This window comes from Acipenser ruthenus, chromosome 25 (assembly GCF_902713425.1).
Source record: "Acipenser ruthenus chromosome 25, fAciRut3.2 maternal haplotype, whole genome shotgun sequence".
Lineage (NCBI taxonomy): Eukaryota > Metazoa > Chordata > Actinopteri > Acipenseriformes > Acipenseridae > Acipenser > Acipenser ruthenus.
Genome location: NC_081213.1, coordinates 27,433,807 through 27,504,873, shown reverse-complemented (window position 1 = coordinate 27,504,873; position 71,067 = coordinate 27,433,807). Strand labels below are relative to the sequence as shown.

Here is a 71,067-nt window from a genome sequence, read left to right as displayed (position 1 = left end):
TAGTGACCACCCCCACTGCGACACCTAGCAGCTCCACTGGATGTTTACTTTACATTGCCTACAAGGTAAATTAACCGACTTGAAAAAAAAAAAAATCTACATTGAGCGGGGTTTGAAACAACAACCCTGCTAATTAGAGCCCCATGCTTTAATAAGTGAGCCACCCAGAAGGCTGAGGATTTGTTTACATCCTTGAACTGGATTCAAACCCAAGCTCCTGATGAGCCGAGCCGGTAAATTAAAAACAGCACGGCAGACTTGAATCACCAAGGCTGGGAACAAGAGCCCTGTTCTCAACCAACTGATCCATCCTGCCAGCTGTACCAACGGACTCATTTGTGACTTGAACTGGACTAATGTTTTTTACAACATGTAGGGGTTTAGTGCCTTGAAAATATCCAATAAAAAAGTTACTTCTATTGTATCTGACAGATTCAAACCAATAGATGCTGTGGAGAAACAAAACAAGCACACAACACAAGGCTTCAAACACAACTCTGGTGTTTATTTACCTTTCTTTATCTCTTAATCAGAGAACAACAGTCATGCTGTGCCATTGTGTGGTGGGTTTGGTTTCAAACTCAGTTCACTTGTACTGTGAGTTGGTTTGAACCCAGACCTCTAAGGGCAGAGGCAGGCAGAGCTAGTGAACTAGCCCCCTGCACCACCTGGCTCATTTATGAGGGAACATTCACTTCCCTTGTCAGAGATTGCACTCTGCTGGGTTGAGAATCATGCATCTTATTGCACAGTTGCAGAGTTTCATGTCACTGAAGAGAGGAGGGATTTTCAAACCCAAACCTATTATACAGCAGCTCTATAAGGTAAATGAAACAATATTTCTCAAAATGAGGAAAAAAAAACATTACTCAAGTGGGACTTGAATCAGCTGCCAAATGAACCAGAAACCAATGCTCTACCAACTGAGTCAGCCAGGAAGCTGCTCAAAGCTCCTCTCAAATGCTCCCCAGTATTTGAATTCTTCATGAGTGCAGCTGAGGGGTTGCAAGGATGCTGAAATAGACCAGCAGCACAGACCTCCTGCTGAGTTTACCTTTAACATTACATCAAAGATTGATAAATGTAAAAAAACAAGGCATTTAACATCACATTGAATTTCTCTGCCCAGGTTTGAATTCTGTGCACCAATGGTCACATGACTAGTAAACTAGACCTCTGTACTATCCATCTGTCTGAGGAGAGATGTTGTTTAACATTGTTTATGAGGTTCGTTCTTTAAAAATGAAAGAATACAGAATTGAGAAATTGACCAAGTGTAACACACACACAAGAAAAGCAAAAATGCATTTCACATTGACAGTCAAGGGGGGCTTGAACCCACAGCCCTGAAGTTATGAGTCCGCTGCTCTAATAATTGAGCTTCAAGGCCAGCAGGTCGTGTGATTTGTAAATATTGCATTTTCTATCGTGGCCAAAATGTTGAGAATTAAAAAAAAACAACAAAAAAACAAAACAAACGAAACAACACTACCCTCCAGTGGAATAATGAGGTATTGCAAGCCAGAGAAATAACACCAATAACACATGCATTTCCCTTGGCATGCAATACCTCATTATTTTAAACTTTTTTTTTAAACGTAAATGTTTTTCATGAAAATATCACTTTTTGTTTTTTGAAAAAAAAAAGTAAAAAAACAAACAAAATACAACATTGAAACGGACTAGGATATAAACAGTGCACCGATAACCCCATAACTCGAACATTTAATAATACAAAATAATAGAATCAGTGTCAAATCAATGAAAAATGACATAGGCATAATTGCAGCAGTAGGAGGTTATGGATTCTGAAATGTCATGACCTCCTGCTGCTGAACATGTGCTAAAAACTCCACCCAGCGGTGGAAAGAGGTAATGCACGTCCAAAACCATACTGAGCCAGCCAGAGAGCTGCCGAACACCACACTGAGCTGCACAGCACGGCTTCAATTCATATACCGAGCGAGCCAGCCAGAGAGCTGCCGAACACCACACTGAACTGCACAGCACGGCTTCAATTCATATACCGAGCCAGCCAGCCAGAGAGCTGCTGAACACCACACTGAACTGCACAGCACGGCTTCAATTCATATACCCAGAGAGCCAGCCAGAGAGCTGCTGAACACCACACTGAGCTGCACAGCACGGCTTCAATTCATATACCCAGAGAGCCAGCCAGAGAGCTGCCGAACACCACACTGAACTGCACAGCATGGAGCTCAGGTGATAGGGCCCTAGAGATGATTGCTTTACCTCTTCTCTGGTACCAACACCCCCATCTTCCACTCCCCCCGCAGTAATATTTTCATGAAAAACATTTACGTTTTAAAAAAAGTTTAAAATAATGAGGTATTGCATGCCAAGGGAAATACATGTGTTATTGGTGTAATTTCTCTGGCTTGCAATACCTCATTATTCCACTGGAGGGTAGTGTTGTTTCGTTTTTTTTTTTTTTTTTTTTTTTTTTTTAATTCTTAACATTTCGGCCACGATAGAAAATGCAATATTTACAAATCACACGACCTGCTGGCCTTGAAGCTCAATTATTAGAGCAGCGGACTCATAACCTCAGGGCTGTGGGTTCGAGTCCCCCTTGATTGTTAATGTGAAATGCATTTCCTGATTGCAGGCAGGTGGTCCAGTGGATTTGTTTGCTTCTCTTGTGTGTGTTACACTTGGTCAATTTCTCAATTCTGTATTTTTTCATTTTTAAAGAACGAACTTATAAACAATGTTAAACAACATCTCTCCTCAGGCAGATGGATAGTACAGAGGTCTAATTTACTAGTCATGTGACCACTGGTGCACAGAATTCAAACCTGGGCAGAGAAATTCAATGTGATGTTAAATGCCTTGTTTTTTTACATTTATTTTCACAGAATCTTTGATGTAATGTTAAAGGTGAACTCAGCAGGGGGTCTATGCTGCTGGTCTATTTCAGCATCCTTGCAACCCCTCAGCAGCACTCATGAAGAATTAAAATACTGGGGAGCATTTGAGAGGAGATTTGAGCAGCTTCCAGGCTGGGTCAGTTGGTAGGGGCATTGGCCTCTGATTCTCTTGTCAGCTGATTCAAGTCTCACTTGAGTTGTGTTTTTTTCCCCCCTTAGTTTGAGAAATATTGTTTCATTTACCTTATAGAGCTGCTGTGTAATAGGGTTGGGTTTGATGTGAATCTCATATACCAGGTTAGAGTGCTGGACTGTCACAAGCAGCCAGGTGGTGCAGTGGGCTAGTTCACTAGCTCTGTCTGCCTCTCACCTTGGAGGTCTGGGTTCAAACCAGCTCACAGTACAAGTGAACTGAGTCTGAAACCAGACCCACGACACAATGGCACAGCATGACTGGTGTTCTCTGATTAAGAGATAAAAAAAAAATAATTGATAAATAAACACCAGAGTTGTGTTTGAAGCCTTGTGTTGTGTGCTTGTTTTGTTTCTCCACAGTGACTATTGGTTTGAATCTGTCAGATACAGTAGGTGACTTTTATTGGATATTTTCATTGCGGTAATCACCTACATTAGTCCAGTTAAAGTCACAAATGAGGCCACTGGTACAGCTGGCAGGATGGCTCAGTTGGGTGAGCACAGGGCTCCTATTCCCAGCGTTGGTGGTTCAAGTCCTCTGTGCTGCTTTTAATTTACCGTCTCGGCTCATCAGGAGCTTGGGTTTGAATCCATTTCAAAGATTTCAATAAACCCTCAGCCTTCTGGGTGGCTTACTTATTAGAGCACGGGGCTCTGATTAGCAGGGTTGTTGGCTCAAACCCCGCTCAATGTAGTTATTTTTTTTTCTAGTCGGTTAATTTACCTTGTAGGCAATGTAAAGCAAACATCCAGGGGAGCTGCTAGGTGGTGCAGTGGGATAGATTACTGTGTTTAACTGCTCTTTACCCTGAGAGACAGGCATCAAATCCACACTGCAGTTTAAAATCATCTTCTTCCACAACGCCTTGTAGTTTGAATCTGTGAAAGATACTATAGAAGTGACAGTTTTATTGGATGTTTCCACTCATCTGAATTTTGTACACATTATTAGTTAATGTACTGGAAGTCATTTGACAGCATGCTAACCTAGTTCTCTGGCTGGCACAGTTGGTAGAGCCTGGGACTCTAACTTTCAGGGTTGCTGGTTCAAGTCACGCATGAGACACAAGTGTTAATCCCTCAGTTTCAAAAGGTCTTGTTTATTTTACCTTTTCATCAATAAGGTTTGGCTTTGAATCCAGTTGAAGTTGAGAATTCACAGCTTAGACCCAGGTCTACATCACACAATGTTATAATGTGTTTCAGGCAGCAGGAGAGCCAGTTGGCTGGATAGCTCTGTTGGTCGAGCAGGGGACTGTGATTCCCAGGGTAGTGGGTTCAAACCCATGTCAGGACCATGTGTTTCATTTTTTATTTTCAAACTCTTTACCCTGTTTGATAGACTTGGGTTTACATAACAGGACAAGGTGTCAGTGGTCTTATACAAAAAATAATATAAAGAGGGTGATATAAGGTCTTCTGTGCAAGGCTGTGTTGTCACAAGGAGAGCTGTGGTGCAGTGGGCTCTTTCCCTGGCATGCTATGCTGTTCACTTTGAGGGACTGGGTTCAAATCCCGGTGAGTTCTTCCTTTATTTTCAAAGACTTGGTTAATTTCCTATATAAGGTAATAAAAAAGCATGCTCTTCCATGAAAGTGAGATGGACTGGGTTCAAATCCAGGCAAGTTCTTTGCTTGTTTCAAAGAATGTGTTAATTGAGCTTATATATAGTGTGAACCAACACTTTCCTGTGGGAGCTGGTGGTGCAGTGGGTCATCCCACAGCCTCCACTCCCTGAAGACGGCAGTTCGAATCCTGGTCCTGGAGGCGAGTTCCTGAGGTAAGTAATGCTGTTGGTTGTGAGTCATGGTGGTGGTTGTAAATCTGGGTGTTGACTGTAAGTAATGATGCAGGTTGTAACTAACGATGTTGGTTGTGTCTCCACAGACGGAGGAGGGCAGTGTGCCCTGAAGAGGAGCCGGAAGAGGATGAAGAGGGGGCTTGGGCCCCCGGCTGCGGGGGGAGTGGAAGATGGGGGTGTTGGTACCAGAGAGGAGGAAAAGCAGGAGGTATAAACATGAGGGAGCAGGCAGGGATATTGTTTTTGCCCTGCCATTGGACAAAAGCAGGGAGGGAGCTTTAAAGCTCTCTTTGTCCTGTAATCATCTCTAGAGATCAGCTCTAGGGCCCATAGAGCTGCTTGCAGGCAAAAAGGAAAGGCAACATCCCTGCCTGCTTCCCCATGTTTACACCTCCTGCTTTTCCTCCTCTCTGGTACCAACACCCCCATCTTCCACTCCCCCCGCGGCCGGGGGCCCAAGCCCCCTCTTCATCCTCTTCCGGCTCCTCTTCAGGGCACACTGCCCTCCTCCGTCTGTGGAGACACAACCAACATCATTAGTTACAACCAGCATCCATTACTTATAGTCAACACCCAGATTTACAACCACCACCATGACTCACAACCAACAGCATTACTTACCTCAGAAACTCGCTTCCAGGACCGGGATTCGAACTGCCGTCTTCAGGGAGAGGAGGCTGTGGGATGACCCACTGCGCCACCAGCTCCCACAGGAAAGCTTTGGTTCACACTATATATAAGCTCAATTAACACATTCTTTGAAACAAGCAAAGAACTTGCCTGGATTTGAACCCAGTCCATCTCACTTCCATGGAAGAGCTTGCTTTTTTATTACCTTATATAGGAAATTAACCATGTCTTTGAAAATAAAGGAAGAACTCACCAGGATTTGAACCCAGTCCCCCAAGGCAAACAGCACAGCATGCCAGGGAAAGAGCCCACTGCACCACAGCTCTCCTTGTGACAATCCAGCATTGCAAAGAAGACCTTATATCAGCCTATTTATATTATTATTTGTATACTTAGAACTGACACCTTGTCCCGTTATATCATCACAAGTCTATCAAACAGGGCAAAGTGTTTGAAAATGAAAAGGAAACAGCTGCCCCTGACATGGGTTTGAACCCACTACCCTGGGAATCACAGTCCCCTGCTCTACCAACAGAGCTATCCAGCCAACTGGCTTTTCTGCTGCGTGAAAGATATTATAACATTGTGTGGTGTGGACCTGGGGCTAAGGTGAATTCTCAACATCAACTGGATTCAAAGCCAAACCTTATTGGTTTAAAAAGGTAAAATACAGAGAGTAACATTTCTGCCTCATGCATGACTTGAACCAGCAACCCTGGAAGTGAGAGCCCACTGCTCTACCAACTAAGCCAGCCAGAAAGCTATGTCAGCCTGTTGTCAAATGACCTCCAGTACATTAACTAATGATTTGTACAAAATTCAGATTACCATTGGAAACATCCAATAAAACTGTCACTTCTATAGTATCTTTCACAGATTCAACCTACAAGGCACTGTGAAAAAAGAAGATTTTAAACTGCAGTGTGGATTTGATGCCTGTCTCTCAGGGTAAAGAGCAGCTAAACACAGTAATCTATCCCACTGCACCACACCTGGATGTTTGCTTTACATTGCCTACAAGGTAAATTAACCGACTAGAAAAAGAACCTACATTGAGCGGGGTTTGAGCCAACAACCCTGGTAATCAGAGCCCCGTGCTCTAATAAGTAAGCCACCGAGAAGGCTGAGGGTTTATTTAAATATTTGAAATGGATTCAAACCCAAGCTCCTGATGAACCGAGCCGGTAAATTAAAAGCAGCAGAGCGGACTTGAACCACCAACACTGGGAATAGGAGCCCTGTGCTCAACCAACTGAGCCATCCTGCCAGCTGTACCAGCGGACTCATTTGTGACTTTAACTGGACTAATGTAGGTGATTACCGCAATGAAAATATCCAATAAAAGTCACCTACTGTATCTGACAGATTCAAACCAATAGTCACTGTGGAGAAACAAAACAAGCACACAACACAAGGCTTCAAACACAACTCTGGTGTTTATTTATCAATTTTTTTTTATCTCTTTATCAGAGAACACCAGTCATGCTGTGCCATTGTGTGGTGGGTTTGGTTTCAAACTCAGTTCACTTGTACTGTGAGTTGGTTTGAACCCAGACCTCTAAGGGCAGAGGCAGGCAGAGCTAGTGAACTAGCCCCCTGCACCACCTGGCTCATTTATGAGGGAACATTCACTTCCCTTGTCAGAGATTGCACTCTGCTGGGTTGAGAATCATGCATCTTATTGCACAGTTGCAGAGTTTCATGTCACTGAAGAGAGGAGGGATTTTCAGACCCAAACCTATTATACAGCAGCTCTATAAGGTAAATGAAACAATATTTCTCAAAATGAGGAAAAAAAAAACATTACTCGAGTGGGACTTGAATCAGCTGTCAAATGAACCAGAAACCAATGCTCTACCAACTGAGTCAGCCAGGAAGCTGCTCAAAGCTCCTCTCAAATGCTCCCCAGTATTTGAATTCTTCATGAGTGCAGCTGAGGGGTTGCAAGGATGCTGAAATAGACCAGCAGCACAGACCTCCTGCTGAGTTTACCTTTAACATTACATCAAAGATTGATAAATGTAAAAAAACAAGGCATTTAACATCACATTGAATTTCTCTGCCCAGGTTTGAATTCTGTGCACCAATGGTCACATGACTAGTAAACTAGACCTCTGTACTATCCATCTGTCTGAGGAGAGATGTTGTTTAACATTGTTTATGAGGTTCGTTCTTTAAAAATGAAAGAATACAGAATTGAGAAATTGACCAAGTGTAACACACACACAAGAAAAGCAAAAATGCATTTCACATTGACAGTCAAGGGGGGCTTGAACCCACAGCCCTGAAGTTATGAGTCCGCTGCTCTAATAATTGAGCTTCAAGGCCAGCAGGTCGTGTGATTTGTAAATATTGCATTTTCTATCGTGGCCAAAATGTTGAGAATTAAAAAAAAACAACAAAAAAACAAAACAAACGAAACAACACTACCCTCCAGTGGAATAATGAGGTATTGCAAGCCAGAGAAATAACACCAATAACACATGCATTTCCCTTGGCATGCAATACCTCATTATTTTAAACTTTTTTTTTAAACGTAAATGTTTTTCATGAAAATATCACTTTTTGTTTTTTGAAAAAAAAAAGTAAAAAAACAAACAAAATACAACATTGAAACGGACTAGGATATAAACAGTGCACCGATAACCCCATAACTCGAACATTTAATAATACAAAATAATAGAATCAGTGTCAAATCAATGAAAAATGACATAGGCATAATTGCAGCAGTAGGAGGTTATGGATTCTGAAATGTCATGACCTCCTGCTGCTGAACATGTGCTAAAAACTCCACCCAGCGGTGGAAAGAGGTAATGCACGTCCAAAACCATACTGAGCCAGCCAGAGAGCTGCCGAACACCACACTGAGCTGCACAGCACGGCTTCAATTCATATACCGAGCGAGCCAGCCAGAGAGCTGCCGAACACCACACTGAACTGCACAGCACGGCTTCAATTCATATACCCAGAGAGCCAGCCAGAGAGCTGTCGAACACCACACTGAGCTGCACAGCACGGCTTCAATTCATATACCCAGAGAGCCAGACAGAGAGCTGCCGAACACCACACTGAGCTGCACAGCACGGCTTCAATCCATATACCGAGTGAGCCCTTTAAGCTTCTCCAAATAGTTTTATTTCCAAATTTGCTTTTCAACATGTGTTAAGCCGACAGGTATCAGTTAAAACAGAATGGAACCTGTTAAAAACGTGTCAATTGTATGATGACATTTCCTGTCTTGTCTATGCAGGTTTTCAGAACCAGTCAATGATAATGAGAACGCGTCTCTTGACAATCTAGAAACTTCTCTACTCATTCTACAAAGGCTTATGCTTATATTAAAGATGATTAAATACTATTCTTATCACTGATGCAGACACATTATGTGCAGACCCTCGTGTGTGCGGCTCCTTATCACTGATGCAGACACATTATGTGCAGACCTTCGTGTGTGCGGCTCCTTATCACTGATGCAGACATTATGTGCACATAATGGAACTGAACGGCATAGAGACACCATTCAAAGTGTTCATATCTGCTATTTACATTTATACATATTTAGTGGTACAAATAAAACCAGTCAGTCAGTTAGGGTTGGTTATACTGCTGCATTTTTTTCCCGGCATTACAGAATTATTTTAAACCGTCTATTAAGAAATAAATGCAATTAAAACAGATCAGGTATAGAGATGTCCTCGTACTGATTGCATTAGTTAGGTTTTATAAAACTATTTTTGTTCTATAAAACGAATTTTCTCTACCTTATCATTTAAAACGAGACCTCGTAAACTTCCATCTAGTCCTTTTAGAAGACATCTGCATTTCAACAACACTTTTCATTTGGATTACTCACAAGCAAGAAGCAGAAGGGATACGGTACCTGTTAAGCTATATGTGTTTGTTACCTGCAAAAGGTAAACACAAATCCACGTATCCTGCTCGGTCACTGGAGACATTTACATGAAAGAAGGGAACGGAGAACCGTGATCCAAACTCGGTTGTGGTTTAAGAAAAAATAAATAACTCTTCACTCTTGAAAATGTCCCTTTCCGAGAAAAATTAAAATGAAGTAATTCACAAGACTTGTTTTTCTTATCATGGCTTTTATACCCTCGCTACCTGCCGTGAGGTGTCCAGTTACAGCTGTACAGGTGAGACGCTCATTTTGGTACCCCATGGAATTCAGTGTCCCCTGCATCTGCGTGAAATTACAGGGGATACTGAATTCCATGGGGTACCAAAATATGCGTCTCACCAGTATTACATTCAAATAAAAGATAAAAGAGGCTGGGCTGGGGATTTTAATCGATTGGTGCTTCAATTACGCGTCACCGACTTCTTCCTCAAAAACATAAATAACCTGTGACTCAAGGTAGTGTCCAACAGACGCACCTTTTTAGAACGAGCGCAGCGTGGACTTTAGCAGGTGGGACGGAGGGGGTCAAAAAGTATTCGGATACAAATAAACACAAAAGTGTCACATGAGGTTTGGTTCACTTTGGGTACACCCAATTATAAACCATAGATAATAATAATAATAATAATAATAATAATAATAATAATAATAATAATAATAATAATAATAACAAACACTTATTAAAGACCATGGGGGATAGACAAAGCAACTGATGAGTCATTAGCACCATTTCTGAAAGAAGAAATAATATTGAACTCAATTTAGTTCAATGGCTCTAAGGTGTAACCCATTGCATAGACGTGCAGATGAGTACGGGTGGGGCACTTACTGTCCTATTGAACTCGCTGTTCCCTCGCTAACTATCTTGATAGCCCTGGATTGATAACCACTCCCTGTGCGAGTGCCACACACTGTGAATCAGGACTCTTCCACACAGACGCTGCCCAAATGTTATGCCAAGACAGGTGCATCGTTCAGTGTAGCCACAGATAATTTAACCAGCTGTTGCTCAGTATTTCAAGGTGTGTAATTTAAGTTTTAAAATCAATTTTCTTTACTCACACACATTAAAAATACCACAATGTGATGGCACAATGAATCACACTGGCAAGTGTTGAGGAAAGACAGAAAGCTATCTGGATAGAAATACGGACCCATAGTAAAGGACAAAACTATCTGATATATTTTTACTGAGTCGTTGTCATTGTCACCGACTGATGAAATGCAGGTTTGTCTACATAACTTGGACAGTTCCCTTTACATGGTAAGGCTATGATGACAGGTTGAAGCACACAATGCCCACTTCCCGAAACAGCAATGTCCCTAAAATACAGCTTACCTCATCTCAGAAGCAGTTTGGTCCAAGCTCTGATCTAGCCTGTTTAGCAAGTTCAGCAGGTCACATGTGAGATAAAGATCTTCAGTTCAGGTGATTACTGAGGCCCTAAGGACGGGGGTGGAGGTCAGTCGCTGCAATATTCCGACAGTGCACACAGCTAACTTGTGATGGAGATGCCTGTGCTGAAAGGGATTACCAAGTGAAGAATTGATCTGCTAGCCCCCCCCCCCCTCCCGATCGGATTTGAACCCGATCCAAGAGGGGGAAAGCTAGTCTCCTCAGCCAGTGTTTGCTGCGCCACCCAGCTTGTAAGATCAAAGACATGTGTGAAATATATCTGCTTTTGATGTTTTCTAAAAAAGAATGTCATACTCGTTAGAATTACATGATCATTCTGTGCTGCAAAATTACCACTAGATCATCTACTGGACATGTTATGCATTACATGTGGACAAAATATACTGTAAAGTTTAAGCATCTAAAACCTCCAAAAATGTTACACAAGAAAACCACACCAGCTTATACATCAATTATACTTTAATAATAAATATGTATACAAAACACTGCCCTTTTATACATTACTCACTTTATAAAAGAGTTCTCATCAGAAATGGTCAGGTTTCATTGAAAACAGTTTTAGAGTTGACATTACTGAAGGTAGAGTCTTACAGCATTTGATTAAAGCCTCCGCATCGCCCCCAACAGACCTCTAAAGCAACAGCACTGTACAGCAGCCAAGATTTCCCAACAGCAGGTTCCAGGGTACGTTTGCCATTGGGTCCTAAGAGGCTCAGAATGCTTATTTGTACGAGTGTATGGCTTTGTCTGCAATTGAAGAGCAGCCCTCCTTCATATGCTGAGCTTTGGAGAGGAAAGAGGGAGCTTTTCTTCCAAGCTTTCCCCTGGTGAGGATCTTAAGGCAGTTAAACAGCCTGGTGCCTCTGGAGGATAACCAGCAGGAACGTCACAGCCAGCAGGTCGCTGACAGCGGATCTCAAACTGCAGGCAGCGTTAGGAACCGCGCAGGAGTCCCCGCTGTAGCTGCTGTAGCACTGGCAGATGAAGTCCCTCCGGAAGTCGTCCTTGTCAGCGGAGCTCAGCTCCCCCTTCACCTTCAGGCTGCCCTCCTCCTGTGTGATCTGGAAGCTGCGGGCGTTCAGGTGCAGGTAGGTGTTGGTGTTGGGGTTGAGCCGCACGCAGCGCCCGTTCAGGCTGCACCGTGAGCCGCTGCAGAGCTGTGCCGCCATCGACACGTTGAGCAGGTAGCTCCCCAGCGTCCCCTGCAAGGTGTCCCGCACCACCCCGCAGCTAGCCTGCAACCACAGAGAGCCATTGAAACATGAATCAATATAGTGCACTACTCAGTCTGACATGTACAACAAAGGGTTTATTTTGCAAAGTTTGCCTCAGTTGCTTCTGATCACTGTAACTCAGACTGTAACGTCAGTATAAAGAAAGCAGCCCAACTTACAGTGCTGTTGGCGTACGATAAATCACCCCAGAGGACAACGCCAGCGGCACCCAGAGCTGCACATTCTCCTATGGTATAGACCAGGTCCATCTGCAGAGACAACGAGAAACAGCTCAGTGGAAATGTCTCTTTTAACAGTGGAAGATCACAGTGCCTGGTTCAGTGGGAGATCACAGTGGGGTAATGCACTAGTATTTTACCTTTCAAGTCCTGGGTTCAAATAAAATGAGTCTGGTGGTCTTAACCAAGCCACCACACAATTCACCACAGTTGGCACTCTTATTGGTTGAGCATAAAGAAATGCTGCCATGTGTGCAATATATATATATATATATATATATATATATATATATATATATATATATATATATATATATATATATAAACAGTGTTCCCTGTTTCATAAACAACACTAAGAGGAGCTCTGAAGCAATAAGAAAGCAAATAAATAACAATACATGAATTAATAGATTTAACAGCTGATGTACGTTTGGGTCTTCTGTACATACTACTGAAGGCAAGAAAAGCCCCAGCTCTGCCCCTCCAGTTTTACCTTGCTCATCATCTCTATCCCACCACTGTAGAAAGGCCGCGCATAGACGAAGACCGGTCGTGCCAGCCCCTGCCCCACCGATGCCAGTCTCATGCCCTCCACTATCCGGTTGCGTGCAAACTGGCGTGCCTGCTCAGAGGAGCGCAGCATGGGGTCCAGGTAGATGGAGGGGTAGAGGGCTGTGCTCTCCTCCCACAGCCAGTCCAGCTGGTCATTCCGGCTGATCTCCACGTTGGGGCAGCGGCCAGTGTAGTCCTTCAGGCTGTTCTTGTAGTAGTTGTAGCAGTCCGGGAAGAGGTAGTAGCCCCAGAGCCGGTTGGGCCTCAGGCTCCTGGCTGTCCTCAGGGTCTGCAGCATGAACTGCTTAGCAGAGGCATCAAACTCTTCCTGGGCGACGCCCTCCACCTGTTCCGCAGTCCAGTGCACGTTCTTCTGGGCGATCATGGAGCGCGAGACGTTGCGGTAAATGTCCTTGGCGCCCCAGTTGCGGGCCCACTGGGGCCTCCACTCCTCCCAGTCGATCACAGCCAGGCCCTCTGATCTGTGCTCTGGGATGTATCTGTCCATCCCTTCTGGCATCTTAGCCAGGTGATCCCTGAGGATGGCGAGCTGGGGCAGCCCCCCGTTGACAGCAACCCCCTCGTCAGTGTAATAGGGGTAAAGTCCTAAACGGGTTTTGTAGAAGATGGTGAGCTTCTGCCCCACCAGGCCTTCATTGGGGGAGGCCACCAGATCAAACACTGCCAGGTTGAGGGTCACCCCGTATTGGGGCTCGCAGTTCTGCGTGGGTGCGTTCCAGGCCAGGAGGAAAGGCTTGTGGGTGAAGATTGGGTATCTCGTTGGCTTGAGAGTTTGACAGCAGCAGCTCCCTGCCAGCATTGCCACCATGAAGCAGAGATGCCACACAGACAGGAAGCTGGACTGCATCTTTAGTGCGGCCACAATGTGAGCTCACACCAAGCTGGTTACCTGAATAGATAAACAGGAAATAAATGAACTGTTACACTAGGAGGAGAACAACGCTCAGACAAGTGGACACAAATAATAGAGCAGGCAGTGAAAAACACACACAAAAACAAACTGACCAAATCCACATTGCAAACCTGATTACAGTTACCGACTTATGCAGAACAGCATCTCATTACAAAGGCTCATGCATAGTTTCAAACCAAATGAAGACATGCAAAATAAAAATAAACTGGAAAATGTGGTTCCCAAGATATAGCCTCATACTAAGATTCTTAATCACACTGTCTACCAGCACAGGGAGAGCTCCACATGTTAGGGTACCTCCACTATTTCCCCGGGACTATGTATATATATATATATATATATATATATATATATATATATATATATATATATAGCGCCAGATTGCGCTATGCATACATTATACCTGTGCACAGCGCAAAACGGATTGAGGCACGCAAAAATAAGTTTTGAAAATGGTACGTTTTGCACCGCGGTAAAGTTAGCTTTATGTTTGATATTCGACATTAGTTTGATATCTGCACACACAGCACATACAGACTCGGCATGTGGAAAAATGCCTTTTTACCTCATTTTCAACCGCTATAGAGCTTTCAAAACAACTGTACATTAAAGAAGACTAATTGTGAATTACTTCACAACCATTGTTTTACCTGTGAACCCCAGGAATAATCTGTGGAAACCGATGGCATATCGCAAAACCAAACCTTAAAAAAAAAAACAACAATGCCTGTGTTTTACAATGCAGCTAATAATAATTATAATAATAACAACAATAATATACAAAATAATAATAGAGAAACTGAGAAAAATCAATGACTGTGTTTTACAATGCAGCTAATAATAATTATAATAATAACAACAATAATATACAAAATAATAATAGAGAAACTGAGAAAAATCAATGACTGTGTTTTCATCCTATGTAAATAACAAATTGAATATAATAAAAGAAAATAATAAATACATAAAAAATAGTATGTAGTTTATATAGAAAATGTTTCCTCCAATGTTTCGACGAATTCCTGCCATTTTAAACGTTTAAAATGCCTATCCCTAGTATTGTCATTCAGAATATGAAGTTTTAGTTTCTTGATTATTATATATTTTTTTAAATCTAGGTACTAGATCTATCTATCTATCTATATATATATATATGCCTATGTTTATTTTATTTAGTTATTTATTATTTGTTACTTCTCTTAATTATATTTCAAATCATGCTGGCTTAGTTGCACAAGTTGCCTTTTTTCTGTTGTGGTTGAGAATTTTAAGGGCTTTATTATTATTATTATTATTATTATTATTATTATTATTATTATTATTATTATTATTAATAATAATAATAATAATAATAATAATAATAATAATAATAATAATAATAATACTCATGCATGCTTAATACATGTGTCTTTTAGATTTGCCACTGCTTTTCGGAAAAGGATTCACAGATAAAACAATGGTTGTGAAATAATTCACAATTAGTCTTTTTTAAGATAGAGCTGCTTTGAAAGCTCTAAAGCATTTTCCCCGCATGCGGGGTCTGTATGCACAGTGCGAATATTAAACTAATGTGGAATATGGAACGTCAAGCTAACTTCACCGCGGTACACTTGCGATGCGCATAACCCTCTGCGCGGCGCACAAACCTTTCCAATACCTGTGCCTATGCCGGTGTGGATTGCGCAATTTTGTCCTGTGGGAAAAAGTATTTGAAAGAATTTTTGAAACGTCTCTGAGAGACAGCTCACTAGCGCCATTTGTGTGTGAAAGTGGCTTTAAGTAGTTTAGCATCAGGCTGGCGAATGAGAAACATGTTTTTACTGGTATCTTTGCGTACAATGTACCGTTTATCATATCTGCTATTTACATTTACACATATTTAGTGGTACAAAATAAAACCAGTCAGTCAGTTAGGGTTGGTTATACTGCTTCATTTTTTCTGGCATTACAGAATTATTTTAAACCGTGTATTAAGAAATAAATGCAATTAAACTAGATCAGGTATAGAGATGTCCTCGTACTGATTGCATTAGTTAGGTTTTATAAAACTATTTTTGTTCTATAAAACGAATTTTCTCTACCTACTCATCTGAAAACGAGATCTAGTAAACTCCCATTTAGTCCTTTTAGAAGACATCTGCATTTCAACAACACTTTTCATTTGTATTACTCGTACCACACAAGCAAGAAGCAGAAGGGATACGGTACCTGTTAAGCTACATGTGTTTGTTACCTGCAAAAGGTAAACACAAATCCACCTATCCTGCTCGGTCACTGGAGAAGTTTACACGGAAGAAATGAACGGAGAACCGTGATCCAAACTAGGCTGTGGTTTAAGAAAAAAATAAATAACTCATCACTCTTGAGAATGTCCCTTTCCGAGAAAAAATCAAATGAAGTAATTCACAAGACTTGTTTCTTTTCTTGTCATGGCTTTTATACGCTCGCTACCTGCCGTGAGGTGTCCCGTTACAGCTGTACCGGTATTACATTAAAATAAAAGACACAAGAGGCGGGGCTGGGGTGATTGCTGAATTCGTATTTCAATCACACGTCACCGTCTTCTTCCTCAAAACAATAATTAACCTGTGACGCAAGGTAGTGTCCAACAGACGCACCTTTTTAGAACGAGCGCAGCGTGGACTTTAGCAGGTGGGACGGAGGGGGTCAAACTGTATTGGGATTCTAAACAAACACACAAACAAACACAAACCTTTCTATTATATAACTGTCACATGAGGTTTGGTTCACTTTGGATACACCCAGTCATAAATCATAACTAATAATAATAATAATAATAATAATAATAATAATAATAATAATAATAATAAACACTTATTAAAGACAATCATGGGTTAGACAAAGCAACTGATGAGTCATTAGCACCATTTCTGAAAGAAGAAATAATATTGAACTCAATTTAGTTCAATGGCTCTAAGGTGTAACCCATTGCATAGGCATGCAGATGAGTACGGGTGGGGCACTTACTGTCCTATTGAACTCCCTGTTCCCTCGCTAACTATCTTGATAGCCCTGGATTGATAACCACTCCCTGTGCGAGTGCCACACACTGTGAATCAGGACTCTTCCACACAGACGCTGCCCAAATGTTATGCCAAGACAGGTGCAGCGTTCAGTGTAGCCACAGATAATTTTACCAGCTGTTGCTCAGTATTTTAAGATGTGTAATTTCAGTTTTAAAATCAATTTTCTTTACTCACACACATTAAAAAATACCACAATGTGATGGCACAATGAATCACACTGGCAAGTCTTGAGGAAAGACAGAAAGCTATCTGGATAGAAATACGGACCCATAGTAAAGGACAAAACTATCTGATATATTTTTACTGAGTCGTTGTCATTGTCACCGACTGATGAAATGCAGGTTTGTCTACATAACTTGGACAGTTCCCTTTACATGGTAAGGCTATGATGACAGGTTGAAGCACACAATGCCCACTTCCCGAAACAGCAATGTCTCTAAAATACAGCTTACCTCATCTCAGAAGCAGTTTGGTCCGAGCTCTGATCGAGCCTGTTTAGCAAGTTCAGCAGGTCACATGTGAGATAAAGATCTTCAGTTCAGGTGATTACTGAGGCCCTAAGGACGGGGGTGGGGGTCAGTCGCTGCAATATTCTGACAGTGCACACAGCTAACTTGTGATGGAGATGCCTGAGCTGAAAGGGATTACCAAGTGAAGAATTGATCTGCTAGCCCCCCCAGATCAGATTTGATCCAAGAGGGGGAAAGCCAGTCTCCTCAGCCAGTGTTCGCTGTCTTCCACACAGAACCAAGACATGCAAACGTTTAGTGTAGATTGCCACAGATTATTTTACCAGTATTTTAAGATGTGTAATTTAGGTTTTAAAATCAATTTTCTTTACTCACACACATTAAAAATATCACAATATGATGGCATGGTGAATCACATTGGCAAGTGTTGAGGAAAGAAAGAAAGCGATCTGTATAGAAATACCGTCCCTTGCCTGTTTAGCAGGCTAGGGACAGTATTTATTCTTCGTTCCTGTCGTGAAACACAATTGCTATCTGTTGTCAACAATGGTGCCAAATGTATCACCCTTGGCTTTCACCAGATGGCAACACCAAGTAACTTGGCACCCTGCAGCTGAGTGAATGTGCACGAGGTGAGCACTTCAGGAGGGAGTGGACAGGTGTCTGGCTTCAGGAGGGAGTGGACAGGTGTCTGGCTTCAGGTGGAAGTGGACAGGTGTCTGGCTTCAGGTGGGAGTGGACAGGTGTCTGGCTTCAGGAGGGAGTGGACAGGTGTCTGGCCCTTGTTCCCTGTCTGATAAGCTCACACCTGTTGCTTTGACAACAAACACACATTTCATGTATTTATTTACTTATTCATTTATTTATTTATATTTGCTTTATTTGCACCTAGGATTGTCTACAGCAGAAAAATGGTAATGAGATAGCGTGAAAACGTGATTTTTGATTTTTTTTTTCTTTTACAGAGAGATTGGTTGCATATTGTTTTGGTTCTTTGAAATAGTTGGATATTTTTCTTTTACAGGCTTATTTTTTTCTGCAGCAGTTCCATCATCTCTTGTGTAACAGACACAGGACTGTGGGTGTCACACTCGGTAATCACTGTTTGACCAATAGTGCCTACATTATCATCTTTCCCAATACCTGCTGTGGAAAATTCCAAAGAGACATGCGAATCCTGAAGATGGCACTAAAAACTTTCCATTCAGTTGTACCTGTAAGGATTTGTATTTTTAGTATTATTTTACGAAACTGTTTAACAAGATTCCTACATCCAGTGAAATCAGGACAGGCGCAGACAAGCTGCAACATTAAACCCTGCATTCAAAGGAAGTGTAAAGAAACAGCAATGCAGTGTCACCAGTAAACAGCGAACAGATCTACACCATGTTATCTGAGGCAAGGTCTGTGAAACTGGCCATATATGAAACCAGAGTGCAGAGGCTAAGCAGTTTGTATTGAAACCTGTTTGTAAGGCTGGAGAGGTTAACCGCACCACAATGAAGGATTTCTTGGGAATAAGTAGAGATGTGCCAATACTGTTGTTTTCAGAGTAATTACCTTTAAGAAATGTGAAGCTGTTAGTGAAATGGAATAAAACGTGTTAATTACTCAACACAAAACAATGTGATCCCTCGGTTTGAAATGTTTGCACAATTATTGAGTATCAATTAATAACAACCTGACAGTGTTTTTTAATATGCTTTTGATAAGACATTTTTTTAAATTAAATTTTCCTTAGAAACGTGTCATCTCTGCAATGCATTGTGGGACAGCAGTCCTTGGAAAGATGTAAATTCCTCTGAAATACAAGTACTGTATCAGCACACTGCTGCGAATCGGCAATATTAAGCTATGTTGAAGATTCCCAGCAGGTGTCACTGTTGATCTGTTTATCTTCAATTTCCTCGGTTATAAAATGACAGTGAATTGCTCGCATGAAAGCCAGGCCGTTTAAAGACATGCGCACGCAGTCGCGGCGTCCAGAACTATAAACCACCCAATAGGCGTACATTTAGAAATACTAAAAGAAACCTTTTGAATTCAGTGATAACCTTTTTGGTTTTGCATGTCTCAGTCCTTCCACTTGTATAAGTGTGAATGGGTCATGCTGTATATCTCTAGGTACTGGCGTGAGAGAAGGAATAAAGTCACATGAAAGTCGTCACTGAATTGTATTCGTATTTCTAAAGTAGTGATATTGGATGTTAATGCATTTTAAACACCATGGTAAACCAAGGGAACGTTTTGTGCAGGTGCTTTGGCAGTATCAGTGTAACCCTAATGGATACTTCACTCACAGGACTTGACCAATTGATCTAACCTTTCCCCTGTTATTCAGTGCTTCCGCACACACACACTAGTATATGAATGCACTTTAAAGTGCAAGTGCACGCAGATCGAATAGTGGCGACGGCAGGAATAGGCTCTGCAATAGTAAGCTAACTTGTGATTGAGGTGCCTGTTGTGAAAGGGATTACCAAGCGAAGAATTGGTTTGCTAGCCCCCGCACCGATGAATCGGATTTGAACCCGATCCAAGAGGGGGAAAGCCAGTCTCCTCAGCCGGTGTTTGCTGCGCCACCCAGCTCGTCAGATCAAAGAAATATGTGACAGTTAAACCGAGGCAGACAGATGAAGCAGAATGGGGGCAGGAAGCCGAGCCAGATGTTTAGAAGCTGGGGAGGCGCTGAAGCAGACAGGAGGCCAAACTGCTTGACCCCCAGAAGTCTCACACAGCGGATTGGAGAGCTTTTGAACCCGGGACCTTCTTGCTCTGCATACGCTCCAATTACATTATCTGGGGCAAACATCTCTTGCGCAGTGAAAAGGACTCTAACCTGATCAGAGCCAGAACAGCCAGCTACAGTAACAGGTCTGTCTTTCCTCTCATGTCCCTCCCCCACTCCAGGACTCACAGGGTTAAGCTCCCAGCAGCAGCAGCAGCAACAGTAGCAGGCACCCGGATGCAAACAAAAGCCAGAGCTTAGGAGCATCTACTGCTGTAAGCCATTAAACTCCCTCTCTACATCCCGGGAGAGACTGACTGGCAGCTGCAGGGGCCAATAGGCCATTGGATCAGCCGGCCGGCATCCAATGGCAGCGCGAGGGGTAGGAGGTTGTCTGCACCAGCAGCTCAGAGCTCCGGTTGCAGCATCCTCAGAGCCTGCTGCCACTGCTGCTGCTCTTCGGCCTCCTGTTTTTAAGAGGGGGAATGAGAAGGAAGAGGGCCTCTCTGCTGCAGTAGAACAAGAGGCTTTTTCTGGCTGGGATGGCCTAAACTCCCTGGCTCTTTGCCTTGCTGTTCCTCTGTTTGGCGCACCGAGGAGTGAGGAAGCAGGCAGGGAAGGGGGGTGGGATTGAGAGGAGTCAGCCGTCTGTCCATCTCAGGATCCAGACTCACCCTCCTAGGACACCCCCGGGACTCCAGGTGGGTTTTCTTGTTTAATAACTGCAATGGTTACGTTTTGTTTGCACTGCAGAACATGCAAGAAAGGGCCTTGACTAGGTGTATGCGCAATACGAAGCTTTGATTGGCTGTGTCGGTCTATGCAGCTTTCTGACTGGGTAGCCTACAGTAGGCTTTGTCCTGATTGGTGGAAACAGCGTGCCGCTTTCTAACTAGGCATGAACGCCCTGTTGGTTTGGTAAGGAGTCGGTATTGGGCAAATCCATGAGTGCCTTGTTTTGTTTTTCTCTGTTTGTGTTCTGAATCCAGACACGTCTGATTGGTTGGGAGATATCTGCAGCCCTACCATTGGTTGGTAACACGCAGGTCTTTGGTTGGTGGCGGCTGTCCTTCTGATTTCAAAGGGATACGTGACGTACCCGATGAGTATCATATCTAATACCTTCAAGGAAGTTTGGGCTGGAAACTGACAGCAACCTGTAGACATCTTTGTAAACCTACACTAGCAAATATTTTGTTATAACACAACTACATTAAGGAAAAAATGAGAGGGTGAAATACTCTGGGGCAGCACTGTACAATATGCATTCAAATAAATAAATAGTGCTTCAATCTCTTCTTCAAGGGAGTCCTGACCTACTGGCTGCCTTGCAGTGCCATCGCCCAACCAGACAGCACCACCATTCATGTGCATTGCTGTGCTGTGTCTCTGTGCAGGGATGGCGTGCTGAACGGCACCACAGAGCTTGCACATTTCTCAGTACTGACGCCCTTCTTCACGGGTATTCGCGTGATGCGGCTGTGTTCTGTCTGACGCATGCTACCCACATCCTGTCTGTCTCTGACAGAAGTGATTGTACTGTAAACAGTGCGCATCACTAGGCAACAATATATATGAGCTATCTATAGAAAACTGTATAGATACACGCTTGCTCAAAGAAATATACAAAATTTATTTCCAATATATAATTGCAATAATACCTGTTACATGGCTGGAAATAAGACTCCTATTGCATAGCAGTTTTGATCCATTCCTGGTTTTACTCTGAGTTTCATAAAAACATTTTAGAACGAGAGGGGGCCTTTTGGCCAGTTCCTAGTAGTTGGTTGATCTTACAAGTTAGACAAGGATTCATTTTAAACAACATGATTAGGTAACCCATGTCCTCTCCACTCCATGAAAAGAAGTGTCTCCCACTCTCTGTACAAAGTCTTGACTGTGTACTATTACAATACAGCTGGGCTGGTCTGTACACAAACTCAACACAAACGACCAGAAGCTGAAAAGTAGCATTTCACCCCTAAAGGTCCCCAGGTCTCCTGCATCACTCCTGCAGTTCAGCTCCTTGGGAAACTCAACACACCCCAGTCCCCAGTGGTTAGTGGCTTCTCTAAATAAATCCTGTGCTCTAGGAGAGCCCAGAGATGTGTGTGTGTGTGTGTGTGCAGGGCTAAGGCTGAGCAGCGGTTTGCCCGATGTGAGCCGTTAGGGGCTCCTGAGAAGAGCAGGGCCTGGTGGGAAGGAAGCTGGCAGTTTCCTCCTAACCACCTTACAGTTACCCTTCCCTCAACTGCAGGCAACCCCCCCCCCCCCCCCCATCTCACACCCCCAAACACACACACACTTTACCAAGCAGAGGCAATTCGAATGGCTCTGTAACCACAGCCCCATGGGACGCAGGTGTTCTCAAATGTGTGTCTCTTCTTTAAAACCATTTTTTCCCCTCAGTGTTCTTTTTTCATTTGCTGTCTTTCACAATTTCTGTTAAACAGGGGTGGAAATAAGGCTCCTATTGCCTACGAGCGTTATTTTGACGTACTTGGCATATGATTTATTATTATACTTGTGTCTGATTAATATGCACATTGAACCTTCAACCTAGCATTAATTCATCACTTATTATTTTTTTCACATCTGCCTCATCTTGTGTACAGGCAGACACTCAGTCACTCAGGCAAATGCTTTCTGTTAGCTGTCGATTACTGTAGAAACAAAGCAAAGCAGTGGTCCTGGCAGGAAACTCACTTTAACCTCAGATCAAATCACGTCAACATCAAGCAGATTTTAGGCGCTTCCAATACCAGATCATCAGTTGAATAGCTAGTGTCTGATTCATCCCTCGATAAACTCAACGATCAGCAAGGAAAGGATTTATATCTTTCCTCAATCCATTACGTCCCCCGCTGTCCTCCAGAAGTCGCCTCCTGCTCACCAGCCTCCACCTGCTTTTTGGTCTAAAGGGGAGGGCAGCTATCCTGCCGCCCTGCCCATGGCTTCCCTACAGTCAGCCGCTCCACTTATCTGCAAGTTAATTTATGGGCAGGGGTACCTCGAAAGGTGAGGCCAAAGGCCAAAGAACAGTAGCGTTGTCTAGTCTCAGCTTTAATAATAATCTAAGGCATGAGTTTCCTGACTGAACCTCACTTTCATTGACACCTCTTTTCTCCCTCTTATTCTTTCAGATCAGATCGATTTCCTGGTGGACCTTGGGTGCCTGGTGATATAACAATGCTTCAAGCTATCTGCAGAAGTCAGCTTAACAAACAGGGTTAAAAACAGTTTCTTATGTAGATACGTGGCATGTATGTATATGTATTTAAATCCAAATCCAAATAAAGGGAAATTGCCCGAGAAAGACATGTCTTTGACAACGGGAGAAGCCAACTTCTCGAACCCCACCACGGCGGTTTATTTCCTCAGCTCCACGGTGGCGGGAGAGGGGCGGGACAACAGCAGCACAAGAACCCCCCCTGTTACCCTCGCAACCAATGAGACCAGTTTTAATTCCACCAAGCTGCCGGAGGTGGCTGGCAGCTCCTCTGGAATGGGCATGGTGCTTCTTCCCTTTGGCATCATAACCGTCATTGGCTTGGCAGTGGCAATGGTGAGCCATCATTCTGTACCCATCTATACCTCAATGTGACAGATCCCTTTAATTCTCCCTCAATCTGTACCCCTCTATACTGTAACAGAGCCCCCAACTCTCCCTCAATCTGTACCCCTCTATACTGTAACAGAGCCCCCAACTCTCCCTCAATCTGTACCCCTCTATACTGTAACAGAGCCCCCAACTCTCCCTCAATCTGTACCCCTCTGTGCTGTAACAGAGGCCCCCGACTCTCCCTCAATCTGTACCCCTCTGTGCTGTAACAGAGGCCCCAACTCTCCCTCAATCTGTACCCCTCTATACTGTAACAGAGCCCCCAACTCTCCCTCAATCTGTACCCCTCTATACTGTAACATAGCCCACAACTCACTCTAAATCTGTTCCTCGCTACACCTAACACTAAGAATATACACATTATTTTTGCATCCATGCGTGTGTATTTGGTTTCATCAATAATCCAAATTAGCTGTTTAATGTTTTAAGTACTATGACACTGATGGTCTTTTTTCTTAATACTTAGGTTTTGTACATCAGGAAGCGAAATAGGTGAGCCAGCCCTTTAATGTATATAGGCAGAAAAACATGTTATATTACTAAGAAACATTTACTCAAAACAAGTTACCAAGTTGTGAAACTCCCTCCCTGTATGCAGGCTGGAGAAGCTGCGCCACCAGCTGATGCCCATGTACAACTTCGACCCTGCGGAGGAGCAGGGTGAGCTGGAGCAGGAGCTGCTGGAGCACGGGAGAGAGGGAGCCGTGCCAGCCCCGCACAGCAAGGTACAGCAGGGGAGTGGGAGGGACACACAGCACAGTGCAGGGGACAGGGACACACACACACACAGCCAGGGGTGAGGAGAGAGAGGGGGCACACACAGCAAGGTACAGCAGGGGAGAGGGAGGGACACACAGCACAGTGCAGGGGACAGGGACACACACACACACAGCCAGGGGTGAGGAGAGAGAGGGGGCACACACGGCAAGATACAGCAGGGGAGAGGGGTACATGTAACTGGTACTTTATTATAAAGTCAGTTCAAAGCTTCAGTGTAACTTGAATGTTCTTTGTTTCAGTAAAGATCTATATTATAATGTGCAATGAACACACTAATATACACAAGGGCAGCAATCAATGTACAACATGTACACTAGCTTCTTAATGTAATCCTATCTGAATAGGGGTAACATACACACCCTGCAAGATACAGATGCTTCTCTTAATAAGAAACTTGAACACAGGGCAGTGATTTGTCACTAATTTGTTAATCTGATGGATTCAATATGATTTGGGGCTGAATTAGTTCAATCATAATAAGTGTTTCATTAATATCAGTCAAACAGACCTAACAAAAGCACACAAATAAACCATGTTAAAGCTTTGTGAACAGGGGCACTGCATGCATGTAAACAGATCTGTTCATTTCAAACACCAATACTGTCTTTATTGTTACCTTTTTTATGGGAAGCATTTCATTTGACACAAAAAGCCTTTTGATTTGAGAAGACGTGGCAGCCACAGAAGGTATGATGCCTAGCGGGTCACCCCCTCCTTCCCAAACCCAGTGACTTCAATTAGGATCACACCTCTCCCCCCTCCCCTTCTAACCTTAGAACTGAAATCTAACCCTGTAGGCACCCAACCCAGACTTATCCTGAACCATTCTGGCAAATGTTATTATTATTAGTAGTAGTAGTAGTAGTAGTAACCTGTACACATTCACTCTAGTGTGATATAGTGGGATACAGGCTTGTATCAGAGACAGTGTTGGAGCAGAAATCCACTGAATGTGAATGGAGTACACAGCAGCAGCAGCAGCTTATACTAGAGACACATTGAAGACTCTGGACTGGTCGGAGAGCTTTACAATGAGTGTGGGGCATACGGTATAGCAGCCTTATATACAGTGCACTGCACACAGTTTTAAAGCACAGAGCATGAAAGATGTACTGTATCGCAGCCTAATATTCGACACAATAGAGCTGACAGATAGAGCAGAAAGAGGGCAGATTATTGGAGAAGCTGCAGGAACAGGAATCTTGAGCATGGGCATGGAAGACCCTTGCCCCAGACTTACCCCTCTCTCTCCCTCTCCAGATCCTGATGCCCAGCCAGGCGACCTTGCAAAGACCCAGCCGACTGGTCTTCACCGATGTCGCCAACGCCATCAACGCGTGACTCATAGGCCTGACCGCTAGGGGACAGCGCCCGCTGGCTTGCAGGCTGAGAGATCCTGGCTGGAGCAGGGTCTGGCATGCAGAACTCGCAGAGTTGAGAGGTTCTGACCTGGTGGGAGGAATTGTTTATAATGTAATGGGGGGGGGGGGGTTCTAGAATCAGCTGAAATCAAAGCTCAAGCACGTTCCATGGGGTTGTTCCAATTCCGAAGTTCATTTTCTCTTTCTCTGTCAACTTGCTTTGATTGACTCCTTGGGAATATATAGCTTATCCTCTGTTGGTAGTTTCCTTCTGCTTCTCAGTTTAAACTCTAGCTGCACCCCTGTTTAAAACAGCTTGGATCTCTCAGCCCCCCTCCCCCTTCCCCCTTATGGAAGTTTCCCATAGTAAAAGCACAGTGAAAGCATGATGAAGCAATGAAGCATAGGTAAGCATTGTGAAGCACAGAGAGATCTGGTAAAGCATATTAAAAATCCTTGGTACATCATGGAAAACTACGGACTATGGGAAAAGTAAAACTGCAAATTTACTTTGGTAAACTTTTATAAGGGCCATGATAACAGTAAAGCATCCTTCTGCACCTCACAGCCAGTGCTTGCCCTTACCTTGTATTGCAAAGTCAGGAGAGGTGAAGTGGCTTTCTTCTGCCATTCTTCTGAGACTAGACCTCTCCTGTACAACACCTGTGCCCCTCAAACCCATTAAGGTTGTGTGTTATATGTCTGTTAGCTAGACTGAGGAGTGAATAAAATAATTTTGTGAATGTGTAAATGGACTAACTTAAACATGTTAAACAGCTAACTGGGTTGCAAGCTGGAATTTCAGCTCAGTTAGTTATGGACCTGATCCTCAGACCTGCAGTCAGGTGACTGTGACTGGTCCTGCCCATCCCAGCAGAACCATTCTCCCTGTGACTGGTCCTGCCCATCCCAGCAGAACCATTCGCTCTGTGACTGCTCCTGCCCATCCCAGCAGAACCATTCTCCCTGTGACTGCTCCTGCCCATCCCAGCAGAACCATTCGCTCTGTGACTGCTCCTGCCCATCCCAGCAGAACCATTCGCTCTGTGACTGGGGAGAGCCACAGCTCTGTTTATTATGCAGTTATTGTGGTATATACACTAGCTTACTGGCACACAGGGAGGTTTTCAACCATTAGGGCTTCTAAGGGCTAAAAGCACTTTAACGAACTAGCTAAAAATGTCTAAGCAATGTTCAGGAGACAAGATAGGGATTATGTATACAAGGCAGTAAACAGCTAACTAAGAAGCTAGACCTTTTTCTTTATGGATGGAATTCTTGTCTTTTAAGATTTGAGATAAATCGTAAGTGGCACTAATGGTTTCGGTAGTTTCCTTTATAAAGAATAAATAAAAGCCGACTTCCAAAAGGTGACTCGGCTATTCTCTGATTCTCCTGGGTTTGAAAATCGGGTCCAAAAAGAAAACAGGAATGTAAACTTTCTGAAATGCTATGAACTTTACAGATATCGAAAAGGACATCTGATTAAAGTAATATGACTGTATCTGTGTGTGTGCGTGTGTGTGTACATTTATAAAGAAAATAAAGGCATCCACAACCATGACATGCAACTGAGACCCCAGAACTGACACCAAAACAAAAACCAGCAAGTGACTGATGCATAACTTACAGCTTTATTGAAAAAAAAAAAAATACTAATCACTACCATTTCCATAGATAAGAGGTACAAATGACCGACAATTTAACAGGTCATAAATCCAAAAAAAACATACTCTACCATACAAAGAAATATAAATGATTATCAGAAACCTTAAAAGGCTGAAATTAGAAATAATAATAATAATAATAATAATAATAATAATAATAATAATTAATAAAAAAACACATGTCTTTTAAAATGGACCCGCTGCTAGCGAGGAACAGGCACACAAAATTATCTCCAAAATATATATCTCAATTCTCATGCTGTTCCTGCCGGCCCGCGGGCCTTCCATCACGCAAGTTCAATATAGCTGAGTGTCCTGTGATTGCTGAGGTATTGGAGAACCCTTCTGCGATGGTGACTTAAAGAGGTAGTCCACAGGATCTACAAGAGTCACAGGCGTGGCAGTCTGAGGGACGTGGAGGCTGAGATCTGGAGGCTGGGACACAACTGAGGAGGCCGGGAGAGGGGGTGAGGTCTGGAGGCCTGGAATCACTGACACGCTGCCCTCAGCGTTGGTTCTAATAGGACAATGCTGACCCGGCTAGCGGAAATGCCAGCAAAGTCCTAATTTGCTAGCGATCGCCAACTAAAGCTTTTAGTTCCAGATTTACTGACATACTGGAAACATATCTTCATTTGAAAAACAAATAATGGATTCATATAATTTGATTTTTCTTTCCCTGTCTTTTTTTTCTCCTTCCCCTCAGAATACAGACTGGTGTTAAAAGGGAACTTGCAATGGGTGTGGAGTTATCCTAACTAGTGCTTTCTTGCTGATGTTTCGATTTACTTTTCTATCATTTCCCGTTTTGGTCGTCACAAAACAGAGCTCCCAGAAACATGTCTAAACGTGTAAATACATCTGGTCCCCTTGGAATACTCTGCCCCTAGTCGAAATCAGAAATACTACATTTGCTCCAAGAGTCTGGTATTACAAGCATCAGAAATGTTGTACTTTGAATTTTGTTTCTATTCTGAGAGCTCAGTTGAGAGCGCAGGGATGGTATAAACGCCTGCGTTTTAGAAAGTCACCAGGAGGTGATAAGTGATACGGAAAATGATACAAGAAGAACTTCATTAAGATTTCTCTGATATTTCATGCCCATACTAAGCTCGTCTTCAAACGTTCTTTAAACTGGCCCCCTTTACTGGTTTCATGCCGATTACCTAACTGCAGTAACAGCACAACAACCTCACTGTGCTCCGCAGTGACAGGACAAGGCTTCGGTTCCCCAGCTGTGTCCCGTACGAATCATTTCCATTCCTGATCTCGGGGAGGAATTAAAAAAACAAACAAAAACAGTTTAGTCTGTCTGGCTGTACTGATGTCCTCACTAATGGCTTAGCTGGGATCTGACAACTGCAACCCAGCAGGCCAGTCTGAAACTGGAGTTCTAAGAACCAATACTATCGACACAAGAACAAACAAGCTGGTCTGTTGTAGCTGCCTTGCATACAAGACCGTTACAGTCAGTACAGCTGATCGTGTGGCTCGTCTTCATTGTGAAAATGTCACGTGTACGTTTGTTAATGATACAGCGACGACTGGGTAGGGGATCTGACTCTACACCCAGTCACTAACCTGACTGGCCAGGATAAGGGGACCACCTTCCACACCTATCCAATCCAATCCACCAGCCCCACACTGAAACACCAACCAACAACAAAGACCAGTGCCTAGTCGGGGTGTACAGACATACTGCCCTGTACGTTAACCCACAGAAGGATCTCCTTATTCCACATTCCGAAGCTGAAATCCTCTCCATCCAAATCAAACCTAGACACCTCAGTCTCACTTCAGCTTAAGGATCCTTTTATAAATAATCCATAAATGCTGTTACTTTGAAGGCAATTACCAAGGAATACCAGTTACTGGGTTTTGAGAATAAAACGATAAGGTTGCCTGCATGTTCTTACTACACTGCATTGCTATAACCTGCTGTTAATAACTCTCTGTTATTGTTTCTATATAAAGAAATGTATGGACGCATTATTGATTGTTAGTAACAGTTTTTAAACTAAATCTCTTGCTCTCTATCCAGGCCAGGAGAGGAGCTGGCTATGTCTGATTTATTACTATCACGTGCCAGTGGTTAACTGCGAAACAGCTAAAACCATGGCCACTCGGATCCATGGTACAAAATGATGTTTTTTTTACAGAAAATAATCGCTTTTTGTGCTTTTATAGAAACGTGAGAACAGCACAATCCTTATCTTCTTGAAGACTTGACTTTTCACCAACCCGCTGTTTATATTTCTGAAAAACATCTCCATATCAACTTACATGCAACTATCCCCGCACAAAAAGACACTTTGCCACCCCAGGCCTACGTCACACATGTCTACAGCAGGCGACTGATACAGAAGAGCAGCTCCCGAATTCAACTAAACAGAGACTTAAAGAATCCTTGTTGTGAGTGTCTTAAACTTACCCACCCCGCCCAGACATCACCACAGCCAGCCAGACATCCGTGTACACACTTGAGAGGCCCCCTCCCTCAGCGCCACGCCTGTTTGAATGCCACAAACAGTATCTAGGTATACCTGAAGAAGTAAAAAATAAAAAGGAAATAAGGTCCTCCTTGAACCGGACAGCACTCGGTGCATGTGGAACAGTAGTACAGACTCGGTTTCCAGTAAGTAGCTGAGTCCACTGGGTTAAAAATGCCACGTAATGAAAAACAAAAAAAATAACACCTGTTGATGAAGATCAGTACATTTCAAGCTTTGGTGAAGGAATCAAGTTTCTGGGGTTTTTTTGTTTTTGTTTTCAGTCGTTACGATTTACACAGCACCAGGCAAGCAGAGATAAAAAGAATCACAAGCTGTGCGGTTCTGAGGAGCCGGCTGGGACAGAGCTGGAGCTGCACATGAAAACTCCTGCAGTCACCAGCAATAAGGAGGTGCTTTGAAAAGGCCCTTACCTCTGTAATACTGCCTGACAGCTAGACACAGACAGGGTGAATACAAGGAGGGTGTGATAGTACCATTTGGGACGTGCGTTTGCACTACAGCAAGATCACTGTGAAATCTAATTGCATACACCCGTCTGTCCACCCGGCGTCACTGCTGTGCCATGCATGCGTAAAGTCTGAATAAATGGTAATGATGATGCCATACTTTGGATTTACAGGCAAGCACTACATCCATCACTGCAGAGGGCTGCATTCTCCACTCCCAGCAGTCCTTTCCTTTCACGCACGCTACACCCATTCCCTGTGCTCTACCTGTCTTGTGGATAGACAGAGACAGACAGAGGGATTCAGCCTCAGTCCTAAACCTATGCAGTGTGAACGGCTTTAGTCCCCTCTACCTGCTATACCCCACACTTTCAGATTGACCTCTTACAGTACATATTCAGCCCAAACCTTCACTACTGATACTGAAGGCCAGAGAAGAGCATTTCTTCATTGGGATACATTACCCCCCTCACTACCCAGACCCTGGCAGTCCCAGCAGGCTCCATCAGTTCAGCACAGATTCACAGAAAGAGGAAGGGGTGCAAACAGGCTTTGGGATGAGATTGGTCAGCTCACCACTCTTGTGCTTCCTTAACCTGGCAGTTTTCTTGTGTAGAAGCTGCACTGGCTCTCCAATACTGGGCCAGTATTCAGATGGATACCTCTCACATACTGCGCTGTAGGTCCTTCTGATGGTTAGGAATTGTCTAAGCTAATCACTGACTAAATGATTTTAATAATTCTGTGACCATGTGTTTGTGTTTTTATTTATTTAGTCAGGTGTGACTCCCCCCTAAAGCTGTCTGCACCCCCCTAACAAGAGAGTAATATACAAACTACTGTTCAAAAGTAAAAAGTTAAAAATAACAGCATTTTGTAGATATTAACCTGACATGTACAGTACAAAGACACATATAAAAAAGGGAATATTTCAGTAATGGGTTCCACTAAAGTTTGTTATTCTCCAGTACAGAACCAAAAAAAAACAACAATTAAACATTAAAAGATTTTGAGTAAAAAACAATCCTTCTGAACCATGACCCATCCCAAAATGGCGGTCAATTTTCCAGGCACTAGAAGGGCACCTATCAGGGATGGACGCTAGGAACAGAGGACCTAGAGGAATACACTTCTGGTTTGACTAACGGTTAAGAGACACAATTTCCTGTGTTCTGCCATTTTTGACCTGATTATTTATTTTCATTGCGAGCGAGCTGCATGCTTCTCTCTTTCTCACTATTTATATATTTAATTTTTTATACAACATTTCCAGTATGAATATTTCTCCGGCACCGAATTTGAATCCTGTTTTTACATTCATAATGCATTCTTTTTGCAGCCGTTCAGTAAAATACGTTTTGAAAAAATAAAACACTTTCTTTTACAAAAAAAAAAGATAAATCCATTTGTATTGTAAATGCATTCGTTTAACATTCATTCAGTAAGAGATTAAAATGACATCTTCAATCTCTACCCTAAGAGGCAGTGTCGAAACCAGAGCTATCCTCGTAGCTAGTTACGGACATGTGAAGAGGCTAAACAGATTTTTGTTTCCAAATGTTTTTTTTTGTTATACTGATTACATTTTAGAGGACTGTGTACAGAGCGGATATTTAAACATGAGTTTAGAAGAAAACGGTTAGAAACCGCACGAGGCCCAGCACCGCATTATTTTTAAATGCAGTTTTGTCAAAGGTGCTCAGAGGCCACACACTGGAACAGTTGTACAAAATTAAAAATACATAAAAATATATATTTGGAGCCGAGATGAAATAGGGAATCAAACTGAGCTCGCTTCAACGAATAGAGAGCAGGTAAGAAATGACACATTAAAACATTTTAGACAGTCATTTATAATCCTTCTAACATTCTTCTGATTGTGAAGGTAATGTCCAAAGGTCTGGAAAAGGGAAGCTGACTGTTTTAAGTTAAACCCCATTCTCAGGATGCGACTAATAACTGGGACCCACCTCCACTCCCTGGTAACTTGGCAGCTGGGTTACTGTTTTCTAACAGCTAACTGGACTCCGATACTGGTAGGATGTGGCTACAAGGTCTCAAAGAGTTGAGACACACTGTAGATTTCACAATCTTGATGCCGCACCCTGCAGTTCAGTACCCACTGAAAGAAGGGCATGGTTTTACTTAGCATACTAGTTTGCAGTTTGCCATACAGCACTACACTATGCTTGTATTTAGGTGTACCACAGTAAGCTTTTATATAGCGGCAGTGCAATGCAGTAACAGTACAACACAGGCTGAGCACGGGCCTTTGTTTGGGATGAGGAGGGATCCTGAGATGGTACCTTCAGTGCAGTCAAACTGTCACCCTACAAGTCCCATGCAAATTATTTGAAACTTCAGGCAAATTTCTCATTTCAATCCCATGCTCGTGAACTCCACAGCGTAGAGGCCAGCCCGGCCCCTGCACAGGTTTGAACAGGGGGCTCCAGCCCACTTCCCAGTCACAAATGGGAAATTATATATAGATATATATATATATTGACTTTTGAGTTTTCTCTACAGTAAGATTGGCTCCGTTTTCAAGAACAGGAGTCGTCAAGTACACTTTTGCGTCACCTTGGTTACAGTTGGTTGTCACGGTTGCTGAGGTAGTTGTGAACTTTGTTGAGTGAGAAAGCTGCAGCACTTGTGAGTGCTTGGGTGATATGTTTTTTTTTTGTGTTTGTTTTGTCTTTTCAAGATGCACACAAAAAGAAATACAAAATTACAATTCAACTTAACTGAGTGGATGTGGATATGTTCCTGAATTCTGAGTTTAAAAATACCTGAAATAACAGTAAGTGTCTTGACCACGAAAGAGATGCAATCCAGATCAAAATCTACTCTCATCACAATCCCAAAACAGTCTAGAATACTCCTGAACATTCTGTCAGCCTTCCTTACTGTACGTTCTACCCCAAAGGTTCATGTTTCTGACATGTTGGTTTTTGTTTGGCACACAGTAACTCAAAAAATGAACTGATGGCATACAGATTCGCTGTTGGGTAGCGATACAGATTGATCTGGGGAGTGATCCAGGGCAGTATTGTAGAGCTATGCAGTTCATTAGATATATTTCAGGTCACGCAGTTCAAGCTGCAGAGAAATCAGCTCTTAAGAGATAGCTGGCAGATCAATGGTTCACAAAAAGGTTTCTAGTTATTTTCTTGGGTCTGCAACTGGACGAAGTGAGAAACCAAAATGATTTCTTTCAGAATCTTTTCCTTAATAATGGCAGAGTTTTAAAAAATTGTTTTAAAAAAGTTTAAGCCTTACATTTTTAGTCATGAGCCATTGCTGTTGTTTTGTTTTAGATAGACTATGCTCGGGTAATCACACCTACAGTCAGATCTTTAAAGATCGGGTTTGATTGTCGTTCATAACCATTTCTGTTAAGGCGGCAGGAAACATTGGTTATAACCTGCTAGTTTTGGAATCCCCAATAAAAGAGCAAAGCCATTTCTGAGAGACACAGTAAGGAAAGCTGCAGAAAAGCTATCTTCACTCTAATCCCGTGTCCCTTATAGGTCTGCCTCATACAGACCGACGTTCATTTTGCACGGATACAGGGAATGCATGCACCCTGCATTTCAATCCGTGAATCTGCAGGCGATTAACCTCTGCACGAGTATGTGCGTTTCTGCCCTGTTTGCACGCTGGCGCATCGCTTATGTGCATACTGGTTGCGCGCTCGCTCGGAAGTACAGTGCATTCGCGAATGTCAACGCGGTAAACATTGCATGGATTTGCTCAGTGGTGTGGCTTGAAGCATTGGGAATGAGAAACTGCAAGGCGCAGAGGGACCGGGACAGACGAGGACTGCGGCATTCGAATGCAAGATGGATCTCAGGTATGAGTGCTCTTAACTAGGGAGGTCGCTCTGCGCGGAACAATGACGTTCTAGTTCGAGATGCTTTGTAAAGAACATGGAGACGATGCACTGCATGGAAATGTTTTGCTTGACAGCGGCGATCGTTGAGTGTTCTTAGCTGAAGGCAAGGGAGCTTAACAAAACAGAGGGTCACGTATGGGTGTGAACTGGACAGCTGAAATCTAGCCACAGTGCTGAGGAGCTAGTCAGCGCCAAACACTGGAAGAATGGCTGTTAGGGTTTGTGCTGTCTGTACTTCTGACTGTTGCTAGTTATTTTCTGCACAGTTAGATCTCCTTTTTTTGTTTGTTTTAAAAACATTATTATAAAGATAGTTATATAAACACATGTAGATTAAGGGAGAGAGGTTTGCAGTCTGATAGGGGGAGTAAGAACCCTTCAATCTGTCAGTTTTGGCAAGCAAGATTAGCAAGCAGTTTCTCATTTCAATGAATCAGCCACCCTGGGCATTAACAAAACACAAAACAGTCGGTTTTATATCTATGTAAAAAAAAACCAATTGCTTTGAGTTCCTAAATCTTTTGTTAAAAAAATATAAAAAATGACGTTAAAAAACTGTTATCAAGCGTCGCTGGTCACAGCCTGGTTTCAAGGCTAGAGACTGAGGTTGAACACAGCCATGGCAGTGGCACAATTTTGGCACAAAGAGATATTTTTTTTAAAAATATATATAAAATAAAATAAAAAATAAAATTTTGCAATCTTCATGGCTCGCTAGGCAACAGGCCTTTTCGCTTCCTGCTGCTGCTGCTGCTGCCTAGCCAATGAGGTAGAGGTTTACTGCAAGGTCACTAGTCTTCTCCTGAGGTCTTTGATTGCTGTCGTGAGGGTCCGGCTGCGGCTTCCTCTGGCGTTGCCTGAAAGAACAATACGGGGGGTAGTTTAGTACAGTGCTAATCAAACTCTTTTTAGTTGACGCGACCTCCCCCCCCCCCCAACTGAAAAAAAAGTAATTCACAAATAAATACTAATAATATGTAAAGTCATATTGTATTGGATAAAATTGAAAATTAATAATAAAACAAATAATACAAGTGAGATTGCTGTACTATTAATCGGACAGTGTTTTAATGCAGTGGCTACTCTATATTAAAAACCTGCTATGGACCTGCTAAGGAGTTACCGGACCCCAGAATCAATGGTTTAGTATTTCCAGAACCAAATTATTTTCTGTATATCGATGACCATCTCATGAGAACCTTGTGAAATCTAGCCAGCCATGCACAGTTTGGTATAGACAGGTCATCATTATCTTAAACACGCACTATGATGGTAACTGCAGCAAACCACAAAAAAAGCACTGTTCACCAAGAGGTCAGTCTTGGTCTTAGCCATTGAGAAAGACTTCTGGTTGAAATGCTGCTCTTGTATTTGCTATGAAGTGTCCTTTGAGTCCTGCAGTAAATCGTACAAGCTGCCTCTTCATGACTCGAGCGTGGAAGTTAGTTGCCCATCTTTTGTCTCAGCTGAAAGCCACGTCTATTTTTATAAAACGGTCCTTGTTTCAGCAGAGTTGCTGCGCAAATCCGAGCGGACAGCGGGATCAGCACACATTCCAGGAGTTAACTCCATGACAGCTGTTCACAAACAAGCCAGCAGGAAGAGACAAGGAGATGCTGCACAGGCATCCCCATCCGTTTCCTTTCTTCTAATACCCCCCAAAACACTGCGGCCATTTAGTCTTTTCATTGCTGATGTTCATTATTTAAACTGGACCAACAAATAAGCAAACATGCAGCTCACTACTAGGTATACAGCATGTGAGAAATACATGAAATACATTGTTCAGCAAGCACCACAGCCCAAACGTCTGCCCCATCAGTCTTACTGGGTACAATTCAGCTTGTTTCTCCAAAAAATATCATGTTGCATCTCATTGCCAATGTACAGTAACAGGGCAGAGGCTGTGCGCAAACCGGCGACCCCACACCCCGTCTCAGCCACTATTCAAAAGAGCCGAGCTCGTCTGCATTCATGTTTATAGAGCTTTTAACCTCATCTCATCTCAGCGACAGGGGACAGAACCCGTAACGGCTGTGCAGTTACACCACCAAGCAAGCAGACATACTGAACCATGCCTTTCACTTGGAACAAATGGCACATGGGAATTCCCAGAGCTTTTATGGTATTTTCAATACATAATTAGAGAGCCATACTGAACCACAGCACAAACAAGTGCTCTCTCAACCATTCCCACTCCATCCACTATCAACACAGGCCCTTGCAGAACTGGACAGATATGCAGAGCACATAAAACCAGACAGTGATGCAGTCGGCTGGACGCCAACATGTACAGTACTGCTAATACACTCACAGAGAAGCACACCGACACGTTTTATCTGGACCACTTGAATGACCAGCACAGGGGACACAATGCAACAGAAGATCAAAAACAGGAACTGAGATCAGGATTATTCCAAGGGGGTAACATGAAATCGTTCCCTGTTGCAAGGAAAGCCATAACCAGCTCAGGACTTCATCCCCTTGGAGGGTAGAAGCTTACCACGTTGCAGGAATAGCTTCTATTTTTTTATGAATTCAAAACCATCCAGTATCATCTCTGGTGTTTGCCGGTGCACAGCCAGGGCTCAGACACGGGGGTAACTGTGACCCTGCCTAGATCTGCTGCAGGGACCTCGGAGCTGGAAATCTCAGCTCTGAAGGGCTTAGGCACACTGGCGGATGTTTATTCCAATACTCCAGCTGTGGAACAGGGCCCCTTTTCTTTTTCTCTTTATCGACCACCTCCCCCCCTTGCCCTCGGCTATCCCCTATTACCTCATGTGTAAACAATGCGTCTCTCCCTAAGCCCTTCTCAGAGGCCCTCTGATTTATTTCTGCCACTTGGAACCTTATTAATTCCAGTTGTTAGGGCCGCGGCTCCAGCAGACGCTGCTCCAGCATGGTTGCTGATGACTGTGAGGAGCCGGGGAGCAGCCACAGTGTGGCCAGCGCCTTGCAGAAGGGACCCCCTTCGTCATGTCTGAAGCATTGGAGAGTGGGGCACAGTCTCTCCTGTATGAAAGGTTGAGATCTACCTGACCAGCTGCTGTCTCTAGTCTCTCTCCAGCCTTACCTCACTGGGATCTGGCTATCTGGTTTAACTTACAGCCCGGCTTCCTTTTATTCCAAAGAACAACACAACTAAGCAGTCAGGGTTATACCACTGATTGTACACTAGAGGTCGCCCTTGGGCCTGGAATCCCGCCTGTCCTTCAGAGTGGAGTGCATGTGGAGGCCAGCAACGCCGTGGTGAGGGAGAGACACCGACTCATCCCAGGGCAGTCTCAAAGAAGTCCTGTTCCTGCCATCCCTTACACTGCGGTTTACAATAGTAAAAGTAAGGTGGTAAATAAAAGCATGGTAAAGCACAGATAAGCATGGTAAAGCATTGTGAAACCCATACTTAATTCTGGTAAATCACAGTAACTGCACGGTATAAGCATGCAACAACTGCTAAACTGCTGCACAGATATACTGTTGGGCTTTTGTCCAACTTCAGCAGAAGGTTTAAAAGTAAACATTTCTGATGCTGACAGCGCTGTGTTTTTCACAATGTACCAACACTGATACTGTAGAAATGACACAGTTTTAAATAAATAGAGCCATGTGTAATCAAAGGATCATAAGGATTAAAAAAAAAGTATGCATCAATGTTTTCACATTGTCTTTTTAGTTCTTCTGCTGTACATGGTGAAATCATGGCAAAGCACATGGTACGGTGTAGTTAATGGTGGTTTAACTTTAAGAGGGGGTCAGCGAGGATAAACATGCCTTCAGTTACTACCCTGCTTCCCTGACACAGATTCTCGGGAGAGCCCTGCCTCCCTGCCTGCCTCCCTGCCTGCCTGCCTGCCTCCCTGCCTGCCTGCCTGTAGTTCAGTAAATCACACAGCTGAAATTGCTGTGGTCCTGCAGAGCAGCTCCTGGCTCCAGACCAACCCCCCACCCTCTGTCCCTTCTACACACATTCTGACAAGAGGGCACAAATGAAGGGCAGGCATGTGTGCACAGCGCCAGGGCAGGATTCCCACACTGACTGCCAGCTCCACAGGGGAGAGCAGCCCTGCCAACCGCCTGGACTCAGCTGGGTCTCCTCGGACTTAACCCCTTCCACTCCACCACTGACCCACGAGGAACGTTTCAGCAGCTCCTACTGACTTACAACACAGGCAGAGCTGACGAACCATGGTCGATACTTCAAGCACAGCACACAAACCCGGACCGATGTCTCACTGCGATAGGAAAGTACAGAAACTCCTACAGGCCTGATTCAAATCTCTTTCAGACTTAGCTGGAAATGAAGTGATTCACATTAGTGTTTTGGTTTGGTAAAGAGATTATTTTATAGATGGTCTTTTGAGAAGCTCTTCAGAAACAGTCAAGAATGGTTTTGTTTTCAGAAAGATGGACCGTTTAATTTTTGGGAGATTTTAAAGGAAGAAAGACAAACAGACAGAAAGACAAACATATATTAGCTATTTTAAGGTGCTCATTCAAAATGTGGAGTCTTATGCGCGGGTCCTGCCTGTCTGTCGATGGTAAACATGACTGCTTTGAATTTAAACTAATGTCCTCCAAACTTTTATCATAGACTCCTTGCTTCTTATAGATCTTCCAGCTTGCACTGGGATATAATCTGATGAACTACATGTTTTTATACAGTTTTAATGTGCAGTGGTCAGGGATGCTTTGCACAAGTTGCTAATGTGCTAGCTACTTGAAACTACATGGTCTAGGTCAGGGCTGGCCAACAACTGGCTCTTGTGCCATATATAGCTCATTGAGCTCCACAGAGATGTAGAGGAGGAGAATCCCATACAGGACTGGTAATGGGTTTAAATAGACTGGGTAGTCTTTGGTAGAAGCGAGTCAGTCAAACCTTCTGTGGCAATGCAACGGTTCCTCATAGGAGGTATGAGTACATCAGCAGCTGCAATGCCTATGCATACTCCTGGTACTGCAGTCCCCACATCCGTACCACACAGGGTGCTACTGCATCAGAACCACTGCACTGCGGAACAGGCTGATGGGGCTGCAACTTGATGGCAAAACTGTGGTCCAGTAATGGCTGTGCAAGAGTTTCTTTGGGGAAGTACTTTCTTATTATTCTGCAAGGGTGATCACTAAACCCTCTACCGTTATTAGGCTGATAATGCAACATTAATATCTATTGGCAAGACTTGGGTCAAACGTCTTATCAGTACAACATTCCGTTTTCATTTAGTACAAAGTCAAGTAAATCAAGGGCTGGGCTACTGCCTCTCCACAGCGTTAGTCACAGCAGCCACACATGCAAAGGGGAACCCCACTGAAGGGGACTCTCGGCACAAAACTACAGTTGAACCCAGCACATTTGGCAGAAAGAGTGCCCGTTAGCAGTTACGGGACGAGTCAGCAGTGAGTACGGAGCCACAGCGGGGTTTCGGTCTGAATGGCGGAATGCTGGGCAGAAGGGGAAGCTTCTTGCCCGGAGGTTAACCACAGGAAATCAGGGAGACATGAGCATGCTAGCTAACCTGACCACAACACCGCCAAACCGTTACCCCCTCCCTCGGAGCGGAGAGCACAGCACCGCCAATCCGTTACCCCCCTCCCCTCGGACCGGAGATCAGGCTCAGACACAGCTTTCAGAGGAACTCAGAGGTTTGGGCCAGCAGATCACCAGGACAGATAGGAAGACCAAGGGCTTTCTAAAAAAAAAAAAACTGCTGTCTGCTTTCTGCTGATTGCTGCATCTGGGCCGGCACTTTCTAATAGCCCTCAGTGGCACTCTTCCCAGAAATCACCAGATAACCGTCAGATCAAAGCTACCCCCCAGCCCTCCTCCCGCTCAACAGCTTTTCAAAAGACCGAGCAGACCACTGCAGAGCTATATCATTCTGTAGCTCTATGTAGAGAACTGTTACTGATAGCCACATGCACATGTAGGAATGTAGGAATCAAATAGGTGACTATATCAACTGTAATGCTAACAGGAAGTGTCTGTCGAAATGCACCCTGACTGCTACTAAGAGAGGGCAGTATTGGTATCGTTATGATGAGTGTAGTGTACCCAGACATCTCAAAGTGATACAAACGACGCACAGAAACACACAGTCTGGCCAAACCTAATATCAGCGGGATCAATGAAATGTTGAGGAAGTTATCATTTTAAAGTAATAACACACAAATCCTATATGAATTCAACAAATTCCTGTTACTGTTGCTGCAATTATGATGCAAACTAATTTCAGGTACTTCTAACCAAGTTTCCTTTCTGCCAAATTTCAGTGAACTGTCTCCCTGATCCCAATTCAACAGGGACTGTCAGCATCAGAAACAAGGCTGCTGGTCTCTGCCACACACACGCTGGAACACCCTTTTGTTATTTATTTATACTCTTGTTACCATAACGATGAGAAGCCTCCGTACAAGAACTGACGTCACCCTCGTTGGTTCTGTGGTTGAGGTGAGCAGCGTCGACAGGATGTGATGTCAGAGGCCCCCAATGCGCGGTGACGCAGGTGCTGTCGGTGAACCCTCACGGTGTTTCCAGGAAACCCCGGCACTTCTCAACCACACCAGCCAAAGAGGGGCAGAGCGTTAAAGGGACAGTGCAATGAAACACCTGTGATACCCCTGCAGACAATGGCAGGAAGCAGAGGAGGCTGACGACAGCGCCATAGCAGGTGTAGCTGGTGGAAGGATGGAAGTAACTGAAGCTCATTCCTGAGGTTCTGAAAAAAAACAATGCTACATTCTCCCAAAATCAGATGCCATATTTCTGATGGTCCTCAAAGATAGGCTGGACAGGAAGGGACTGGTTACTGCTTTAGCTATACAAAGCCACGAAGTCTGTTGTTGGCAGATCTAATTTGGTCCGAAGTCGTCTACACACGTTGCTTCCTGGCGTCCTTACTGGAGTTAAGGGGTGAAACTGCTGTCTGCTGGGCAGTGATCCAGACAAGGGAGTCCTTTCCCCACCAAACACCTCCTTCTGTGGACCGTTACTCCAATAACTCTCTGTTATTGCAGCTTTAAAGGATCCTCATAAAGCAGCTCCTGGCTTCCTGAGTTTTACTGCTTCCCATAATTAAGGGATCCGTGCAAGCAAGGCCAGGGCAGCTCGGAGAGAAGCTTTTCCTCAGGACCAGCCAGCTGTGTGCACTTCCTGACACTAAACTCCTTCCTCGGCGGGCAGGGCGGTTCGGAGGGGTACCCATGTGTTCACCAGCCCAGCACCACCCACCATCCTCCCACTGAGCTACTCAAACAGACTGCCTTCCACATTGCAGCCCTAAACACTGAGCTACTCAAACAGACCGCCTTCCACACTGCAGCCCTAAACACTGAGCTACTCAAACAAACTGCCTTCCACACTGCAGCCCTAAACACTGAGCTACTCAAACCCACTGCCTTCCACACTGCAGCCCTAAACACTGAGCTACTCAAACAGACTGCCTTCCACACTGCAGCCCTAAACACTGAGCTACTCAAACCCACTGCCTTTCACATTGCAGCCCTAAACACTGAGCTACTCAAACAGACTGCCTTCCACATTGCAGCCCTAAACACTGAGCTACTCAAACAGACTGCCTTCCACACTGCAGCCCTAAACACTGAGCTACTCAAACCCACTGCCTTCCACACTGCAGCCCTAAACACTGAGCTACTCAAACCCACTGCCTTCCACACTGCAGCCCTAAACACTGAGCTACTCAAACCCACTGCCTTCCACACTGCAGCCCTAAATGACATGCCTTTACCCTGGTATACCACAGTAAACTCTTCTAAGGCCAGGGTCTGTAATCCCTAGCATGCAGACAAAGCACGTCCCCCTCCTGACCAGGGATTCCCCAACCCATATTCAAGGAAATTCAGTTTCTAACGAAACCGAAAAAGACAAGGGGGAGGTGAACTGTCTTTTTTTGTTTTCCCTCCACCCTGACTCATTCTCTGATGTTTGCTTTCTGCCGAAAGGTGAGTGAAAGTGAGAAACTGAAGCAAGTGGCAGTTGGAGGGTTACTAGCTGATACAGATACTTGCTAGGTCAGAAGCAGGACACAGTCAGAAGACACTCTATTGCTTTTCATCTGAAGTGGCAGTTTCATTTCTGCGGGGCTTTGGCACCAAACACACCAGGGAGGGGCATTTCAAAGAACTTTGCTGTTCACTGGAACCCAAACGCTTGTTTTCACAGGCGCGCTTCTGCAAGCAAACCGACTACCGCGCGCCTGGCCCTGGATGGTTCAATGGATTCTATTGCGACACACTCCGGTAAAGCACTGTCAGTCATGAGCACGGCACAGGCCTTGTCTTTATGCACCAGCGTCAAACATGTGTTTATATTGCATTAACACTCCTTCAAACTATTTCATTATGTTTCTCAAACAGTCCACTCACGAGCACCAGCTCAACGACCATTCTGATGCGCTGTTATAACTTCGTGCTTTACCATGCTTGTCCCACTACGATCTACTACACTTTCCCATGCTTTTACCACAGTATATTATTATTTATTATTATTATTTATTTCTTAGCAGACGCCCTTATCCAGGGCGACTTACAATTGTTACAAGATATCATATTATACATTATTTCACATTATACAGATATCACATTATTTTTACATACAATTACCCATTTATACAGTTGGGTTTTTACTGGAGCAATCTAGGTAAAGTACCTTGCTCAAGGGTACAGCAGCAGTATCCCCCACTGGGGATTGAACCCACGACCCTCCGGTCAAGAGTCCAGAGCCCTAACCACTACTCCACACTGCTGTAGTATACTACAGTAAACGTTTACAAAGGGTTGGACTGAGCTCGTAGATTCTTTTTGATGTTGTTGCATCTAGCCAGGTTGTCAAATACACTGAATCACCAGTAAAAAACAACATGAGTTCAAAAGAACTGAAAAACACGAACATGCACGAATGAGTCTGAAAAAAGATAATAAAATGTTATTCAAAGACTGAAAGCATGCCTTGAAATGAATGGAGACCATACTAGACCATTCAGGAATTAGCTACAGATACCTAGACCTGCAGCTGACACCTTCACACTGCCCAGTTTCACTGCTCTGCCCCGCTGGGAATATTTTTTTCCACTGCCGAAGTGCATAATGGCCAAATCTTTGCCACCCAGAACTGAGCAAGACAGACCTGTCGTACCTTTATTTCACCACTAGAGGGTGCGTTTTTTCTGTAAACATGAGAACAAAACAACAGCAGAGCTAGAAATGGAAAAGCCCGCTGTTTGTTCAGCGTGGTTAGAAGGGGAAATTTGCTATTTTGAGCTCCCCACAGTTTATTTCTGAGTGATGCAAAGGGAAAGGGTTAGGTTCAGTAGGAGGAATACCGCTATATTTCCTAATAATTGACCCCGGCAATAAACTGTCTCCTCTTTTATCTTGAAATGTAAGATATGTAAAGCAGATGTCCACAAGACACACACAGGGCATATAGTGAACTATAATATAGTCATTTGCAATACTATCTGAACTTCGATTATTCACAAAACCCCCCTCTGAGTAAGTGAAACTTACTGTTAAAACTACTTTTAGAAATGTGTATTCATCTGTGAAGCCACAGGGATGCATGATATTACTATTGCTGAATTCATTTTGCGTGTCTATTGCAGTGATACTTGGTAGCACATAAGTAACCACGTAACAGCATGGTAATAACTACCAGTGCTTTCTGCTCTTACACTGTTGGATAAGGTAAGGTGGGATAAGTGTGTAATTACATGGAAATGGCCTGAGTTAGCATGAAATTACATTGTATTCATTTACATTACCAGGTAGTAAAACTACTCTTTCTAAATCAGAAATATAAAAAAAGACAGTGTTCGGGACTCTTAACCTCAGCTTGTGCTGCCTGGCTTTCGGAGCCCGCCTGCTTGTTTGTGTCAGTACGGACAGGACAAAACGAATGGAGGTGGCAGGGTCACTTACCTGGGGTGCTTCTTCTTGAACAACTTTCTGGGGCTGCAAAGAAAGAAAGCAGGCAGGTGAGTGACCAGTGAGAACATCCGCCCGACCTCCCTCTCTGACAGTCCCCCTGCTGGGACCATCATCATGAGCTCCAGCATAAGCACTAGTCTCAGCTCTGCAGCGCTGTCATTACCAATATAAACACTAGTCTCAGCTCTGCAGCGCTGTCATTACCAGTATAAACACTAGTCTCAGCTCTGCAGCGCTGTCATTACCAGTATAAACACTAGTCTCAGCTCTGCAGCGCTGTCATTACCAGTATAAACACTAGTCTCAGCTCTGCAGCGCTGTCATTACCAGTATAAACACTAGTCTCAGCTCTGCAGCGCTGTCATTACCAGTATAAACACTAGTCTCAGCTCTGCAGCGCTGTCATTACCAGTATAAACACTAGTCTCAGCTCTGCAGCGCTGTCATTACCCTGCACCTTAATAATAATGAGCACTAGTCTAAACACTCCATTCTCAGCTCCCCAGCACTGTCACTATACACCAAGAAAGTGAGCAAAAATATCACTCTGTTCTCAGCTCTCCTGCTACAAAACAGCTGTACAGCTGTGGAGTAGCTAGAGAAGAGAGAGGGGCGGAGGGGGGGCGTTTGTGTCTGATTGGCATTTGTCCCTTAAAGAAAGGAATCAGGAAGAGGCTGTCCATTCATAAAACTGAAACAGACTTTGCAAACAACAAAACAGAGCACACTGGTCTCTACTGGGGTGGAGCTGGCACTGGGCCAGGAGAAAGGAGGGGGAGGGCGAGCCAGAGCCAGAGCCAGAGACACACACAGAGAAAAACAGGGAGGGGAACGGGGAAGAGGGGAATGTGAGAAAGGGTGAAAGAGGAGAAAAACAGCAAAAGGGGCTGAGAGAGCACAGCATGAACGAGGGAGGGAGAAGGAGAGAAAAAGGGGTATCTGGACAGCAAAGCTCAGTACTGGTTTTCAGCTAGTCAGAGCGCAGAGTTTTTAATTGGTGATGATGCCTGTTTCTGGAGATGGATGGGCTGGTTAAAAAAAATACATTAAAAATGCCTGTCTGTCTGTAGTGACATTTACTGTTAAATAACCCAGTGTGATGCTGGTTCTACATACCGGTTTGTTACGTAACCAGAAAGAAACCAGTACACGTGTGTTCTAATTTCCATCTTGATTACTTCAGATCATTACTATTCCCAAGCCAGATTCGGTGTATATGTTACTTTTTTTTTTTTCTGAAGATAATTTAAATCCTATTTTACTGGTGTTTCTGGGATTTCCAGCAGGGAGGAGAGAGTGTGAGAATGAGAGAAGGGACAGGGGGAAGGAGGGAGAGAAGGAGGGAGAATGGAAGGAGAGAGAGAGAGAGAGAAGGAGAGAGAAAGAGAGAGAGAGAGGGAGGGAGAGAGAGGGGGACAGAGAGGGAGGGTGACTGGAGTTGAATTCCATCTGGCAGACATTTGAGAACAGCGAGGAACAGAAGCAGGGCTGCTGGCATGGGGCCAGAGGTACTCAGAACCTCCACCGGAGCGCCAAAGGAGACTGGCTGTAAATAAGAACCCTTTTAGTTCTCAAGGGTGCAAACGGCCAGGCGGTAGCCCAGGGTCCGAGGCAGGGTGGCCAGAGCGGGCGGCGAGGCCACGCTGTCTCGACTCAGTCCTGGGCGGGAACGTACTCTGGGTGGCCGCGTGGCTGTTACGCTGAGCGAGAACGAGAGGCAAATAAACATCTTTAAAAAATGTATAAATAAATACATAAATAAATGCAAAAAGAAGAGTTTTTAATGGCACTCATTTAAGTTCTGTCTGTCTGTCTGTCTGTCTGTCTGTCACACTCTGACCCATGTTGAGCATGACAGCAGCCTTCTATTGTCACCTGTAGACCTTTTGCTTGAATCTGGGTATAATCCAACAAAAAGTTTTGTTTTTTTTTAAATACACATTTTACTCATTTTAATGATATGTGCATGCATTATTTTTTGGTGTTTATGGCCCCTTCCTTGTGCTGTCTGTTTTATCACTGTGTACCGTGTGTGGAGGGTATTTGTTTACATGTGGTTGCTAGAGGATTGACCCAGATTTCTGGACGTTAGCGTGCTCATTCTTTTACAGCAGACAGAATAGAGAAGGGGGAGTTTTAAGCTTAACCAACACAGTGCCTTTATGTGCTGATGCTGTGCACGGATTCTCCAGGCTGTCAGTCTGAAGAAATCCCCAGGGTTACCAGAACGTGGTGCAGAAACTCACCAAACAGAAACAGAAACAGAAAGTGTATTTTTAAAACAAACTGCAACTGCTGGTAAGTAAGTGGAAAGCAATCCTGTAGCTGAATGCATGGCCTTTTCCATTTCTATGAATTTATTCACAAGGTGTCAAATTTAGAAAAGAGCAACGAAACGGCGAACGCAGGCACACCCGCCACCCATTTCAAAAAAGCTTTGTGAAACTATGGGAAATTTCAACAGAGATAGAGGAGTTTGAAAAAAATATGTAAGAGAAACCAAGCTGTTAAAAAACTAGTGACAGTCAATTTAGTTCTTAAATCGTCCTTCTCGCTTTGTCTTTTTTGTTTTGTTAATTTGACTTGTACAATCTGCACTGTTGTTTTACAATATAAACAAGGCCCTTTATTTGTGTGTGTTTTTTATATTATTATTTTAGATAGAATCTTTTAAAACATCATGATTTATTTTAATGATTATAAAACAAAAACTGAGAACAGACCTGCACAATTATTTTACTAGTGATTTGAAAGGATTAACAGTTTTACAACAAGCAGGGATCTACAGTTTCCTGTCCACCCATTGCCTTTCACCTCTCCTTGATTACAATAAGATTAGAATCAAGAAGATTGATTCGTTGTTTCTAATCTCTGGTTCCAGTCGCCTTTTGCAACACAAACCACTGGAGTTTCCAATCTCAATGGAGCAAACCGCACCTCTAACCCCACCCCACCAATCAAAGACACACCCTCCTGGCTTAAACTATCCAATGCCTAGCTGCTGCTGGGTTTCTGCCCGCCCCCAGCCAGTTTGAGCCCCGCCCCTCCCCTGCAGGCTGATTTGTGAATGCCGGCTGCTTGCCGTGGCTCTTTCTCTCTATTGTGTGTGGTATCTGTGGAATGTGGGCCCCAGCAGACCCGTTTCCTCCTCTAATCAAACACATTTCCTCCTCCCTGCTGTTCCACTCCTCTAGGGCCAACTGTGACCATTACCCAGACTCCCTCTCCCTCTCTCTCTGCTGCTACACGTTCCTGCCTGCGGAACAAGCAGGTTCCAGGGAGCTGACAAGGCAGGCACCCCTGGAGTTGAGCACAGGGAAGCAGGCTAGTTCCAAGTGATTGTAGCCATAGAGGGCAAGGGAAAGTGCCCCTTCAGAAAGGGTTAAATGCCCTTCTTTATTTTAAAACATGCTGTCTTGGTGTGTGCCAGGTTCATACAATCTTTGTTTGCAAGCCATGCTTTAAAATACTGTTGCACAACCTTTGGCTTTTTTCATGTCATTAACCAACCACCTGCTTCCTCTGGTGACTGACATGCCTTCAGCCAATAACTTTGACCTAGGAAGTGCAGATGTAACCAATTTCCTGAATACAGCATGGAAACTGAGGACTTTCTTTAACCCAGTGTAGTACCAAATGTCACATTTTAAAAATGTTAGTCACAGTCACTTTAATGAGCTAGAGACTAGCATGGTAGTGTGGCTTAGTGGTTATGGCAGAGGACTGGGAGGCAGTGTGGTTTACTGTTTGGAGTTATGAGAGTGGGAGACAGCGTGGCTTAGGAGTTAGAGCTGAGTGACTGGGAGACTGTGTTGCTATGTGCTAGGATCCGAGGCTGTACAATAGTTTTTTAAGAGACAACAGCAAAGTGTGGATCATTATGTCTGGGTCCAACAGAGGTTTTCAAATGGGAAATGGTTAGCCGGTGAAGGCAGAGGGAAGCACTGTGTGTTTAATAGCTTCCTGATGGCACTTGCTCTCAAGCCACACCAGACCGCCCCCCCTCTCATACACACAACACCCCCACTCCTAATTAAAAACACATTAGAAAAGGAAGGGAAACCACTTCCCCACTAATACTGGTCTTTGGGGCACCCAACGCATGTACTGGAGGGGCACAGGAGTCCCTTCAAGGGCTAACCCATGCTAGCTCTGGGATTTGTGTGTGTGTGTGTGGTGTGGTGTGCGTGTGCACGTGTGTGCATGTTTATGATGTGCATGTGTGTGTGTGCGTGCGTGTGTGGTGTGCATGTGCGTGTGTGTGTGTGTGTGTGTGCGTGTGTGCGTGCGTGTGTGTGGTGTGCAAGATGAAGAGGAGGGCATGCTTTTTCCAGTTCAGCTGCACTATTACACTCTTCTCTTGTGAGCCCCCGTTATTATCCTGGTCCCATGTCATTTCACACACATCTATTTTCCATTTGTGGCATATGCACCGAAACTGCTATTTGTGACGAGCGGCTGTCTGTAATAACGCTTTAACTGCAGCTATACAATACAGTCCGGAGGGAACGGGGAGCAACAATCACTTCAATTTGCAGGCCCAAGTTAATTGGCTTGGGTGCATTGTTCCAGATGTTAGTTAGTTGCTCGGAAAAAAGGTAAAGAACTAACAAGACCAAGATTTTGCAGGCCGAAAGAAATAATAAGGTTCTGTGTCTGAGAGTGTTTCAGATCAGAGAGTTTTAACAAGCACTGGTCTTGCGACTACCGACATTTTAAAGAGTGTAGTCGGACGTATTGCCCTTTGATTTGGAAATCTAGTTCTCACAATGACTGAACAAGGACATGTAGATGATGTCACTCTTTAGGAGCAATTAGGCAGTAGCAGTCCTACAGGCTCTGCTGCAGGAGAGCAGGATCCCAACAAGCTGCCTGGAGCCAGGGTTCGGGAGCGGAGGTTTCTACTCACCCACTTCCTCGGTCGGCCTCTTGGTCTCTTCTCTCCCGTAGGCTCTGCTTTCTGAACAAAAACAAATCCAGCATTGAACACAAACAATTTGCCGTGCTCTGCAATGGGGTTTTTTTTGTGGTACACCCAAACATTTTTTGGCTTATCTAGACGATGTAGAGTGCTAATTATGCTATAAAAAATAAATACCCATAGGGGGTGCTGTTGGAGCCTTTCTCGCATGGTTAATTGAGTGAATGAGCGGAGGCCTCAAACACACAGCTTTAAAGCTGCTGGTTTACCATGTGATGTGCCCACCTCATGGGCAATTGTGTCACTGCTGTCCCAAGAACATACTTCAGAACTAGGTACGTCACAGCAGGAGTGCCAAGCCAAACGACTTTATGCCAGCCCTGTACTCCTCTCCTTGCTTTAACATTTAAATACCATGTTCTTACCTTGCTATACTGCAGGAAGCTTTTATTTGGTTCCCTTACAAATGCAAAGAAGGATCAGGTCAGAGACATCAGACACTAGCAAACTATTGCTTTTAATTAGGCTTCACAATTAAATGTATATTTAGAGTAAAAGAAATGTAACCCCCCTCACTGCATACCTTAAGGGTGGCGCGGGGCCCCTTGTTTTTGCTGCCACGGGGCCTCCCGCGAGGTCTCTTCGGGGTGGGGGGGCCAGCTGGCTCCTGGAAATAAAAAATAAAAAACAGGGTGAGACCTTTTATAACAGTTCAGGCAGTTCTAGAGGTCCAATGAGCTGAATTACACTCCATTGAGCTTAATATGTGAGTTTACCCAACAGAACCTCAAGTCTGCCCCAGATGGGCCACCCAACAGCAGCAGAGGTGAGGGAGCAGTTTGGTTTCCATTCCCAACTGAAAAGCAACAACGCTGCAGAACGGTGTGGCCAGACTGGAACCCAGGTGAAAGCACGGGCAGGAAAATGTCTTGTGCCTTTAAAGGGTCAAATGAACCTTTGAGAAATGATGCAACCTTTCAGAAAGAAGACTTGAGAGCTAACGCTCACTTAAACGTCAAACACCTTTAACTTGACACACTTAAGGGAGCATTCAGATGTTGTTTCTGATTACGGTCGTTGGCTTCTGCTTGGAGCTCTCCGATACCTGCTCATGCCCTGCCCGTGGGACACCCTTGGAAAGAAGACGCTGCCCCCACCCAAACGAGACTGACCTGAGGTTGCTTCCTGGGCCTGCCCCTGCCTCTCCTCTCGGGCTCAGCAGGGGGCGGTGCGGTGCCCTGCCGAGCCGGTCCTTCTCTGGCGCCACTGTTGCTCATCGCTGCGTCCCACGGGGTCCAACGTCCTCAAGACCTTCTGCAGAGAGAGGGCGGGATGTGCCTTGGCATTGAGCTCTGTCTCTCAGGGACTGGATGTGACTGCCCAGCCTGCACCTTCAGCTACCTCCACTTGTGTGCGCAGCAGCGGAGAAACACACAGCACCTGAGCGACAAAGCAGCAGGGAAATCAGAGGTGTGACACTCACTCCCTGGGGCCAGTAACATCACTATTATACTGTATTAAGAAAACAGTCCTTGAAAGTGTTGTGAATGGGGCTCCAAATCAAGCAGACAAAGGTTTCAGCTACGAAGACGTTGGTTTACTTGCCTTTCTTTCTTTCTTTCTTTCTTTCTTTCTTTCTTTCTTTCTGTCGTACCCCAGACTTAAAGTTATGCATGGACCCCTAAACTAAACTAAACTCAATTACAGGCCAACAATATCATGATGTTAACACAAAAAGCAGATGAACAAACAGTATCGCAGTGCCACATCCATAACTTCCAGAACACAAATCACTCAGTGTTGCTTGGCATGCTGGAATTACTGCATACTGTACTGCGTTGCAGGGAGCGAGCAAGATGTGGGTTTAAATAAATAAATAAATAAACACGCTGGCTGCCCCCGCCAGTTGGCAGCCTGCACACCAGGGGATACTAGCTGAATCCCCTGCCAGCTTGGCGTCACTGTCTCTCGGGAGCTCAGCCACAGGGACATGCCACTATCCCTGCTCCAGCTGCCAATTCCACTGCAGGAATGAAAATACTGACAATCCCAGCATGTTTACATGGATAAACTCCAGCATGGTGAAACATTTATTTCTGGTGCTACTCGCATTTAGTTTTGCAGTTTTTTTTTTTGTTTGTTTTTTTGTTGTTGGGTGGTCTCACTTATCTATGACTCAGCAAATTATTAACAGTGATGATTTAATAAAACAAAAAAAATGAATTTTTGTTTTATAACTCAATTAAATAAATCAGAGATCCTCCAGGACATACTACAAAACTTGTTGCAAAACAATAGAAAAGATGTTATCGAATAGCAAGAAAGCCTTATTATTATTATTCTATTTCTTAGCAGACGCCCTTATCCAGGGCAACTTACAATTGTTACAAGATATCACATTATTTTTACATACAATTACATTATTTTTTTACACATTATTTTTTTACATACAACTACCCATTTATACAGTTGGGTTTTTACTGGAGCAATCTAGGTAAAGTACCTTGTTCAAGGGTACAGCAGCAGTGTCCCCCACCTGGGATTGAACCCACGACCCTCCAGTCAAGAGTCCTAACCACTACTCCACACTGCTGCCTTATCATAAGGGTGGGAATTGTATTACTGTACCACTGTAACAGCGCCCCCAGTACATTACAAGGGATAAAGGAGGTACTGCAGTGGAGTGTGGGCTCAACACTCAACACTGACCGACAGGACCAATGGTTAAGACGAGCTATACTGTACTTTACATTACTGTGCCATCTTACCCACCCACACACCAGCAAGGCAGCCTGGTCCCCACAAGATACCAGTGTATAAGAACGAACAGGTGCCCACAAGCCACATGTGTAACATCAGACACCTACCTGTAACGCAGGTGGAGGTGTGACATGGAAATCAAGCACACTCAGAAAGAGACCCAGAATCACAGCATCTCAAAGCATGGGTTACCTAGTGCAGACACCCCACACTAAACTGACAGGCTGCTCTGTGCATTATTAAAAAACACAGAAACGCATAGAACCACTTTTTCAAAAGCATTATTATTGGCAACAGGCTGTTTTTTATTTTTGTATTTATTGATGTCACTATTAAGACAGTTGCTGTCCTGCAGTATATTCTCAGAGGATTGTATAGCGTTTGGGTATTTGAGTCTAGTACCTCCATGTACCCTGCAGTGAACATATTAGGAAATGATGGTCCGGATTTCTAATGGCTGTTTACTGAAGGCTAGGGATCGATTACTATAGGAGCCATACATCAAAACACAATCCTACACATGAGAAACTATAGGGGACCTTCTGGGTTAAGCCACGAGTAACAGCAGAACAGTATGCATTTGTTTCACAGTACAGAGAAGCATGCAGGCACAAACGTAGGCTATGCTCCTCTACTCTGTACACCCCAGCGCTAAACCCTGCTTCCCTCGACACCTTTGACAATTCCACCCGTCCAAAACCTCCTGCATTACTGCTGAACAGGAGCGATGAGCAGCAAGGAATCTGAGCACCTCCACTTACCTAAATTAACTTTCAGCATTTAATCCATATCATTTCATAGAACATTTTTGACGAATGTGAAATTTATTTCTGGGAAAATGTCTTTCATTGCCCCTCCCCACCCCACCCCACCTCAGTGCTTCTCGAATACTAAGTCTGCAAGGATTAACAGGGCTAGTAAAACATCGTATGGGATGGTACACCCATGCACACGACTTACACATACTTAACTGAACACTGTCGCTCTCTTACTACACAGAAACAACGAAAAGAAGTCGTCTTACAATCCCCCAAGACTTTTCTGATATTAACATGTTTTTTTCCCCCCTTGATTTCCCCCAGGTCTTTCCTTTTTGGTTTTCTAGGACGCGTGGGGGGCCCCGCTAAAAGAAAACACATTTTTTTTTTACCTCGCAGGATTCCCAATCCAAGACCGAACGCTCAACGACCCAGCCGCTTGCAGCCGAGCCGACAACCACCTCGCTCTCTCGCCTCTCGCACAGCGCACACACACACACTCCCAGCACGCCCGCTGCTTTTATTTTAACAGACGTGTCTCACTCACGATCCCTTTCTTAAAAAAAAAATAAATAAAACACTCAGGGAACTGACTTAAATAGAAAACCTTTGTATGTGTATCACTAGTGCTGCAAATGAATACAGCACTGTTTAATTGAATCGCGATTTGACAGAAGGAAAGCGTGCATTTTGCAGGGCTATACGTTCTGAATGGGGCGAAGTCAACGTGGGGAGATTTTCAACAGCAGCAGCGGCAGAACAAACTTAACTACCAAATTCTACAGCCCGAAACCAAGAAACATGTGGGGACTCGGAACGGGGAGCTTTTTGTTATAGAAGGTGGTGTCGGGGTTGTTCAAAGGTTGAAATGACTTAATGCTGTTCTGTAATCAGAAAAACAGTAGCACAACATCCTACTGTACGCTACAACACGCACACTACGCGCCTCTGTGTTGCAAACAGACACCCACAATGTTTATGTTCACAGCGCGTTTCCTCATATGATAGTACATACTGTACAGTCAGTAAAAACACCATACAAAAGTCATATGGCCCGCTCCCGTTAACTGCAATGAGGGCAACACAACAGCTCTAGGAATGCTGCCAGTAATGTGGAACTCTGTGTACTTATTCCGTAAGGGCGGCAATTACAAACAGAATTGCTCATTGTAGCCAGCATGTTCTTTTGTTTGTTTGTTTTATTTTTAAGGAACGCGACTGATACAAATCCTACATAAAGGCACACATTACATAATAGGACACTCTACACCGGTTGTAACTTTATGCGAAAGTGTGGGTGGGCTGACTTGTAGTTTTATTTAACTAGTTTGAGTCACGTAATAATAATAATAATAATAATAATAATAATAATAATAATAATAATAATAATAATAATTACAATTACAATCATCCCCCCAATCTGGGAATCAATTACCAAAAGTAAAACACCAAGTAAAATCATCGCAGAAAATATTAAAGCAGGATTTAGCAATAATAATAATAATAATAATAATAATAATAATAATAATAATAATAATAATAATAATAATAATAATATAGCTATGTAAAATGGATTTCCTACCTGAAGAAAATCGCGGGTCACAACTAGATACCTTCCAAGCCAGACAGTTTTGTGGAAAGAAAAAAAAAAGCAGTTCACTATATATATCTATAGGTCGACTTTCTAAGGAACTGGGCTCATAGCACCGTTACTTTTCACTTGAGTAATTCATAAACTTGCACTATCTGACTAGGGGGGAAAGTTAAACCACACACACACACACACACACACTGACACTGGTGTTCAAAACGGTCCTCCCGACACTAAAGAAAGCCCGAAAGTCTGCAAATGCACAGCACAAGGAGTCATGTCTGACATCAACAGGGTGTTATGAAAATAGAGAGAGAGAAATTTAAAAAAAAAAAAAAACTGTTACATTTCCCCAATTAGATGGAAGTGGGCGGGTTACCAAAAATATAGTGCAATATAACCGATCCCCACAACAAATTCCCCCAAACAAACATGCACCAAAACGTACAAAAAACAACTTACCTTATAAAAATCCCCCGTTTTCAATTCCTTATTGTTTATTTTCTTCTGCAGAATAAAGGCTTTAAAACGAGTATCCTCAGATGCCAGCTTACCCCCCAAAAATAAAAAAGCAGGACCTTTTTTCTTCTTCTTAAATATTTAAAGCGGTCACCAAAATGTACAACGGTTTAAAAGGAATGAAAGCTCCTCTCTCTCAGCCCCCCCCCCCTCTCTCTCTCTCTTGCTCTCTCTCTCTCCCTCCCTCCCTCTCTCTCACTCTCTCGCTCCCTCCCTCCCTCGCTCAGTCTCGGTGTGTGATCCTAGCTAGACTGCAGTCATCCGTGGCCCTGCACTGCGAAGACCCCGATTGATAGAGTAAGGACTCACACGCTCACTGCCAAATACATCACATAGTTTCGCTGTTAAAGCATGCAGTATACAGCCAGCGAGCTCTGGGGTAGGGGAAGGAGGTGGGGAGGCCGAAGCCAGCCCGCCACACCCCCCTCCTGCCTCCCTCCCCCGCTTGCCCAGGAGGGGGAGCCCTAAACGGGACTAGCGCACACAGTACAGGCTGGCTGAGACGTTCTTTTTTTCTCCGGGCGGGGGGGTTCGGGGTGGTCTTGTGGATTAAGCCCCCTTTTCTAGCCACCCTGGTTTGCACATATATGGTATGCTATATTTATTGGAAGATACAGCCTGTACGAAACTCTTTTAAACTGCAGCGGTTATCTTTCAGTCCTCTTTCCCTTACCTTATGCATGCACAGCCACCACTGTCTGTAACCCCGAGTCCCTCCAGCGGTCCATTTCAGTTACAGTGTGCTCTGGGTAAGAAACCATGGCAGCTCCATACACATGGAATGGATCCTTCTTCCCCCTTCAAGCCTAAGGAGCTGAGACCCCCAGTGGTTTGGAAAAGTTGAAACAGAGTTTTAAAACTGGAGCGGATCCCTGGTCCCCCCTGCCCAGTTGCTTTCAGACTCTGACTAATTCAATCTGAGTAATATACATTTCAAATCATAACATTTTTATAAAATTCTTTATTTAGGAAGGCCATATGAGCTTCAAACACATAATGACAAGGCAATACACAAGGTACACATTCAATTTACACAGCACATACACATGCACCTTTTAATTACTGTTTACAGTTTTCAAAACCTTCGTTAAAATTAGTTGTTAGGAATAAATAAATAAAAGAAGAAGGAGGAGGAGGTGACAGTAATGTACATTTGATGTTTTGTGGAAAGGTGAACAGTAAACTATAGACGTTTTTATGCCCCCTGTACATTTCTTTAGATCTTATTCACAGTTTATTAATTACAAAACAGCAGTGGAAAGTAAACCTTATTGTCTCCACAAAACTCTCTCACAAATATAGGAATAAAAGATATGTATTTTTATTACAATGTGCTACCAAATAAACCAGAATGGACCAAAATGATCTAACATTTGCTTCAAGTTCTGTTCCAATAGCAGTTCCAGAATAGAATCTGCACTGGAGACAAAACCACTTTAGTATGTCAGTCCCTTTGTGTCTTTGAACATTGGAAGATAAACATTATTGGAAGAGTCCTTGGCTTGAGAAGAAAAAAAAAAAAAAGTTTAGTAAAAGTTTACGAAAACAAATATACAGTGTTATCAAAGTTATTTTTAAAAATAATTTTACAGTTACAAATTACTTGAACAAAATTGTAACTGGTTGCAGTAACTTATTACTTTGCAAAACAAAATGCCTTACAAAGGAACTAACAGTTACAAGTTACTGAAAAATGTAATCAGATTACAGGAACGTGTAATGCACTACTCCCAACACAGCACACACATACTGCAGATGAAAGCTCAAAGAGAGACGCATTCAAATAACATCATCAGGGGCTCTATTCAAGTGATCTAAACAGCGTGAAACTTTAAATACCACTGCATTCGAATCAATAAAAACAGCTACTCCCTGAATTGCTGAGTAACATAGAAATACACAATTATTAGTGGCAAGCTGTCATAAAGAAATCAATTCTGAACGACTTTAGTAGTTTATGATCAGTGATTAGACCAATCAAATGCATGTGAAAAGACAACAGTCCCTTACCCTAAAATGTGAGAAACAGTTCAGCCCCAGTTGTGTCGTGTTTAGCATCTGTATCTTTACAGACTGGCTTTTTTGTAAGTTAGCCCCCATATATTTAAATACTATAGAAACAGATACAGCTGCATTAAAACGTCTTTAAGTAAAACCTTACCTCTCATTTTGTTTTCCAGACTGTTTTAAGTTTGAGTTTAATTTCCCTCTGCTAAAGGTAATATGAACCCTACCTGTTTCCCATAGGAAACAATACTAAGAAATGATAATAGCCTACCTTGTATTATTTGCTGAGTGTAATAAGCCATGTGGTTGAATAGTTTGTACTTTGTATAGCTATACACACTACCGCAGTTGGATCACTGCTGAGTACCAGTAATGTCATGTATTTAAATTGCAGTAATGAGTGGTTAGTGGTCACACACTCTGCATGTGTATACAGTAATTGTGTATCTCTGTGGATCTTGCTCTGCGTTTTTATGCAGACCTATTCCTGTAAGAAGAACCGCTCCTGCTCTTTATAAATTCAAGCAGAGTGTGTCAGAAATCTCTCTTGTATTTAGATGGACTTGTCTCCTGCAATGAGGTTCTGTATTACTCACTGCAAGCTCAATGGTTCGTCACTTCCCTCCTAAGAGTAGATACACAACACAAGCAATCAACTTCCCTTTCCTGCAGGAAGGACTCTCCCTTCAAGTAACCATCTGTTCAAAAGCACAAATGGAGCTTCTTCAGAGTATTACAGATAAAAATGAGGACAAACACGCATGCAGAAAACTGTTCTGAAATCCTTCAAACTTGTATCTGTAACATACCTAAAACCTAAAAAAGGTCAGGTTGAGAAGAATAGTTTTTTTTTTACTTGAAGGTTGACGCAGTTTGGTGTTAAAATTAATTTAGATTTATTTTTATAAATATGATTGTTTTTTTGGGCACTGGTAAATCTGACATTTGGAAGACAAATATACTTTTTTTTTGTAATTAAGAAAACGCTCTCTTTGTTCACGTACAAGTAGAAAAGGAGAAGTCGAAAAAAGGTACTTGTTTTTGCAATACCCTTTGTAAGATATTCCCAAAAAGCCTTTGTTGTACTTCTCATCCCAGACTCAGTAAAGCCATGTTAAATATTAGACAGCAGCTCCTGTTACAACAGTTAACAACAAAAACGGTTCTGATAAGAGAAATCTTCAGCTCACTTTACTAGAAAACAAACAAAACAAAAACTAATAAACTATGCAGAGGTAAATAATTTAGCGCATTTGTCAATATACAGCAAGTCAGTTAACAATGAATGCACAAAGAGCATGCCTGGGTATTTCTACAGAAATGGGACAAATTAGAGTGACACAAAATTGAGAAACTGATGTGATATTCTTTTAGTAAAACAACGAGAATAAATAAGAACAAACCTTATCTGCATATAACATAACTCAGCCAAGCTGAAATCTGAATGTATTTTTGTTAAAAATGTTTTTAGCATATAAACCTGTCATTAGGGTAACACAACTAAAAAGAGAAATATACACATTGATCATTGATTGATTGAAATAAATCACATTGATTAGGCATTCTAACATTACACATTAGTGAAAATATTTCTTTCATATTTTAAAAGAGAAACTTTTAATATTTATTGACTAATAGAATCAAAGTTAAACTCAGTTTTGTCACTGATATTTTTAATTGAAAAATAAGTAATACTTAAAAGTATACCAAACTCTTATTTTTTTAAATAAGACTCCCCTCAACAATTTGTCAATATAACTTCCACTCCTGCCAGTGCTACTGCTGTTCTATTTACTACAATAACTATTGTTACGGTAATGACAGCTTCTTACGACAATGACACTTGAAGATTTAAACAGTGATTTAAAATAAATATGTAAAGAAATACGCCATTTATAATTGCACTACACAGATACCAAAATACTTGTTATTGGAAATCGTAAAACCTTAAAACACATTATGTCTTGAAGAAGAGTAAACACAGAGGATAATTAGCACTCTCACATGCTTAAGTAATCAGCCCACCTAAAAAATAAAAAATGAAGCATACAAAGCATGCCTTTCACACACCTCAAGTAACAAATGAGGGCTCTAAACTCTTCTGTGACCCCTAAACATTTTAATAAAATAATCATAACAGCACAGCAGAAATTGCAGGTTGGTTTTCCATTTTTCTGTGACACTTTCGTGAGATGTCAATGGACTGCTTTTGAAATCAGTCTGTATTTTTTCTTGGTGCTGAGAATCCTTGCTTACGTATGTCTTTCTTTCTGCTTACTAATTTGTTACAGAACAAGAGTTTTTTCATATATTATTTGGCACGTGACATCTTTCAGTTGTTTTGTTGTTTTAGACTTTGGGAGATGCTGCACTTATAATCTCTATAATTGTTTTTTGTATCTATCTGCCTTCTTTTATTAATCTCAATTACTTCTTTTAAAGTCGTTGATAGTTTGGTATGCCTTTGCTTTATCCTTTCACATCCTTTCTCCCCCTTTTCCTGTGAATTGAAGAATCTTCTGCACGACTGTCACTTGGTGTGGTTTCTGAACAAAACTTTTCAATCGGTTCACTCTTTGTGCCTGCCTCCCTGTGCCTCCTTTTGATGAACCCTCCATCGTCTGCCCTGGCTTCGCTGTGACCTGCTTGAAATGTCATTTCTACTTGTCAGCTTGCCCTGCTCTTTTCTTGAATATCTTTTGCTGTTCTAGTCTGAGGTATTCCTGATATAGAAGTTTTTTTTCTCAGAAACATCTCCCTCTACTGCACTGCTTTGAGGCATTTCTCTTTGTGTGTTACTCTAAAAAGGTGTAAATACAGTAAAGAATTTGGATGTGCACTGCCTGGCCACTTCAGTGTGTGTCCTATTGGATTTGGTGGGGTTGAGAGCTTTTATTGGCCATTGTATCTTACATAACCCTTACACATCTGACATATAGAGCAAAATATTAATATTATATATGATTTATTATTAATTGGCAAATATTTCAATCACAAGGCCATCTTACAAGGGAATATGCACCCCAAAATATAATCCATTTTCTAGTGATGCAGATGGGAGTGGACTTAAAGGGCACGAATTAGTCATTCTGCATTCGAAGAAAATACTTTTGTGAAATACTCATGAATTCATTTATATTTAATAATAATTTAGTATAAAGCATTTCCAAAAAGTGTCTTTACCGTAACAGTTCCATCATTACCAAAACAAAATAAATTGTTACAGTAATGACTGTTACTGCAATGACAATTTGAAGCATTTTTATGAATTTCTACAAATCTGAGGCCTACACGTTGTGACTTTGGCTAACTTTGAACATATAAATCATGATTCAACAATTCTAACCTTTAATCATTTGTTTAGTAAAACATTTAATGACAGCATAATAGCATGTGCGGTAATGACGCATAATAAACCCAATCAATGATTTTCTTTTTAAATGTTTGAAACTGCTCTACTCACCATGTGGCCATGTTGGAAATGATACAATCGCTTTTCATGATCACATGATCAGAGGGGTGGCCCAGGGTATGCTTTCAATAGGGGGCGATATACTGTCTGTTACGGTAATGACATTGAAAACTGGGGTCAGGTTTTCAATGGCTTTTTATAAAAAAATAGAAGCAATATTTAAAAATAATAGTTCAACATTAAACTCATGTTTTAAAAATATTTCATGAAATGCATTTGCTTTGATGAGAAAGTATAAGAGCTGGAAGTGGGGATACTGAACTTTTATGAAAAATAAATAAATAAATAAATCACCTTTAAATGTTAATATGGCATAACAATAATTATGCATATTGCTAAATGTTAATGAAATCTGCTAAAGAAATATATACTGTATATATAGATTGCCCTAGATTGTGGAACTCATTGCCCTTCTCTATTAGAGATGCTGTTTCACTCAATATTTTTAAGTCAAATATTAAAGACTTACTTTTATAGTTTAGCCCCTTTAACCTGACTTACAAATATAATTGTTTTTTTTAATCTATTTAATCTGCTTATTTTTTGTAATTTTGTGTTTTATCATTCTTATTCATTTCCTGTGTTCTTCAATTATTATTATTATTATTATTATTATTATTATTATTACTATTATGAAAATATTTAATATAATTAACCAGTTTAAAATATGCGTAGATTCTGCACTGTGCATTATAGTTACCTTAGATTGAACTACATTGAATATTACCACTTAATAAACTGTGCCTCCAGTAAAGAGTTTGACCCAGTTTCCAAGCAGGGGGAATTTGAGAAAAAAAAAAGAAATAATACGAATCTGGAAGTATTTGAAAACTCAGCATTCTAGAACCCTGCATGTTCGGCTCTTGCTTGGAGACACATTCATCTTTCAGATCACTTTTGCACCTTATTACTGCCCCCTGCTGGTACAAAACCTCTCCGCATGATCACAGCTGAGTATACTGATCACCCGGGCAGTTAACAGTAACATTGCACCTCGAGAGCCAGGCTGACGTATTTGTATGCATATCTCTATGTGGGACCTGTTTTTGTGTTTAGGGGATAGTGCTTGTTAGTCTGGCTCAGCATGAGTGAGTGAAACACAGCTAGTTTAAAGGGAGGTGCAGGGGCTTGTACATTCAAATGTGTTAAAGGAGAGTGTTGCAGGAGTTTGACCAGCCAAGACTGGAAACAAGAGAGTTGCTGCAGTGTGGCAATCCCTATGAAGCACGGCCCAGGCCGGTATAGAGAGGGACATTGTTACAGTTAGGGATCGCAGCACAACCCCAGTGTGAGTCTCTAGTGTGTTTTTGATTTTAAACTCATGGAAGAGCAGGCACATTAATTAAGTATTGGTCAGACCTCTGCAATGTTCCTAATACAAGCTTCCCCATAGTAAAAGCATAGCAAAGTGTAATAAAGCAGTGAAAGCAGGTAAAGCATAGTGAAAGCAGAGCAAAGTGTAATAAAGCACAGTGAAAGCATGGTAAAGCATAGGTAAGCACTGTCAAGCACAGAGAGGCATGGTAAAGCACATTAATAAACATGGCAAAAACAAGGTAAACTGTGGTAAATGCATAGGAGAGCCATAGGAAAAGCATGGTAAAATACCGTGCAAAAATACCGAAGTAAACATTCCACGTTTGCAGGTTTCAATTAAAGGTTACGTCAATAAAAGAATAATTTAATGAAATATACCACTGTAAGAAGGGTGTTTTGCTGATTCACGCAGTGTTGTAAGAAGGCTGTTTTGCTGATTCACACAGTGCTGTAAGAAGGGTGTTTTGCTGATTCACACAGTGTTGTAAGAAGGGTGTTTTGCTGATTCACGCAGTGTTGTAAAAAGGCTGTTTTGCTGATTCACACAGTGCTGTAAGAAGGGTGTTTTGCTGATTCACAGTGTTGTAAGAAGGCTGTTTTGCTGATTCACACAGCGCTGTAAGAAGGGTGTTTTGCTGATTCACGCAGTGTTGTAAGAAGGCTGTTTTGCTGATTCACACAGTGCTGTAAGAAGGGTGTTTTGCTGATTCACACAGTGTTGTAAGAAGGGTGTTTTGCTGATTCACGCAGTGTTGTAAAAAGGCTGTTTTGCTGATTCACACAGTGCTGTAAGAAGGGTGTTTTGCTGATTCACAGTGTTGTAAGAAGGCTGTTTTGCTGATTCACACAGCGCTGTAAGAAGGGTGTTTTGCTGATTCACGCAGTGTTGTAAAAAGGCTGTTTTGCTGATTCACACAGTGCTGTAAGAAGGGTGTTTTGCTGATTCACAGTGTTGTAAGAAGGCTGTTTTGCTGATTCACACAGTGCTGTAAGAAGGGTGTTTTGCTGATTCACGCAGTGTTGTAAAAAGGCTGTTTTGCTGATTCACACAGTGCTGTAAGAAGGGTGTTTTGCTGATTCACAGTGTTGTAAGAAGGCTGTTTTGCTGATTCACACAGCGCTGGTATCCACACTCACCTCTACGTGGCTGCCTGCGCTGCACCTCAGAGGCCCGGGAGCTGCTGTCTTTTCTCCCTTGAGGCTCTTCCGTCGCTATCACAAGCGCTCGGAGCACCAGCACAACCAGCCTGGCCTTTTGATCCCCCCTCCTCCTGCCGATGAGAGCACGGATCAATTACAAAGCAGCAAGGCTGCAAAAGAATTCAGGCTTTAGAGGGGAGAGCACTTTCCCACGATCAGGAGCCAGACGGAGCTGAGGGGCTTGGAGCTGAGACATGGGTGCTCCTCCGTCTCTCTCCTCTTCTCTTATCAGCTTTGCTCTGATCCTGCTACCTGTCTGAAACTTCTACCTCCACTGTGCTCTGGGCTTTATTTGTGTTATTACTGGCCGCCCCTTTTATTCATTTATTTTGTTAATTCCATCACAATGCTGTAGATGCAATGATGCATCCTGGGATAAAACATATATACTTCATAAAACAGATACATAGCTAGGGAACTTAACATGGTGAAATTATGCATGCAGTGATGGAAGATAATATACTGTATATAAGATGCAATTTAATGATATAATTATATAACGAATTGCAAGAATTTGAGAGCACCTAAATAGAGGGGGTCAGGCTTAGACAGATAATGTGTGTGTGTGTGTGTGTATAAACGAGTGTGTGCGCGTAATTGGTATGTGCGTGCATGTGCAGACATAATCTTGAGGTTTGTTTAAGCTGAATTCCATTGATTCATCAGAATTACATCGCTGAAATCCTCCTATAGAACAGACTCTTTTCCCATAGAATGTGCACATCATTCACGAAGGAATTTCTTTATAGAGTAAGGCCAGCGGAGAGGGGATTTAGGACTGGCCAAGGGGGAGGGGGGATTTAACTCTTTGAGTGCTGTGGACAAGCAGCCCAGGAGACCCTGCTGTGTCAGTGAAGCTGGAGGATATGTTGATGAGATTAGCACAGCAGGGGGGGGGGGGGGGGTGCTTCAATCAGTAAATACGGTCCTGCTTCATTAAGTTATTCACACTTTCAGAAACAGCATGACACATTCCAAACTGCTGTTCCAGGAACGGCTCGAAACCTGCACCACTATTCCATTAGCCCTTCATTCGAAAAAACAGATTTATTGCTGCTGTGCTGCAAAAGAAAAAAAAAAAAACCGTGGCTGCTGTATTTGTAGACTGAATCCACTCATTAGAGTGGTATGTGATTTAATTACAAAAAAAAAAAAAAATAATAATTATACGAGTTCATTCATTGTCCTAAACCATGCCATATGGTTAAATTGATGATGCAATGACGGCAACACACTGTCTTCATTAAATGCATGAATTGATGTTTCCATCGAGCGAAAAGCTTGATTGAGTTCAGCTGTCAGTGCTGAGGCAATGAGACAGCCAGCCTGTCACTTGAGGGTTGATAATTCAATTCAAACTGCATTATCGGTTAAAATCGGATGACTGTTTAATGCAGTACTACTGCAGTATCATTTTGAATTTAGGTCATTGATTTTTTAGGGATGTTTTAATGCAGGGCAGCAGTACTGCAGGCCTATTACAGGTACACTGCAGGTGTATTACAGGTACACTGCAGGCGTATTACAGGTACACTGCAGGATTAGCACTCTAGTTTGGTTTTCCAAGTGTAACAGTTGCTTCGACAACACAAGCTCGTCAGAGTAATTGAAGAGGTTAAAAATGAGTAGGTTGACATATAAAATGTTCTTTCAGCACTTTTTTGAAGCTTGAAATGAACCAGAATTCCTGGCCTCGGGCAAAGGGAATTCCAGGGCGCTGAGGCTGAGAGAACAAAAGACAAGAATCCTGCCCGAATGAAACAGATTGGTGCCACACTCGTCTTTAAAACTAGCTTTCCAACTTTCAGCTGTAGTTTTCAAGCTAAATTGAACCAATTGAACAAACTGGAGTGGAGTGGCCCTTCAGGACTGTGATTGGACACCCCTGGTCCAGTGGCTGTGTTAAAACTCTTGGCTTTATTGTGTACTACACTGCCACCTTGTGGTGGATTCTTACAATACACTCATTTTCCAGTGCAGATGCTCCTAACATTTTCCACTGATGTAACTACTTATTCTTTTTACTCACTACCCTTAGCCAGTTACATATTTATTTAAATTTAGTAGTCGCCAATTTATTTTATCCCGCTTTTCTCCCAATTTGACCGCTACCACCCCTGCGCTGACTCGGGAGCAGCGAAGACGAACACACGCTGTCCTCTGAAGCGTGTGCCGTCAGTCGACCGCTTCTTTTCACTCTGCAGGCCTGTCATACGGCCAACCCAGAGCTACAGCGTCGGAGGACAACACAGCTCTGGGTAGCTTACACACAAGCCTACAGGTGCTTGGCCAGTCTACAGGGGTCGCTGGTGCGCGGTGAGCCGAGGACACCCTGGCCGACCTAAGCCCCCCCCCCCCCGGGCAGATTGCACGCCGCCCCCTGGGAGCTCCCGTCCACGGTCGGCCTGGAATAGCCTGGACTCAAACCGGCGACCTCCAGGCTATAGGGCGCATCCTGCACTCCACACAGAGTGCCTTTACTGGATGCGCCACTCGGGAGCCCCACCAGTTGCATAGTTTAAGAGAGAAACAGTTCATAATATACAAAAAAGAAAATAAATGAATTACAACACATTTATTCCGTATTATGTATTATAATGAAGTACATAATTTGATATGAATATTTACCGCTGAGCACAGAAATGTGATTAATAACAAGGTCACAGTTTGAACTTCAGCTGATATATGGTTGCTGCTGGTTGTTTTTCTTGCAGGTAAAAGTCCTTATGGTGAAGGAGTTTTAGCCAGAATATTCCTGGGTTTTTTTTCCACTTTTAGTTTAAAACCCTTGCTTGTTTGGGTCTCTTACAAATCTAAACCAATTATCAAGCAGAAAAACACCTGTTAAATTAAAAACTAAATCCCAGGGCTTCTGCAATGTCTACGGGATGAGGGCGGCTCACAGTAGGTCTTGCATGTCAATGGCAAGCAGACATTCCCACTGTAACACGGGGTCGTTATTTTGTTTCGCAGACTAGCTTTGATTGCATTGCTCAGAGGTGATGTCACAATGCCCCCCACCCTCGATCAGAGAGGAGAGCCAGCATGTCTTGAAGGGGGATGGGTTTAGATACGAGCAGGAGCAGGCAGTGTTCTCTAGGGAGGCAGGTCCTGGAGGGGAGGTTAGGCCAAAACCTTCTTGATCCAGTCCACGTAGACAGAGACGCGGATGAAGACGTTGGGCTGCTGGGGGTGTCCACAGCGCCTCATGGGGATCATCACACCCTCCAGAACCCAACAGTTATCAGTCTCACAAGCCAGAGGCCCACCATAGTCCTTCTGCAGGACAGAGTTAGAGAGAGGGGACGTTAGTAAGGAGAGATGAACAAATAATCCATTACTGATCGCCATGGCTTTTATTTCATGAGCCTCAATTAAACATTCTCCATGTGTATCGAATCCTATTGTGCAATTTAGCTAATTTTTCCCTGCTTTGCAGCCATCTTTCTAACGTGAGTGCCATCTTCAAACAGCGTCAGTCTTCAGTATGGTGTTTAGGGTTGTGAGAGGTGATCAGTGTTAAAAGGAGATATTAAAAAAAGGAATGCAAGGTAGGGAAAATGACCTTAAAATGAGAAAAATTGCACTAGCGGGGCTGCATACAGTAGGGTTCGGTACACATGGAAACAATACGAATGTGGCAATAGACAAAGTGCATTTCTGCTGATATGCTTCCTATGGTAGTTCCATTAAAGGTGAAACAACTTCCATGGTAAATATTTCATTTTTGGCCATAGACCTTTCTTATAGAGCCTTGTCCTTTCGTTGTACTACTGCGATAGTGTGTGCCCCAGTGATTCCTCAGTGTGTGGTCAGTGGAGAGCAGAGTCACTTACCTCACAGGCTCCCACCCCACCGGAGAAGGGGTTGGTGCACATCTCGTTGTCCTTCACGTGCACCCGGGGGAACTTGTTACACTTCTCGTTGCTCAGAACCGGCATCTGAGCGATCTGCAGCACGCTGTTGTTACCGGTTCCTGTTTCGAAACGTGAATAACGCGAATTAGAATGGACCTGGAAAAAGACTGAATGAAAATGTCTAACAACGTCATTTTATCAACATGCTGTGCTGGTTTCAAATGTGCAGATGTGAAAGAAAGCAAACATGGATTTGAATGTGAAAACATGCTGGCTGGTACTGCAGTAGGTTAAAGACATTTCTCAGTTTGCTTATCTTATTTTCAGGAAGTTACACTTGTTACAGTTGTAAAAAGAGATTTTTTAAACCTAGTGAAGTATCAGATATCAGAGTCTATTCAATTGATCTAAACAACACTGAATCTACATTCTGCCGCTTAGATATTTCATATTGGCGTACCAAGGTTAAGAAAATCAAATATGTACTGTAACAGTGTATCGTGCATTTCTGTGTGTAAAAATATCAGGGATGGTCCTATTTAGTGATTTAGAGGTCCACTGTGTTTCGTGAAATGCATCATGTTTTGGCTCTAGACATTGGTTTCTTCATGCACCTTGAGTTTCTCCCCAGCCGGCTATCTCACACTTGGTACCCTCAGGGACGATGTATCTCTCCGGAGGCAGACAGATCTGTGTCACTCTCTCGTTCAACTCGGCAGGCCTGGAAGGGGGAGGGCATTTGAAACAGACCGAGAGAGAAAGGCATGCCATCCCCTTTAAAGTGTTACTGGTCACCTTGGATGGTATTAAGATTTTCCATTGCCCATTCCCTAAATCTAGTGACACGGCCTTTCAGGTTAGGAATTACCATTAGAACTCCTGTGAACCAAACATTTAGTTTACTTTCAGATTGCGTGAGTTTTAGAGCTCAGGACTGGGCACTGGAACGCTGTTTTCTATAGGGAGCTCAGACATCATCGTTCTGCCCCTGACACAGACACACAATCAGTATTTTAGCAGCGTTCTGACACCTTCAGATTCAGGACTGCACCTCTGAACGGCACTGGTAACTGGGAAGCACATGAAAGGAGTGGAGCTTGTTCTGTTATGTGGACTGATCTTCCATGCAGTGTTTTTAAATTGCAAAGTGGTTCGTTAGAGGCTGTGCTGACTGCTATGGGACACACCTCTCCAGCTGCAGCATGACCAGGTAGGAGTCGGATGGCCCGCAGACGATCTTTCGGAGGGGGATGATCTGCTTGTCTGGGTTGTCCGCGGTGGGATCTCGAAACAGGGTCCCCATCATGGCAGAGTAACCGGAGAGGCTGGCGTCGCTGTGAACCAATCACACGCAGGAGTCACACTGACAGCTCAACAACAAATCAACAAGCCTGCACTGCTGTAGGGCATCATGGGATTGCTCTGTGGAAGCAGCAAGTGCTCAAAAGGAGCGGGTGGATTCAAATGTATGTTTTTAAGTGTCCGTGGCTACCTCTAATCAAGAAATCCTAAGTGTAGTTGCTGCTCACAGGTTATAATATTGGCAGCAACAGAACTCCCTAATTTCAAAAGTCCTTCTCCAATGCATCTGCCAACTGTCCTGAATGCATGTCTGCCCCACATTGAGAAGTTCACAAGGATGTTACCATGAAGAGAAGCACTGTCTGGTGCTAATGACCCACTCCGCAGTGATCAGGGACCCTCCACAGAAATGGATTCCCTTCCTAAGGAAGAAAGCCAAGGGGAAATGGATTTAAAAAAAACATCTGTATGCATTAGATATAGAGGGATAGATTCTCACAGGCTGTCGATTTTAGGGGCAGTGATAATGGGCTTCATTCACACAAGTTTCAACTCTTTTTTTAAAAATATTGAACACAGTTTAATGTTCATTAATCTACGGTTTACTGTTGCTGAATATCATAAGTAACTGCACATATATACAGACTATGAAAAAGCATTCCTTAAATAAAGCTTTGTGAATATGATTTAAGGGCAAAGCACAAGAGAGCAAGGCTGGTTTGCATGAACAGTTACAGAGCTTGTGTCCTTATCTGACCAGCAGGGGTCAGAATTCCTATCAGCACTGCACCACGGAGCGCTGCCTGTTACAATCACATTGCATTCCTTTGCCTTAACTGGCCCGCTAATACTTTATGAATACAAGCCAGGGTCATTTAAACACTTTGATAATATTGAAAATAGCTGAAAAACAAACATTTGAAGTAGTTTTGAGCACATACAGTTATAAATATAGGGTCATCATGCATTTGCATCTTCCATATGGCCCCATATAAAGACTAGAAGAGTTTTTTGATCCATCCCCATATGAGGTTGCCATGAAAGTGTTAAGGGCATCTTTAACCCTCTCCTGTGCTGTCTGCTACCTGTCCCGCAGACTGACTGTCCAGGGAGAGTTCCCAGGTAACCCTCCCACGATCCGAGCCCTGGACTTGACCAGCCGGTCCTCTCTCTTCCCACACTGGATGAATTCCACTTTCTCTAAACAGCGAGACACAACACCAGCGTCAGGGACAGCGTTCAGCAGAAAGCTCAGCCAGTCCTATCAGATCAGCTTACAAGACTACAAAAAGGTAGAATGACTTGTTTAAAATCAATCTATTAGCCTTTGCAAAGCAGGGAACAAAGCTAGCCAACACTAACTCAAGACAGCCAACGTGACAAACAGATTTCAGAGGGATTAAGGGAGATTTAAGACTATGCTATGTGGCCTTTGTCTTTATTGACTGCGTTTCTTACAACATGGCTCACTTTTAAGATAAACAGAAATCATAATTAATTACGAACAAAATAATACATGATTTGTGAATTTCTGACCAGTAGTACTGTATTCACAGACCACTGGTTTATAGTGTTCTATTCACTCGATTGTGTGGGATTTTGGAAAGACGTAGAAAGTATGTGCTTCTATAAAAAGAGTCCTAGCTGAGCCCTGCCACTGATCTGTCAGTGACACCCTGCCTCATTTTGAACAGGAGTTCCTCTATCAGGCTGACACAGGTCTTGGAGGAAAAGGGAAGTTAAAATCTGGACTTGGGCCCCAGACTAATAATAAGATTTAAGAGTAGAATCCAAACACTTACCTAAAGGTTTGGAGATGGAGCTTCTCTCTCCAGCTGTAACACAAGCACATTTCCAATATGTGTCATTGTTTAGAATAATTATTTGCTACGCACAGGGTGGAATCCAAGACATAGCAGTGAGAAACCACGGAAATCTGGTGGGCAGAGTTACCGTGTGCAACTTCAAAATCTCAATTCAATTTCTAATGCAAAACATTTAAGAAATGAAGTCGAGCAGACACACGTTTTGACTAGTGTCTTCTTGCACGCTGAAAAAGGAGGCATACGCTGAAGCGTTTGTCTACCTGGCTTGATTCATAATGTCAGACCTTCCACTGTCGCCCCTGGAAGTTCTTATGAAATACTGAATTCATCATGCATTTATTATCGTTAAGTAGAACTAAGATAAGTCTCAGTTATCCTTAACTGAAGGTTTCTTTTCATGTATATTGATACATAGACATTATTTAAGAACAGGAAATAAACACAGATGAGTTTTACGGAGACAGAGATTCCCACCTTAGTCCCACTGAACTCACTGTTTGATGGCACAGTACTGAACTCACCACACTGTTTGATGGCACAGTAGTCGAACTCTGTTTTGGGGTCTGTCGTGTAGCACCAAGGCCCGTGGTGGTCCCTGTCCGGGTTGCGGCAGTAATTCTCACTCAGGTTAGCGTCGGGGTGGGTGCTGGGGTTGTATCTTCAAGAACAAACAACGAGACGTCTTCCTTTAGCAAGTTGACAGACAAGAGCACACAAAGAGGCTGGAGCCACCGTGCTGTCATTCCCTCACCTTTCACAGCGATGCTTGGGGGGGACAGTAATAACAGAACATGGCTTGGTTACCAAATCTTACTTTGTTTTGTGTGGCGTGTCAACGCTCCACTTCTGGCAGGGGATACCTTTTCGGGTTTTGCGCACTGTACCCCTGTAGCTTTCTCCATAGTCGTGGTAGCAGTCTGGGAATTGTAGAGAGGAGACAGTTAACAGAAAGCAGGCTTGTGCCAAGGTGCTCCCTCTGTGGAAGGGTTCAGCATCTGTGCATGAGACTCCTAAAGAGAGCTAACCAGATCTCTGCAGAGCCATTAACATGGGTGCTTTGCAATCTCACCGCTGAACTACTGCATGATTCATTACATGAGCTTCCTAATAAATTACAGCCAGCAAGTAAGGTGGCGGCAGTCAGCTAAAGCTACTGAGAGGTTTTGTTCAACTGGACTAAACTAGAAATAAAGTAACGATTGATGGGAGTTATCATGATCATTTTGAGATGGTAATTGACAACTGTAAGTGTCATCATGGTACAGCCCTAC

At 43.1% G+C, this 71,067-nt stretch overlaps 4 protein-coding genes across 10 annotated transcripts in view; 1 reads left to right on the top strand and 3 right to left on the bottom strand.

Annotated features, from left to right (window-relative positions):
- Positions 1-11,297: 11,297 nt before the first annotated feature.
- On the bottom strand, positions 11,298-16,258 carry LOC117412137 (hyaluronidase-2-like). 2 transcript variants are annotated; one of them, XM_059000425.1, is made up of 5 exons: positions 15,998-16,258; positions 14,440-14,493; positions 12,797-13,765; positions 12,244-12,333; positions 11,298-12,085 (listed from the first exon to the last, which is right to left on the bottom strand). In XM_059000425.1, the coding sequence occupies exons 3-5, from the start codon at positions 13,721-13,723 to the stop codon at positions 11,696-11,698; spliced, it is 1,407 nt and encodes a 468-aa protein (XP_058856408.1). In that variant the 5' UTR covers positions 13,724-13,765; positions 14,440-14,493; positions 15,998-16,258; the 3' UTR covers positions 11,298-11,695. The 2 variants fall into 2 exon arrangements, with proteins under 2 accessions (XP_058856408.1, XP_034760062.2); XM_034904171.2 differs by lacking the exon at positions 14,440-14,493.
- A 4,140-nt stretch (positions 16,259-20,398) lies between these two features.
- LOC117963476 (uncharacterized protein C3orf18 homolog) lies at positions 20,399-27,623 on the top strand. 2 transcript variants are annotated; one of them, XM_058999931.1, is made up of 6 exons: positions 20,399-20,735; positions 23,178-23,599; positions 24,123-24,148; positions 24,255-24,381; positions 25,068-25,123; positions 25,697-27,623. In XM_058999931.1, the coding sequence occupies exons 2-5, from the start codon at positions 23,300-23,302 to the stop codon at positions 25,077-25,079; spliced, it is 465 nt and encodes a 154-aa protein (XP_058855914.1). In that variant the 5' UTR covers positions 20,399-20,735; positions 23,178-23,299; the 3' UTR covers positions 25,080-25,123; positions 25,697-27,623. The 2 variants fall into 2 exon arrangements, with proteins under 2 accessions (XP_058855914.1, XP_058855913.1); XM_058999930.1 differs by lacking the exon at positions 25,068-25,123 and having other exon boundaries at positions 20,401-20,735.
- On the bottom strand, positions 27,413-55,204 carry LOC117963489 (high mobility group protein HMGI-C-like). 4 transcript variants are annotated; one of them, XM_058999932.1, is made up of 7 exons: positions 54,759-55,204; positions 54,288-54,318; positions 50,360-50,627; positions 49,771-49,854; positions 49,176-49,226; positions 44,258-44,290; positions 27,413-35,175 (listed from the first exon to the last, which is right to left on the bottom strand). In XM_058999932.1, the coding sequence occupies exons 3-7, from the start codon at positions 50,462-50,464 to the stop codon at positions 35,110-35,112; spliced, it is 339 nt and encodes a 112-aa protein (XP_058855915.1). In that variant the 5' UTR covers positions 50,465-50,627; positions 54,288-54,318; positions 54,759-55,204; the 3' UTR covers positions 27,413-35,109. The 4 variants fall into 4 exon arrangements, with proteins under 4 accessions (XP_058855915.1, XP_034759623.1, XP_058855917.1 ...); XM_034903732.2 differs by lacking the exon at positions 54,288-54,318; XM_058999934.1 differs by lacking the exon at positions 54,288-54,318 and having other exon boundaries at positions 50,360-50,501.
- A 10,167-nt stretch (positions 55,205-65,371) lies between these two features.
- Positions 65,372-71,067, bottom strand: part of LOC117963552 (hepatocyte growth factor-like protein) — a 13,726-nt gene continuing 8,030 nt past the window's right edge. For both annotated transcript variants that reach the window (XM_058999926.1, XM_058999927.1), the window contains 9 exons: positions 70,611-70,713; positions 70,318-70,454; positions 69,773-69,805; positions 69,056-69,170; positions 68,315-68,392; positions 67,856-68,002; positions 67,283-67,389; positions 66,648-66,787; positions 65,372-66,090 (listed from right to left, as the gene is read on the bottom strand). In XM_058999926.1, the coding sequence (XP_058855909.1) occupies positions 65,935-66,090; positions 66,648-66,787; positions 67,283-67,389; positions 67,856-68,002; positions 68,315-68,392; positions 69,056-69,170; positions 69,773-69,805; positions 70,318-70,454; positions 70,611-70,713 (1,016 nt within the window). In that variant the 3' untranslated portion in view covers positions 65,372-65,934. The remainder of the gene's footprint in view (positions 66,091-66,647; positions 66,788-67,282; positions 67,390-67,855; positions 68,003-68,314; positions 68,393-69,055; positions 69,171-69,772; positions 69,806-70,317; positions 70,455-70,610; positions 70,714-71,067) is intronic.

Bases quoted from the DNA above. Each gene is read 5' to 3' on its own strand.
- LOC117412137 (XM_059000425.1), bottom strand. From the start codon at position 13,723: ATGCAGTCCAGCTTCCTGTCTGTGTGGCATCTCTGCTTCATGGTGGCA. The intron at 12,334-12,796 runs GTAAAACTGGAG...TTGTCTCTGCAG, and splicing joins GGATAGAGATGATGAGCAAG to ATGGACCTGGTCTATACCAT. The intron at 12,086-12,243 runs GTAAGTTGGGCT...CTGTGGTTGCAG, and splicing joins TATCGTACGCCAACAGCACT to GCTAGCTGCGGGGTGGTGCG.
- LOC117963476 (XM_058999930.1), top strand. From the start codon at position 23,300: ATGTATATGTATTTAAATCCAAATCCAAATAAAGGGAAATTGCCCGAG. The intron at 23,600-24,122 runs GTGAGCCATCAT...CTTAATACTTAG, and splicing joins TTGGCTTGGCAGTGGCAATG to GTTTTGTACATCAGGAAGCG. The intron at 24,382-25,696 runs GTACAGCAGGGG...CTCCCTCTCCAG, and splicing joins TGCCAGCCCCGCACAGCAAG to ATCCTGATGCCCAGCCAGGC.
- LOC117963489 (XM_058999932.1), bottom strand. From the start codon at position 50,464: ATGAGCAACAGTGGCGCCAGAGAAGGACCGGCTCGGCAGGGCACCGCA. The intron at 44,291-49,175 runs GTGAGTAGAAAC...CTTTCTTTGCAG, and splicing joins GAGGCCGACCGAGGAAGTGG to CCCCAGAAAGTTGTTCAAGA. The intron at 35,176-44,257 runs GTAAGTGACCCT...TTGTTCTTTCAG, and splicing joins TTCAAGAAGAAGCACCCCAG to GCAACGCCAGAGGAAGCCGC.